We start from the raw sequence: 62,012 nt of genomic DNA, 5'->3' as shown, positions 1-62,012 counted from the left end.
CAGCAAACTGAGGCTGTTAAACAGAAGTCAACTAAGTTTAAATCACAACAAACTTGGAAACCAAAATCAAAGACACCCAGAGTTGAGTCTAAACAGATTTTGAAACAAAAGGTGGATTTTCAAAGGCAAAAACAAACTTGTGAACCAAAAACATCCAAGTTTGAACCAAAACAAATCTGGAAACCAAAAATTGATCCAAGATTTTATCAAACAAAAGGATCAAAAGGTCAAATCTGGGTGGTCAAACAACAAAAGACTTCTGTGAATGATAAAACAGAAAATGTTAAAAGTGAGAGTTTTGATGAAAAAGTTGAGATAAAAACAACAAGTGATTTGGAAATAAATGATAAAAAATTTTCGAAATTATCCAACGACAGTGTTAAACGAACCATGACCTTGAAAGAGTTGAACAAGGCATGGGATGCTTTGTTCAAGTGATTAAGTTGAGTAAATGTGCAGGTGCTCCAGATAGAAGTTGATTGTCAGAATGAATAAAGGAGCAACCTGGCACTGGAGCAGGCTGGTGGACCCTGCGTCTGAAAACAGGGAGTTTGTTCATTTTCTGTATATAAATAAACCATATTAAAAACTCTAAAAATAGAAAAGCTTAAAAACCAAAATATGTTGTTATTTTGTCAAAATTTTTAATGTTTGAAAAAATATGACTCATTTTTTAAAATTTCTAAAAATTCAAAAAGTTTACTAAAAGAAGTTTTTTAAGTGAATATGCTGAAACCCTCACAGCTGAACAAACATGATTATTTCACAATTGAAAATGGTTTTAACATTGTTAAAAATCAGTGTGTTGTAGATCATGGGGGTATAATTTCTGCTTTACATGTTATATTTTCTGCAAAACAGAACATGAGATGCAGAAAATGGATGGCGAGATAAAGCTATCTGCATTAGGTTGTCAAATTTTCTTTAAATGTTTTGAGTTTTAGGGGGAGTAAAAATTTCAGAAAATACAAAAACATTTGAAAAAAACCAAAAACAATAGAAAATCAAAAAGAGTTTTTGTGTAAAAAGAGGAAATAATAGTACATCACTAGACAATCACAGTACGCTAAAGATATAGTAAGTTAAAATGTGATAAACGGTCTCACTGATGATATGCCAGTAGGTTTTTACACATTTATTAGATTGTTTTCGAGATATAAACCTATATATCAATAACTTACTTATCTCGTGGGGAACATCTCTCGGATATATGGGTAACCCACGAAATCTTGTTTGAGAGATTGCCTGATTCTGAGATACTAGGTCTTTATACTGTTTGATATCTGAGGTATTATACCTGGTCTTCTGATTTTGCGTTAGCAATGGCCCAAACCTCGTATAATACTTTGCACACTTAATATTTACCCTCTGCAGAAAAATTGAAAAATATCGAAAGATATAAATCAATTGCAGTTGTAAAGAAGATCCCCAAAGGGGACACACCTTAAAGTCGAGCCTCCATCTCTTTGACTGAACGATAGTTCATACCTGAGCTCTCAAGGCCTCGCACTAACCCAAAGTACATATATCAATATAGTATATTCACCTGTAAGACTGAATCTAGGGAATCTTGATACAACAGTATATTCTGAGATGGAACACGCGAATAAGTTAAGTACCTAAAACACTAATCTCGTATTTCGAGTCAGTTGAACTTTGTGTGAAAATTTAAGTGGACCAGTATACTGACAATCTAAGTGAATCGTTTAGAACTTAAAGTGTTTATAGCTCAACGGTGCTAGTGATTTGTCATATACTGATATGATCCTCTAAGACAAACTCAACCAAAAATATTGTCTGTCAATATTTCTTTATTGCTTTCCGCTTTATTTTTCAACAACCGATGTCTGAGAGTTGAGTTTCAAAATCTAAGTATGCTAAACATGTTTCTAAAAAAAACAAGTTCATTAATTTGAAACTTGAAGTTTTAAACGAAAAATTAAAATCAGTTTGTGAAAATCTCCAAGGTCATTAATTTGGACTTGGATGATAATCGTGAGGTTTCTAAAATTGTCAAATATGAAGCTATTTGATAGGGGGAGTGGAGTCGGGTAATCCTGGATATATCATTTTCATTGAGAGCCAGATTACTGATTCTGAATATGTGGGTTATAGAGCCAGGTTATCATTTATGTGAACAAACGATGTCCTGTGCTGTCACATATTTGAAATGCTCCAGCTTATTCATTGTTATATGTTTAGAACTAGGATGTTAATTCTTTAATTATTAAAATCTTATAAATATTTGAGAATTGCAGATGATAGAGCCAGACTACGATCCCGAGAGCAGAACTTAAGGGGGAGTCTGAAGACGAGCTTACAAACAAAGAACCAGGTGATTATCCTGGAGGAGCTTGTAGAGTCAGGTGTCGATCCTTAGCAACTGAAAGCATGGAAGCATAAAGCAAGGGGGGCCTGTAGATAGAACTGAACGAAAGGAGGAGGAGGAGGAGCTGATGCTGAAAACAGATCCACGGGGATTCTGTTAAATCAAGGGAGAGTCTATGGTGCTGATTTTGTTAACACTTTAAGAAGACTCAGAGAGAAACAACAAGCTACAAGATTGACCGCAACAATATCCAAGGGGGAGTATGTGAGTACATATGTTTATCGCTTGCGTCAATCACGAAACGTAGCGAAAACAAATGAGGCAAGACTGGTACTAAACTGAGAAAATCATTAAGACCATTGAAGGAAGAAGTCTTGGTTCGAAGCGGCGGTTCGAACGAAGCCAAGATTTTGTTCAAGTGTGCCTTCGTACGAAGGCTGATGGCTTCGTACAAAGCCATGCCCATGCTGGTTCGAACCTGGAAGTTTATAAATAAGAGTCTTGTCTTTGTCATTTGTAAATCTTGGGCATATTAGAGGCGTAACTCTGCCCGTTTGTTTTCAAGTTATTGTACTGTCATATTCAGCAATAGAAAACGTTGATAATTACTTTCTCATGTTCTCATCCACGTACGTGATTGGATTCCGCACATATCACGTGTCGGTACACATTCATCGGTTAGAGATTCGGTCCAGGGAATGAATTCGTGTATAAATTTCTAACGTTCAAATTCTATGTCTCTTTCTTGATATTTTTACACATTTGTATTCTACCTTTCTTTCTAGTTATTCATTTATACCTTCCTTTTTATGGGATATTTTAGATTACCCGAGTATCTTACATCCTCTTTTCTTTCTTACACGCGCTCACTAGGCACATTTGTGATGATTTTCTGCTCGTGAGCATCCTTTCGCTAAGTTTATTAGTTTTCTTCACGTCGAGGTCTTTACCTTCTCACCTTGTTTCAATTCAGACACACTTACTATTGTTTTACTATTTCTTTCAAACATTTCTACCCTTGTTGGTACTTAAATCATCCATAAAATCTTAGCCCATTATCCATTCTGATACTCACGAGTCGATCACTACACGTCTAATTCGTAACATATCCAGCGCATCATTCTTTCATTAGAATCTTTTATTACCACAACATCTTTCTATAGATATACTTACTTACACCATCACATGCTACCACCTTTGTCATATGTTTTACACTTACTCATATATCCCGTTTTGGGTCTACCACGGTTAACTATCAACATTTCCTTACTATATTCAACTTCCAAGTGTTGTATTCCAAAACTGCATTCTACATACTATTTCGTGTGTTGCGTCCCCATATGAATATCTTCCTTTAAAATTTTCGTTCTACTAACATCTACTTTTTATTTGACCAGTTTTTCATCCTTAAATTCCATACTACACTGCCAATTCTATCATACTTTCATGTTCAATACTTTCTAGGTTTGATCATTCTTATCATTTCTTCTTGTCGAGTTAGATCATCATTGTTAGCATGCCTATCATCCGCCATCTACATAAACATATTCAATTTAAATGTTTTTCATTCTCTATTCATCAAAGTCATTTCATTCTATCATTATCAAGTCCTTACGACTTTCATTCTTTTTCATTCTCATCATCATTAAGCCCCGAGGAACCATGGCATACATTCTTTCTATTATAGGGATTAAGAATCCCTAATCTTTCTTGATCTATACTAATTCTTATTCATCCCTTTTTAAGGTTTCATTCTTTTATCATGCTTAACTCATTTCGACATTTCGTACTTTCATACTTTTCTTCCGCTCATTCTAGGTGTTAATGGTCTTTGACGACCACACATTACTTGCTTTCCATCATAAGATTAAACAAATCCTATAGAGATTTCATTAGCAATTCATATTCTTCTATATATAACATTTATCTTAACATTCTTGCCATATTCCACCATTATTCATTTCTTATTAATGTAAGACTTAATTGGGTCATGAAGCACATAAATGCCATAATGAGGTCGCATAATGCATATTATCCTCTACATTCTCAATTTTTACTTAAAGTAGTTCACTTTCATAACACTTTAACATAATACAATTTGGTTCACATAGTTTCTTACTAGTTTTGCCACCCTACGGAAGCCCATTGGGGTCACGGAACAGGTCCTAGAAGGTACGGGGCTGGCGGCATGATAAATGATCAAAATCAGCGTTCAGAGGTTGCAGGTGGCGTCGGCGATGCACCCCACAAATCTGTGTCGTCAACATTTGGCATAGACAGATTTTTAAGGCGTCATAATAGCAGGCCGCGTCGACGACGTCTTTTCTGGTCTGCAGACGGAGATGCTGCACTTTCTTGTTTCAGCTCATTTAACCCATTCCAGAGCCCCGTTTCGACTAAACGTTCCCCAAAACTCTCCGTATAATCCCCATTTTTACCTTTCCGGCTTCCAAACTTAAAATTTATATTGGAAACACATTCTTTCTCATTTATATTTACCGAAAACTTAAATGCTACCTCATTTGCGGTCTTGGAGAGAACCCACCCATTGAGCGAGCCGTCGGTTTGAGTCCAAGCACTCTAACTTGTGCTTGAATTCCTCAAACCTTGGCTCTGATACCAACTTGAAATGCCCAAAATTTCTCATTGGTCAAACATCATGTAAAAACGCTAAAATTTTGAACTTTCGTAAGTTAATATATATTTTAACCAAAATGCCCTTGTATATATACCAACCAACACAATTATCAAACTTTAAAACCAAAGTTGACCAATTCTAACATATTTAAAGTATAAACTTTAAACTTACTTACAAAAGACATAAACATTTAAAACGACATTTACAATCCAAAAGTAGTTTGACCCATTGACACTAAACATAAACCGGAAGCGCGTAAAGGGCATCATGGAGTTCGTTCCGAGCGTAGCGCGCCGTTTAGAGTACGGCTTTACCTACATCACAACAACAAAAATCAATATTAATTCTATATGTATGCATCACATATTAACTTCCAACTATTAAATTGGCATTCGTTATTTTACTTCCATAATCCAACCCATTCTCATTAATTTACATATATAAACATTCTTTAATATCTTATTCTAGTTGTTTGGCGTATTCCCTACGTTCCGATTAGATAACATTCCAACATATATTCCATTCGTACGACCCGTTTATACGATTCAACTACATAGCATTCCAACATACATTCTATTAGTACAACCCGTTCATACGGTTCGACTATATAACATTCCAACATATATTCTATTAGTGCGACTTGTTCATACGGTTCGACTACATAGCATTCCAACATACATTTTATTAGTACAGCTTGTTCATACGGTTCGACTACATAACATTCCAACATACATTCTATTCATGCGACCTGTTCATGTAGTTCAACTACATAGCATTCCAACATACATTCTATTAGTACGACCCATTCATACGGTTCGACTACATAGCATTCCAACATACATTCTATTAGTACGACCCGTTCATACGGTTCGACTACATAGCATTCCAACATGCATTCTATTCGTGCGACCCGTTCATACGGTTCGACTACATAGCATTCCAACATAAAGTCTATGAGTACGACCTCTTCATACGGTTCGACTACATAACATTCCAACATACATTCTATTCGTGCGACCCGTTCATACGGTTCGACTACATAACATTCCTTTACTTTCTCATTTTTTTCTAACCATTCCTTAAATCTTCAACACATCGAATTACCATGTTTTACCCTACCACTTTCGAACTAGAATATATATAATGAGACTAACATTCATAATCTACATTAAGGATAGACAAAGTTAATAAGAACTTACCGTGATCTCATGTTCCTAGCGCCTTGGATTGACTTGTACCTTCTTCTTTCTTCGCCCATAGGGTGCAACATTTCACGTTTAGCTTTCACAATATCCATTGCATACGCACACTTCAATTATCTATTTTGGCGTTAATTAACCGTATACAATTCCATTCTCATGCTAATTCATCAATTCAATATGTTTCTCAAGTTAAAACATAACTTAATCAGCCTAGGCATTTCATCGAACACATTGTGTGCGTACTATCTACAAGGCATAGTGTATAAGTATATTATGCACAATCTTACTAGTTCATATCAAGATCATGAAATTCAACTAGTTTTCACATAAGTTTTATTCTAAATTAGATTCATATAATAATAATCTACAACATCCAACTTCATATATCATAACTATACTCAATTTAACACATTCAGCATCATCATCTTCATAACATTACTATTACAAGTGGGTTTTCATCAAACCATCAAAATAATCAGAATTTCAAGCATGATTCATATTTCATGAGATGATTCTAACTCACTATCATTCTAATTTCATACAATTTCATGGATTGGTTCAAAACCCAATTCATCAAGATCAGCAAAACATATAATTTAACTTACCTAGGGTTTTTGGATACTTAGATGATTGAGAAATTAAAGACATGCATTCGAATTTGTCCTTAAATCATCTTCAATTTGCTGAATTTGTTAAGCTTGAGGGTTTTCCCCTCTCTGTTCTTGCTACGGTCGACACCCACACACACCAGTGTGTTTGTTTGGGTTTTAATATTGTTATAAGTAAAATCTTTCAAATTGTACAACTTTGGCCCTTCTACTATGGGAAGTTGTGTTTTATTTGCAAAAATCCATTCTTACTAAATTATAACTAACTTTTATATATAATATATGAAATTTGGGGTGTTACAGGTGTTTTATGACGTAGTCAATATGTAGCTGCAGGGTTGAAACCAATTTTATCAGTATGTAGTAGTAGTGCTTAAATGGGCATCATAATTCCATGGTGTTATATATCATGGTTGAGAGTGTTACATAATTGTGTTTTAACATAATTTTATGGTGTTATATATCATTACTCGATGTTGTTTTAATGAAGTTTTTTTTTTGTAGATATGCCTACTTACCAGCCGGTGGGTCATCAACAAGTGTCTCTAATCTCTGGAATGTTGACCTTTTTAACTCAATTAGCAAATAGTGGGAGGGAAACTAAGAGGATCTTCTTACAAAGTATCTAACCCTAGAAATCTAACACTAAAGACAAACCAACAACATCTCACCTTACGGCTATTGAAGATTAGTAGAACACTTAAATCCTAATTAAACCCAAATCACAATTTCTACGGGAAATTGTATACTATTAACAAAAAACTAGTCGCTAACACACAGTCCACGACCTAACTAGCATTCATACATGAAAGACATCCACAAGAACGCAAGTGAAACATTAGAAAAAGATTCAAACAAGATTAATCATGCACATACACTAGAACATTGAAACCAAAGTTTAACACTTTATTATTTAAATCCACATAATAAATCCAAAACTGAAAATAAACAAATCAAACAAATGTATTCATCATTCGACCTAGATAGAGATAATAAAACTAGCCAAACATTGTCATGAAAGCAAGAGAAATCATCTTCAAGAGTTTAGAAAACATGGTAAAAAGAATATAGACGAAAGAACCGAGTAATAAGATGACTAACACCTGTAAGATTCAATCCCACGCTTCAATTCTTCACTCCCAAGCTCTCTTGATCTTCAAAATCTCCTTTTTAGCTTCTTAATTCGTATTTTGGGGTTCCGAATTTGTCTGGGAGCATGCCGCGTCGTGCGGCCTACTGGGTGAGAGCTTCGCGTGACGTGTGCTACTTGCGAATTGAGAAAGCCGTTTCGGCCATAACTTCTCCGTTTCAACTCCGTTTTTTTTCACCGTTTTCGCCTACGAATTCGTAAATCAATTCTCTATCTTCTCATATCTTTAAATATCCATTTCCATTCCATGAGAATACTTCACTAAGCCCAAGCATTATCCCGTGTGCTCATTTCTTTAACGTTTCAGCTGGAATGAGCTCAATCGGAGTTTGTTTGACCTGGTTTCCTACATTTTCTCGGTTAAGGACAATTTGTACCAGATTCTTACCCTATACACATATACATAGTAGGTTATAAACTCGGGTTTGAAGTGTATAATGTCTAAAAAATTACATACATTAACATAGGCAATGTTTTAAAAACCGATTTTTAAATTAAACCGGATTAGGCTAAAAAATGGTTCAACCGGTTGAACTAGGTTGTACCGAGCGGTTCAACCGGGTCGACTACCTAATTCTATAATTTCATAAATTATAACATCAACTCAAAAGTTAATCCAAAAATGCATGATTACATATTAAAAGATGATCCAAAAGTAAATCCATAACAAAAAATTATCCAAAAGATAGTCGAAAATCATTCAACTTTCCAACAAGCTCTTTTAAATGAAAGTGTACGGTATGTTTAAGCCATTTGAGTGTTGAATACATCAAGTTCACGATCGCATAAAAGATAAAATTCACTGTTATCGCAATCCTCATCAACTAGAGGATAACTATTTCCGTTTCATACAATATTAAATAAGAACTTTTAGTTACGAATAATCATAATATATAAAAATTACGTAAGATAAGTAACATATATAATAAAAATAAGTAACAACCCAAATTAAAATAACCATGGGCCGGTACCAGTATTATGTTTCAAACTGGTATACCGGATTTTACCGCCGGTACAAACCTTATGCCGTTTCACTTATTTACCGGAGTGTTTCGTACCAGATTTACATTTAGAAATGGTAATACCGGTATAACCGGCCGGTATTTACCGGTTTTTAAAATATTGAACATAGGTACACCGCTTGTTTAATGTTTGATTTGGTAACGAAGTGTGAGAGATGGAATACGATAAACGAAATAACATCGCCATCAAGACCACTCCAAACCGAAAACGTATAAATGAGCTAATCCCCTCAGCTTACCCGCTTCTCACAAAATCTAAATATTAATAAAAGACTCCAATTAATGCCACATGGCAACATCTCCTTCTCCCTAAAACTTCTCATCTAATATTTATCATGTTTAATAATCTTTTTCCTTATTTTAATAAAATCTCATAATAACGTTCTCCAGATTTATATTATCATACTTGAGATTATCTAATTAACCATAATACTGTTTACTTCAATATGTGAATTTATCTATGTTTGGATTAATTCAATATCTGCCTTTATATGTGGTATATGTATATTCAACTAGTTTTTGCCCCGCCCGCGTTGCGGGGCAATAAGCCGAATATTTCTCTCTCATAACATGTATGTCTGTACAAAGGGCAAAAACGTAAATTATATTTTGAACTAGAGGCGAAATCATAATTTTAAACTGAGAGCAAAATCGTAAATTTGAGCTAGGGGGAAAAACATAATTTAATTTTGAACTGTGGGCAGAAAGGTAATTTTGAGCTAAGGGCAGAAGCGTAATTTTGAGGTAGAGGAAAAAACAACATTTTATTTTTAACTGGGTGCAAAAACGTAATTTTAAACGGATGGTGAAACCGTAATTTTAAACTGAGAACAAAATTAAAAGTGAGTTTTTGAACCGAGGGCAAAAACGTAATTTTGAGCTAGGGCAAAATTATAATTTTATTTTGAGCTGAGGGTAAAAACGTAATTTTAAACAAAGGACGAAAGCATAATTTTAAACTGGGCGAAACCGGAATTTTGAACAAAATTAAAAGTGAGTTTTTGAACCGAGGGCAAAAGCGTAATTTTGAGCTAGGTGCAAGATTATAATTGTATTTTGAGCTGGGGACAAAACGTAATTTTAAACAAAGGACGAAAGCGTAATTTTAAACTGAGAATAAAATTAAATTAAAAATAAGTTGGTCCAATAGGGAAGTGTCAGGCAGTCGTATTTTTAAACTGGGAACAAAATTAAAAGTGAGTTTTTGAACTAAGGGCAAAAGCGTAATTTTGAGCTAGGTGCAAGATTATAATTTTATTTTGAGCTGGGGGCAAAAACATAATTTTCAACAAAGGACGAAAGTGTAATTTTAAACTGAGAATAAAACTAAATTAAAAATAAGTTGGTCCAATGGGGGAGTGCCAGCCAGCTGCCTGACACTATTCCCCCAACTTACAAATGTATGTATAGGAAATATGTGTCTTTATATGTGTTTGTATTTTAGTTACTTTTAGGAAACGAAATTACAAAAAGGTTATTGATTTAATAAATATTAATAATAAACTTATATCCTGTAATATATTAATTTAAAATTCTATTTTTAATAAACGATTCTAAAACATTTCACGTATCAACACCATACATCTCTAAAAAAAACTTTTAATAAAAGTTAATTTTCGTTACTTTTTAAATCGGGTCGATGTCTTGTAACAATAGCATTTCTTATTTTATAATCATTACATTAATATTCACTCTTATTTCAAATATATCTGTAAGTTGACCGTATCTTTTATTAGATTAAATAGAAATATTAAACTTTTCCACGAAATCCGCTCATATTTCAAATATTTTTATAGCTTATAACTTATAATTTATTGTTTATAACGATAATGACAATTATTCTTATATTTGATATTTTTTATTTGAACCTTATCAAAACATTTTTTTTGTGAAGTTTTTTTATATTAAATTTATAATGATATTTTTTAATTAAAATATAAAAGTTGTGTTCATATTTACTATGTTGTTTAACATTTACCATTTTTTTAATGTTGTAAAGACTGACAATAAATATGTGTATCAATATTTGATATTAAAGAAGACTACCATAACCAATGGTGTGGTGGTTCATTTGAAAAGGCAAAGCATTTAAAGACCTGTATTTGAGAGGGAGAAGTTTTAGTTCAAGTTCCACAGACGACAGTGACTAAAAGAAATATGTTTTTGAAAAATAAATTACCATAGGCTTCAACATACATAAGCAGTCTTCACTACCTTATTCGATTTGCAAAAAAGAAATGGTTCATACAATCGTGAATCGTTTTTATATTATTTGCAAAACAAATGATTTTTAATAGTATATCTATGCACAGGTAGAGGATCCTGTAAAAAGTGAGACTTTTGTGAGAAGTGTGAGAAATAATTTGGGAATGACAAGTGTCCTTTATCCTAATTAATTCAAAAGGGCATATTAGTAATTTGACATTTTTATCATTTAATTGATTTCCAAGAATAACTGCGAAAAAAAAAAAAAAAAAAAACTGCCGATGAGTTTTTTAAGGTTTGAATCGAATTTTGAATTAGGAGAAATTTTAGGAAACATTATACATCTGATTGTTTTATATTCTTCATTATCTTTTAATCGCAACATCTTTTAATCATACATTGTTCATGGCGTAGTGTTTTAAAAAACTGGAGACATTGACTATGATTCAAGTCATGGTGTTTTATCTTGAGACATTATTCATGGCGTGGTGTTTTATCTATGACTTGAATCATACATTGTTCATGGCATGGTGTTTTAAAAAACTGGAGATATTGACTATAATTCAAGTCATGGTGTTTTATCTGGAGACATTGTTCATGGCGTGGTGTTTTATCTATGACTTGAATCATAGATGTTTAAAACACCACGCCATGAACAATGTCTCCAGATAAAACACCATGACTTGAATCATAGTCATGGTGTTTTAAAATCTGGGAATGTTTTGTTTTGATAAAACACCACGCCATGAACAATGTCTCCACATAAAACACCATGACTTGAATCATAGATGTTTAAAACACCACGCCATAAACAACGTCTCCAGATAAAACACCATGACTTGAATCATAGATGTTTAAAACACCACGCCATGAACAACGTCTCCAGATAAAACACCATGACTTGAATCATAGTCAATTTTATCCAGTTGTTTTAAAACACCACGCCATGAATCTGATTACAGTTCTCTTTATGATAATGTATGAAGAATATGTAACCAAAGACCTTCTACAATTAAGGTGAATCATTAATTCCTATATTTAAGGAAAAAGGAGTGAATGTAGGAGGTTTTGGTCGTGTATGATATGGTTACCATATTTCAAACATTGAAAAAGACACTATTGCCCTTCAATTTTACATAAGGTCCCTCTAATTAAAACACAATTTACATTTTTATACCCTATTGATCTCAACCATTAGATCAAATATCCAATGGTTTAAAACACTTCTTACCCTTCTTACATTTTAGACACTTTTTACCATATCCCTACCCTCTATGCACATATGATTTTTGTTTAGTTATTTCGTTATGCAAATATGCAACAAATTCTCTGATGTATTTAATGAAAATTATTCCATTATTTCATTGGCTAACAATGTAAAATTTATTAAGAAACTTCCTAGAGAATTGATGATTACGATGAGAATTGTTAAGCACTTTAGAACCAAGTTGGGTATCAATTACTATGAGTAAGAGATTGCAAACTTGTGGAATGATTATTATGTATGCTTATTTTTGGGTAAATTACTTTTTGAGTACCGGTGTTTTAAGGATTTTAACCACTTGAATCCAAAATCAAAATGTTTAACGCCCTGAGTCCCTATAGCCACTTTTCTTAACCATCTGAGTCCAATTTTCTAACTCAGTTAGAATTCTGTTGTTAAATTTTATTAAATGACTAAATTATCACTATAATTAAAAAATAAAAACTAATCTATTTAGATTCCTCTCTATCCTTATCTCTATCTCTCTCAAATGACATCATCTCCCAATGACAGCAACTTGACGACCACTCTGATCCCTTTCTTCATCGTCTTCTCAACCCTCCAGCTTCAACTCCATGTGATCTTCACAACACAATTCTTCTACCCCCAACATGTCTGTAGTTTGCGGAGCCGAGTGCTTCCTCGCCGTCGGATCTGTGATGATGCGGTGGTGGTGGGGATGATGCGGTGGCGGACAGTGGCGGAACTAGAACATTAACTCAGGGGTATCCTAAAAAAAAATTTCACCATGGAATTGTACAATATTAAAAAAACGACAATAAACAAATAAATAAATAAAGTAAAACAAATACCTAATAGATTTGTCTTTTTCTTTTTTTCATAGCTTGAAATCGTTTCATCACATCATCGTCTTTTACTTCACGTAAAAAATCCTTTTCACCGCACAAACCATAGCATTGTTCAAAAATTCTGGGCGCATTCATCCGTCTTGACAAGCTTCAATTTCGAAAGACATCTTTCAACGATTGCGGTTGCAACCGGTAAAAGCAAAGCTAGCTTCACTACCCGATAAACTGAATGAAAAGAACTATGTGTTCCCGTTTCAACCATAACACGGGCAAGATCACTTATTCCATTCAAGTTTGCAAATTTATCACCATCGCTTATAGTGTGACGAAATGGGCAATTGGGATTTGGGCTTATTATTTTCAATTGATTGGTATCCTCGTAGTTGTGTCATGTCGTGCATTAAAACTTCAAGGCAATTGGGCAATTACTTACAATCTTTTATTATTTTGGGCTAACATATTGGGCAATTGGGCTTATTATTTACATTCTTCAAATGATTTGGGCTAACATATTCGGCAATTGAGATCTGGGCTTATTATTTTCAATTGATTTGGGCTTACAGACTCTTTTTAGTAGTGTCCTCATAGTTGTTCAGGGGCATCCTTGGTATAAAAACCGAAAAAAAATTGAAATTTTACAATACCGATAAAAAGTTGAGCCGTAGCCCGTGCTACGACTCGTACAACATAGGGTCCGCCCCTGGTGGCGGAGGTGGTGGTGTGGTGGTTGAGGGGATGATGCGGTGGTGTTGGCGGCAGTTTTATCCACCACAATACGTTTTGACGCACCACCACTGCATCAGACAAGTGTCTCATCTTGTTTCCGAAAAACCCAAAAATGAAAGATCAGTTTTCACTGGTCAAATACTCCATTGTTTCAAGATCTTTCAAATCGTGATATTCTGTTCAACTTCTTCTTACATAAAGATTAAATCTTTTTCTTATAAAGTTTGAATCTTGATTGTTGTTATTCATGGCTGGCAGTAATGAAATCAACGTGAATGAAGCTAAGGTAATGTTACTTTCTTTTTCATCTGTTTACTCTGTTTTTCTTTTGTTTTTTTGTCATTTTTTTTTCTTGAATTAGTTAATATTTTTTTGTTTTTAATTTTTCACTGGATTTACTTGATTTTGTTATGGGGGTTTCTTTTGTTTGATCTGGGGGTTAAATTTTAACCATCTAATTTCAGGTTTGTACATCTTTGTTAGGTAGTAAATATAAGATAGTACACATGTGTTCCTGTTTTGACCGTATCTTATTGAAAAAAGACCTGCAATGAAAGTGACCACACATTAAGGATCCAACAAGACTGTATCTTCTTGAAAAGAGACCTGCAATGAAAGTGACCACACATGGATCCAACAACTTATGATCTATCTTCCTCCTCTTTAAGAACAAGTAGATTCAACAACTTTTTCATTCAACCTCAGATCTCTAGTTATAAGCTGTTTATACAAATTCTGCAACCAGGATAGGATGAGGTTTATTAGGATAAGTAGAGCAAACCTTCAGTGGCGTCTTGTTGAACGGCACGCATTCAAATCAGCTATCAACATGACATGTTTTTGAGCTTTAGAAAGGTGAGTATTATGTTAAGTTTAGTAATTTGTTTTCTAATATTAAGATTTTACTTATATAAAAGTATAAATAAATCAATAATTAAAACTTCATAAACTACTCTCTCATCCATTCACTATGAAAATATTTTTTCTAACATTTTTTCATAGATTAAACTCAGAGAATAAAACCTCCATTTAACCCTTGACACCTTCATCGATCACCTGATGCTTCTCGACACCACATCAAACCTCACATGGTTACGGGGAGGGTATACCAATTGGCCTAAGATTATTAGTAATTAGTATTAATAATAGTAATATAATAATTGCGAAAGTTTGTTAACAGTAGTTTTAGGTGGTCCCGTTCACTTTACTTTCTTTCCTTCCTTTTGTTTTCTAAATATTTTTTTACGAAGAATTCATCTATAATTTAAATATGAATGATAAGAAAATTGTACGATTCTCAAATGATAGTCTAATGAATATCTTTTTTGTTCTCATCAACGAAGAATTTCTTTTCACAAGTTCATCTTCACGGTGTTTTTAAACTATTTTTTAGTAAATATTGTATTTTAAGAAATGTGTATGTATGTATAGTGTTGTGGATATGTTTTGTATTACTATATTTTTACTTTAGTAAAAACATAGATAAAGTTTTTTTTTTCATAAAACTTAAATTTAACTAAATATTTTTATAATATAATAATATCTGAACATGTTTTAATGATTTAGATATCCAAATTTGCTGTTAAAAAGATTCTTTTTGATAGCGAGAGTATCAAAACTGATCTCCGCGTAACTCGCGGGATTCAAACTAGTGTCTAATACACAATAGAGGTTGTGATCTTTACACACAAAATATTTATTCTCTTGTAGGTTATTTTTGGACGAAATAATCTTAATCAGTTTTTTTTATAGTAAGTTTATTATAAACTAATCATGACATCATATTGATGAATATGAAAATGAAGATAAACTTCAACAAATTTTATATAAAGATGGGGAATAGTGCCAGGCAGCTGCCTGACACTTCTTCATTGGTCCAGGTATATTACGATTTTACCCTAAGTTTAAATCATGAATGTGCCCTCTGTTCAAAGTTACGGTTTTGCCCCTGATTAAAAATTATAGTATTTCCATCGCTTTAACTTTTGGCAAATTATGATTTTTCCATAGCCAAAAATTACACTTTTGTCCCTAGTTAAAAATTACAGTATTGTCATCTTTTAGTTTTTTTTAAATCCCCCGTTGGCTCGTGTATGATACGATTTTACCCTAGTTAAAAATTACGAATTTGCTCCTGTTCAAAGTTACGATTTTGCCCCTAGTTAAAAATTACAGTATTGCCATCGTTTTACCTTTTGACAAATTACGATTTTACCTCCAGCCAAAAATTACAATTTTGCCCCAGCTCAAAATTACAGTTTTGCCATCGTTTTAGTTTTTTAGCAAAACTATAGAAGTGTTCCGTTTTAATTGTTTGACTCGATTTAATTTTTTTTCGTGTTAAGTAGTTGCCTAACATTCGCTCATTAGTCCTGACATATTACAGTTTTGCCTCGAGCTCAAAATTACGGTCTTGCCATTGTTTTAGTTTTTTTCTAGCAAAACTATTGTAGTGTGTTTTTAGTTGTTTGAGAATTACTCGGCCTACCGCCCCGCAACGTGGGCGGGGCATCAACTGGTTATATACAAAACCAATCGAGGGGAATAGTGCCAGGCAGCTGCCTGGCACTCCCCATTGGTCCGGGTATATTACGATTTTCCCCTAATTAAAACTTACAAATTTGCCCCCTGTTCAGAGTTATGAGTTTGTCCCTAGTTAAAAATTATTGTATTGTCATCGCTTTAGTTTTTTTGCAAATTACAATTTTACCCTAACCCAAAATTACAATTTTGCCCCAATTAAAAATTTACAGAAAATTACAGTATTGCAATCGTTTTATTTTTTTTTAAAGGTGTGTGGGGAATAGTGCCAAGTTGCTGCATGGCACGCCCCCACTGGCTCGGTTATGTTACGATTTTATTCCCAGTTTAAAATTACGAATTTGATCCTATTCAAAATTACGATTTTGCCCATGGTTTAAAATTATAGTATTGATATCGCTTTAGCTTTTGGCAAATTACGATTTTACCCCAAGTCAAAATATACAATTTTGCCCTCTGTTCAAAATTACAGTATTGCCATCGTTTTAGTTTTTTTTTACCAAAACCATAGAAGTGTTTTGTTTTAATTGGTTGAGTCGATTAAATTTTTTTTTTCGTGTCAAGGAGTTGCCTAACACTCGCTCATTAGTCCTGACAAATTACAGTTTTGTCATGAGCTCAAAATTCTAGTCTTGCCATCATTTTAGTTTTTTTTTAACAAAACTATTGTAGTGTTTTTTTAATTGTTTGAGAAATATTCGACCTATCGCCCCGCAACGCGGGCTAGGCATCCACTAGTTGTAAAACATCTTTGATTCTGTCCATGTTGGTTAAAATCTCTAAGCCCACTAAATTAGTTTCAGGCCCATATATGAGAATGTAAATTGTAAATAGTCAAAAGACAAATCCCTTTTACCCTAAATCCTCAACATCGACGTCAATCGTCATCATCATCATCGTCATCCTCCATCAACCTTCATCGTCCACCGTCGTTCACTATTAGGCATTTTCCGTCTTCCATACTACATCGCCGCTCATCAGGTAATTTGTCACGTAATCGTGGGTTTATCGTTTTCTTGGGCCTACGAACGAAACGGCGAGCTGAGCTCGAGTCGAGCTTTGGCTCGTTTATTGTCTATTAATAGTGTGCATTAATATGATCATGTGAAATGTATGTATTATTTGACACAAACTGTTCATGCCAGGTTATTGGTTTATTCATAAAATGGATCCGCGCATTGAAACGCAGTCAACAGTGTAAGTTATTCTTCGTTTACGGCTTCCTGATTTTTGTAACATTATAAATTTTTATCTAGCTTATATCTATTTCCACCTTAACAGACTAGGTCCTAACCAAAAAGGTTTCCATTACTCGATGAGAGAGTCCTACGAGGAGGTATGGGAACAAAAATTTGAGTCATGTTTTTCCAACAGTTTGACTCACATGCTCACTATTCTCCACCGTAAGACACCCGGAAACGAACACCTACGCTTGTCGCCAAATACTATTTTAAGCTTGATGCAGCCAAATGGCATCATTCTTCCTAAAGAAGCGCTGCGTCAAGTTATAAATGAAGGGCTTGAAGAACTAGAGATCAAGCAAGCCATATACGAGAAGGTCGAGAATTTTCAATACAAAGTGGGGAGTAAAAGATATAAACTGAAGAGTTTTGAGACTATTACCAGACATTTCAATATTTGCTAAAAAGTTGGCAGAAAACTTTAATCTATGAGGGTCTCGTTACCCGTTGTTAGGATATTGCTATCCAATAGATATCGTTGTCGAAAACCAAATAGGTTGCCACGTTAGCAAGCATGACCCATATCGCTGGGGTGCATTTAATAGCTTAGATGACTGTCTTCTTTACGATGCACATCACTTTCCCCACCCTAAAGCTTACCCGCATTCGTTCTTGATCACTGGATTGTATGTAAGGGTTGACAATCATAAGCTGATGGATCTTAGCGTTGAGGTAAAAAACTCGTGAGGAACAAAATGGGGTGACGGAGCATATGCATGGGTGACGCTGGATATTTTCCATCACGTTGGTGTACCGAGTATTTAGAGATGAAGATGGAGTGATGAAGATCTGATCAATGTTTAAACTGTTGTTTAACTAACTTAACTAATGAGTTATCATTGTTACTATTTTTTTTTTTTTGCAATTTGCTGATGAAATTAGTGCTTGACTATGGTTAGATTTGCTGATGAAATTAGTATTTGATTGCTGTTCCAAATACAGTTTCATTTATGGATTGTGTATTCTATTTAAGGTTTTGTATGACGACGATGGATTGTTTCGGGTTTTGCGTTTCAGCAACCTACATTTCATCATCTATAGCCATCAAAAATGTTCCTTTAGAGGTTTTTCATCCGTCATGCTAAGATAACTCGTACGAACGGTTGTTTGTTATGCGTTTTGATTTGTTAAAGCTGATGCGGCTTCTTTATGTTCGGTTTCTTTATGTTCGGTTTCCAGCTGTCGTTCCTTCCTCGTCTGCAGGCGTACCAAAACTATTTTTCGGTTTGATCATTGGTCAAGTCCTTTTTCGCTGCGTGGCTTGACTCTCTGCGTTTAGACAACATGTTTAGTATGGTGTAATATTTAGTACCTACAATTAACGCGATGTATGTATTACCAAACTGAATATTTGATATACGTAAAAACTGTTGGATGCATATAAAACAATCTAAGGTACCTTGACAATTCCCCATGTTCAACATCTCAGCGCCTAACAGCTCCATCCTTGCCCTGGCTGCGATTATAGGAATTAACCATCCATGTATTTATGGTTTTTCAAAGCATTATAATAATACTTTGTTGTGACATGATCATGTACTCCCATACGACCTACAATTAAGTTTCTACCCACATTTATACTTACACGTGTTGTGCTGTAACAATATGAATATATAGAAACGAAAAGAGGCATGGCTTAACAGTTCACATGACAACTTTAGTCCATGTCTCTAAAAAAAGAGGCCAAATTAAGTAACTTTAAAAATAGTTTCTGACCAAAGGGCCTGAGGGCCTAACCCGTTTAAACCCAGCCCGAAAGGTGCACGTCTAGACCCATTAACACCATATAATATGGATACCCAATTCAAAATTCAAAGCACTATAATAATAATATAATAATACCATTATGTGACATGATTGTAAACTCACATATGACCTATAATTAACTTTGTAGACACATTTATACTCAGGAACTTGGCTATTATGTCACATGTGTTTGTGTTGTAATATATACACGGGTTGAACAATGCAAATTACATAAACCATAAGTCTATGAATAAACAAAATATAAATCTAACTACATATTACATTAGGAACTTGGCTAATCAAATGTATAGGATTAACTCTAAAAAGTTTATGATCTTTAGATTTGATCGGCAACCAAGATTTAATCATCAGATTTTGCCAACCTTCTAGCGACTCAAAAAAAACCAAGGAGAACCAACCTTCTTTTTCTTTTCTGGTCTATGATTAGTACGAACTGGCGTCGAAAAGCTCCCCAGTATAGCTTTAACTCTTCCATGCTTGTTAGTCACTACTCCTGTAAAAATGCTACCAAAGTCTGCATCGCATACAACAAGCAAGATTAATAAGTAATTAAATCAATATTAATATGTTTAAGATTTATTTTAAAGGTGGATATGATAATATAGTATGAACCAATATAAAGCTCTATAGCTTCCATATTGGTTGCTCTATAACGCGGTGAACTTCTGCAACCTCGGTAACGGGGAGAGTTAAATGTTATATATCTTTAATTTAAACAATAATAAAGAAACTTGCCTGGTAAAACATTTAGGTGACGTAATTAGATACAGCTACTTGTTTCCTTGGTGAAATTTGATGCCCTTTCGAATTTCGTTGCTACAATTTTGCTGCTAAATCTTCTCTTTCACCTTTTCAAATGACCATTGTCGAGAATCATAATCTGAATTTTCATTTGATATATGTTAACCATAAAAGCTAAATGACAAATATATGTAACCACCATCAAATATATGCTGACTATTCTTCAAAAAAACCCCAACTGTCAAGTTATAGTATGTAACCATCATCATCATATGCTCACTTCCAGATGAATGGGAGTCTGAACAATTCAAGAAGCTGGATTAGCTTTTCATTGCTCTTTGTATGTGTGATTTGTGAATGTTTGACGGTGCAAACTAAGAAACTCTCTTTCCGGCTTGGAATAAAACAACACCGTCCAAAATAACCAATAAGAGTACAAAAACCGCCAAAACACCTGTACAACTCGCCTATGCATATTGTACAACCAGAAATGCAACACTACTATGTTGCTGCTAATTCATATTCATAATATATTTAAATTTAAATTAAATCAAATTAATTTAAAAAAAAATGCAATTATGTCACTATATTCAGGTTTGGCCTAAGAACGAGAGGTAAGGCGTGAATTTTGCCTCTAAATGTTTAAGCATTATATACTAAGGAGTTGTTTGTTTACCTCTTAATGAGGCTCTTAATGGTTCAGACCTCAGCATTTAATGGTTCAGACTGTTTGTTTCGCGAGCAGATGTCTGAATGGTTCTGACATTTGCCTCTGAATTGTTAAGTATTTTACATAATCTGAATGGTTTAGACCTCTAATTTGAATTGGTCAGACTTTTGCCTCTAAACGGTTAAACATTATACTAACTCTTAATGGTTCAGACCTCTTACTGATTCAACACTTAATGGTTCAGATCTATTATTGGTTCAGCACTTAATCATTCAGAAGTTGCCAAACAGCCCCTAAGTCTGAATGGTTAAAACCTTTAATCTGAATTGGTCAGACATTTGCCTCTAAACGGCTAACCATTATACTGGCTCTTAATAGTTCAAACCTCTTACTGATTCAACACTTAATAGTTGAGAACTCTTATTTATAATCAGAAACTACCCGTTAAAGAGGCAAACCCAAAAGCCAAGGCTGAATAAACTACCCGTTTAAGCACGAAATATGTATAGCTTTTCTTTAGAAGTCGATGAAATTTGTTTTTTCTAAACTGTATGATGTTTGTAGGGGAAGGTTTTGGATTGATCAACGATTTTCAAATTTTGCAAAGCAGGTGGCCTATAAATGAGGTCCAGATGTGTTGGTAAATCGAAGTTTTAGTTAGTTAAAATGCTAGATAGAAATAGACATACATTATCAGCTTAAGCACATGAATATATTACACACACTTGATGATGCAGGTGCTAGGAAATGACACTAAGGATAAAACAATAAATTGTATGCTTTAGCAAATATGAGAGCAGACAATAAATGCAGCCGACCTTTTGATGAGGCAAACTCTGCATCACAAGATCTTTTAAAGATCTTTATACTTTCTATTATAGAGAAACATTTTATGTAAGGCGCTGCTGCGTACATAAAAAATATACACGCAGATACATGGGCACATGTACACCCAACATTTTGCAATAGATAAGCACCAGTGCAACACCAAAGAGAAGGATATCATCTACCTTGAGAGGGTCAAGCAAAATACACAACCATCTCCAAGCACACATATATAAGTATCATTTCAATGTAGGAATGGGTCAGGGGTTGTTTTGTATGTTTGGTTTATGGCCGGTTTTAGGCAGAAAATATGAGTCTGGTTGTTTGCTCCTATGGCCTAACCGGTCGTTTGGCTTGGAAGATTCTTTTTTATTTCGGGACTTCTGTTTGATTTTATTTGGATCAAGGGACGTCGTTCTTGTTAGCATGATGCAGGCCCAGCTTCGGGTGTTAAAAGAGTTTTTTTGTGGCCTATTTGTTCCCGTTTAACCCATAGTCTTTTATCAGTTTATAGCTTCTCAAAGTAGATTTTGACTAGCGTTTAACCTGTGTGACCCATTCCCTTTATAGGTAGAAGAGCTTTTTTAGCAGTTTGGACTTTTGATGCTCTAAAAATAGACATTATGCGATTTCAACCTGTTCGACCTGTTTTCTTTTAAATAGATCTTTTAGCAGTTTGTATGCTTTAAGAATAGACATTATGCGATTTTCAACCCGTTTTCTTTCAAATAGATCTTTTAGCAGTTTGCATGCTTTAATAATAGACATTATGCGATTTTCAACCCATTCGACCCATTTTCTTTTAAATAGATCTTTTAGCAGTTTGTATGCTTTAAGAATGAACTTTGAACCCGTTTGATCCATACCCTTTTAGCAGTTTGCATGCTTTAAAAATGAACATTGGACGACTTTCAACCTGTTTGACTCTAGATCTCTTTTAGCAGTTTGTATGCTCTAAAAAATGACTTTAGGTGATTTTTAACCTCTTTTAGCTAAAAATATTTCTATTTGAAAACTTTACGTGTTTTGCAGATTGTAAGTAATGGTGTCTACAAGAGCATTGAGAATCTCGCGATAGCGAACTCAAACAATGAGAGGTTGTCGGTAGCAACATTCTATAGCTCAAGTATGTATGGGTACGGAATTAGGCCCTGCACGAAGCCTTGTTGCACAACATATTGTAGCAAACTTCCGGCGAGTTCCCCTCCCTAAAGACGTACTTTAAAAAACTTTTTGCTTGAAAGCTTGTATATTATTAGAGAAAAATGCCCGGATAGTCCCTGTGGTTTGCTTCATTTTCATCTATAGTCCCTACACTTCTAAAGTTACAGCTATAGTCCCCAACTTTTGCACATTCGTTCTCGGATAGTCCCTGACGCGGATGTGGGTTAGTTTTCTCTGTTAAGTGAGTGTGAAATGATTATAATACCTATTTAATTTTAAAATCCATTTGATTTGGTTCCACAGGCGATTTTGGCTACCAGGAGTTTGATTCAGCTGGATAAGAGGTCTCGGGAAGCGGCTGCGATGGTTGCAGCGTCGGCTCCTAATACTGCGGGTCCGAATGCTAATACGCCCAGTAAAGCGAAGAAGCTGGAGATCCTTTTGGTGTCGAAGTGAAACCAGAGTATGTATTTTGTTTTAATTTTGAAATTTTTTTTGTTGATTATATAGTGTTTGAGCTTGTTGTAGTGGTAGAGGTATAATCTGTGTTATTTATAACTAGAGTTAATTTCCCGGATGGTCCTTGTGGTTTCATGTTTTTTCACGTTTAGTCCCCACCTTTTGGAAATAGCAGGTATGCTCCCTATGGTTTGTCATTTTGTTACTCGGATAGTCCCCTGACATTTACTCCGGGGACTATCCGAGTAACAAAATGACAAACCACAGGGAGCATACCTGCTATTTCCAAACTAACTGAAATCTACTTCGGGGACTATCCGAGTAACAAAATAGCATACCATAGGGAGTATACCTGCTATTTTCAAAAGGTGGGGACGAAACGTGAAAAAACGTTAAACCACAGGGACCATCCGGGCAATTAACTCTTTATAACTATATATATATATATATTTGATTTGTCAACTTAAAAGAAATTGGTGTTTGTTATCTCGGATCTTTGAGGTAAAATTTGAGATGCACGGTGTTATGAAAGAAATTGGTGCTTGTGTAGGTCTAAGTCCATAAATATTTATGCTGCATTTTAGTTTTCAGCTATGGGTTCTAAGTGAAAATGCATCACTATGTTAAGAGACACAACTAGATGCAACCTTAATACGTACAGTTTACCTACCTTTTAGACTTGGTTTAACAAGGCATTAGTGCTATGGCAGTGGTGAATGTCAGGTGGTGTACTTATGGCAGTGGTGAAGAGTGGGTGGTATGGTATGGTATGGTTGTGGAGGTGTTATGGTGGTGAAAGCTGGAGACGGTGGCGGTGAAGACGAAGTGGGTGGGTGGTGGGTCCTTTATAAATTTTTAAATATTAATTATATTTATTTTAACTTTTTAGTTATTAAATTAACATTAAGGGTATTTAGGCCATTTCACACTCACTTAACTGAGAAAACTAATTTACATCCACGTTAAGGACTATCAGAGAACGAATGTGCAAAAGTTGGGGACTATAGCTGTAATTTTAGAAGTGTAAAGACTATATGTACAAATGAAGCAAACCATTGAGGGAGGAAATTGGGACAACTACCAAACTTTTAAGACACCTGGGCAATATAGGGATTCTATCCAAACCCCTGCTCCTCTCTTCATTGGTGGCGATGAGTTGTAACCCTCCATTGAAACCACGACCTTTGAATGGCTCCGGTCATTTGAATCGCCGCACAATATTGAATGGGATCAATTGAATGGGAGGTTTCCAAGATAAAAATGTTGGTGTGGTTGTTGTATGTCCCAGAGGAATGGGCCCATTGGTTAGAAGATTATACGTTTAAAGGAAAATAGACAAATGGAGCTGGGATTAATGCAAGTTTTGCTGTATATTAGGTTGGTCAACACTCAAAAGATCTGTTTGTTTATTCCTTGTCATATTCATATTGAAATATTGATGATTGTTAAACAACGGCGGATCTAGAAAATCCGCCAAGCCGTAACGTTTTATAAATAAGCCGTAACGAAATCGAAAAAACCTCAAATTTTTCCAAAATTTACACTAATTTTTCCAAATTTTTCCGCGCCAAGCCGTAGCGGGCGTTGCCCCCCGGCATAAGATACCTCCGCCACTGTTGTTAAATCATTCGTTGCAGGATGTTGACTGTAAAGCCACCGATGTTGCACTTGGATGGTCAGTTGCTCTTGGCTCACCTTTTACAGTAGCAACTACACTAGAACACGAGTATAAAGTTATATATTTGGAGAAAGAGGTCCCTCTCATAATTCGTAGCAAAACAAGTTCTTGTACAAGACTAATTTTTATTTCCAAACATAAATACCCGCAACAACGGGCGGGCATTCCCACTTGTTATTATTTAAATATAAAAAGAATATATATGATTTTTTCAAGATACAAGTTTTTATCAAATATTAGATTACTAATAGAATTGGTATTCTAAAATTTAAATGTCAAAAGTTGTTAAACTGTCTAAAAATTTATGCTTTGTGTGGGATTCATCATGATAACTCAAATCTGACAATGCAAACGATAGAAAGCACACTCCGGGATACCTTTAGAGTGTGTGAGGTCCTTTGTTTCAAGCCTGGTAAATTTCGACATACCTAAGGACAAACCCATCATGGACCATTCTCCCGTCCTTCCAGGTCGGTTCCTACATCCTCTACCATGAATAATTAGTGCCTTTACATCTTTCCTCTACCTCGACAATACGTCAACACCTAATTGCCTCATGGATATCTTTGTAGGATTCTTCCAAATTCAATTTATTTATTGTGTTTTGTTATCTATACTAGTGTTTGGTAACCATCTAAAAGAATTGTCGTCTGCAATTCCATGCGACATCCGTCCTTTGAAAGATGAACCTAATATGATAATTGTAACACCCCGTTCCGGAACGGGCCGGCGTGTCACAATAACGGTAGGCAGATCAAAAACATAATTCCATTTATACTTAAATGTATTACAAGGCTTTACAGCTTAATGAAGGATATCTAATCCATTATAATTATTTCTACCGTCTTTTCTAAACACTCGAGCACTCTTCCATTTTCTGTCCCAGCTTGTCTTGATAACCTGACGTAAAGAAGAAAACAACAACAACAAAAAAAACGTACGTCTGAGCAAAATTTCGAAAGTTTTGCCCAGTGTGCGGATAGAGGAAAACAAAAGCTTATTTTATTTTGTTAACCGGATGGAACTTGACGATGCAAATAACTTAATTTCATAATCATATCTTACGGATGTACCCATGAGCAAACTTAAAACGTGACAATACACAGGTAGCTACTCCTGCATAATTATCATATGAGATGGCGAATTGGCATACCCGTTATCCACCTCCTTATACTTATACTTAAATCCTAGGATCGATCCATACGCCTCCTAATAGCCTTATGTACCACACTTGTACTTAAGAGACGCCGTGAACTGATCTCTCCGTCACGGATGGAGCACATGATGTTGATGCCACAACAACATGCTCGTGGGACACTCCACGAGAAGCGATACTCAGGGTATCAGAGTACAAATGGTCTTATTCACATAACTTATAAAACTTATTTTCAGAACAGAACGGAACATATATTGGAACATGCGATAATGAGTACAACTTAACAGAAAAACTATCGCATGACATGAAACTAAATGATTAGAACAGGAATCGAACGGACTGTCAAATGAATCGATAATCAAAGACGTGAGGAGTTTTAAAAACAAGACATAGTAATTTAAAACAATTTGACTTGAGTAACATAATACTTATATATCATATTAAACTTGTAACTTATTTACTTATAACTTATAAGTCTTAAGATATTTAACTTGTAACTTGTAAAATACGGATCTTTGGCGAGATTGAAAATATAAGAGTGGAACCAGTCATCAAGGTATGGTTATCAATCCTATCTTGACAATTTCGTCCCCAAAATGTGGTTTATTAAACGAAACAAGATAAAACCTTGACTCGTTAATAAGGAACCACTAGAGTAGGAAATGAAACTTGTATAAAATAAACCATTTTCTAAATAACTGATGTAAAACAAAACCTTTTCAAAACGTTTGTAACTTTCAACACATGTTTCATAACTAAATCTTAATACGGAGTCTATAACTTATTTCATAACTTAATCTTAATACGGAATCTATAACTTATTTCATAACTTAATCTTAATACGGAATCTATAACTTATTTCATAACTTAATCTTAATACGGAATCTATAACTTATTTCATAACTTAATCTTAATATGGAAATTTAAATTCAAGAATGACATACTTGTATCAAAACGACATAAATTGAAAGAAAAGGATTCTACCCGTACCCAACGGACATAAATCGATAGAAAGGAATTCTATCCATCCAGAACTTATAACTTATAACTTAATCTTAATACGGAATTCTTATATTCAAACGACATAAATCGAAAGAAGGGATCTTTTATAAAAACAACATAGATCGAAAGGAAGGAACCTATCCGTACCTTAAAATTTCCAAGTGATGCTACCTTGTTTCCAATTGTAGATTCATACGGACAGAGTTTAGCTTACTGATTATTCTCTTAACCTAATTTGCACACAACTAGGAAATTAACTAATACAACTTTTATGATAACTCACGAGATCAAATTCTCACAATGAATGACCAAGTGCAATACTTCAACTCATTTACCGTATTAACGACAAACGACAAAGTATAATACTTCAACTCATTTATCGAATTATCGACAAACGACAAAGTATAATGCTTCAACTCATTTATCGAATTATCGACAAACGACAAAGCATAACCCAATGTGGGCGGCACTTAGACATTCTTTGGACATATTAATCCCGGAAATGAATCGTAATAGCGATCGAGTAATTACCCTGATTGCGGCAGCACTTCGTGATTCGTGTGTGTTAATTGTGGTAAACAGAGCATAACTTAGTGTAATTTTTGACTTTTAACGTCGTTCAAGTGCAGAATTTCAAGTCCCAGACTCCTCTATTTATACCCGAAATTTGACCCTGTCGCGTAGCGCGAGGGGTACCCCCCTAGGCGTCGCGCTACGCGAGGGGTCACCTATTTTCTATAGGTAGCCACGTCCCTAACTAGGCTTGCTGAGTCGACGATTCGGCCAATAGCATTTAGACAACGTTTTTATGAAGATAATCGTCAACTAGGTTTTACCCCCCCTGAGTTTTAGGGGCCCTGATCCTGATTCTGATGATTCTGAAAATTTTAGGGTTGGTGCAGAATTACTTGGGTGTTTTAATTAGGGTTTTCTAGTGGTTAATGATTTTAAATTTAGGGGCATTACAATAATACCTTAAAACACACTTTATTGTTTTGAGAAAATTGCTTGAAGTTATTTAGGTGACAGGTCTGATTAATGTCTGGTTATAGACTCTTGTGATAGAATATTTCGAGACTAAACAAACATGACTTTCAAATGCTAGGGCAGCTTGAAGATTTGCAATCTTCTTCTCATGATCCTTGATGGGCTTGTCGACTTCATGGTTGCATGTATTCGTCATGGTGATAGATGAATTCCGATGGAAGATCGGAACGGCTCTGATACCTTTGATAGGGTTATAATCGAGAAAGAAGCTAGAAGATGAGAAGTAATTGACTAAAATTCTGGATACCCTCCAGATTGTTTGTTGCTTAGGCCGTGGGGTATGGTGGGGCGGGGGTTGGGACTTGGGTTGGGCATTTGGTGACACGTGTCCGCGGAGCCAGCCCACTGCCGGGTTACGTGTCCGCGGGGTATGGCGGGGCGTGGGTTGGGCTTGGGTTGGGTGAACCGCGTGGCATAAATGGTTTTTTTTTTAAATACAAAAAATTTCTAAAAAATTTAAAACACCCGCCTGACGTGGCGGGGTGAGCAAATGAGAGTCCGCCAGCTCGCTTGGCCAAACCGCCCCACGCCCGGCTTGAAAGCCAAGCCCCAAGGGGCCACGCCACAACCCAAGCCCACCCGGGGTGGTGACTTGGGCGTTTTACTTCAACCCACGCCAAAACTCCCGCCCCATACCCCACGGCCTTAGCATTCAATTTATAAAAGATAGACTTACACATAAGACCTTCAAACAAATAGAAAATAACCCATATTACCCCATACATAATGCATTGAAATAAAAAACACAAATGAACTAAAAAAAGACACGTAACGCCCCTCAGCTTACCCACTTCTCACAAAATTTCTAATACACAATAGAGGTTGCGATGGTTACACAGGAAATATTTAGAGGCTAGTTTTGGACGAAACAATTGTAATATGTTTTTTTTATATATAGAGTAAGTTTCATAACATCATATTATTTTCATTTTCAATACATACAATCAGAAGTTTGATGATGTCATTTTCAATAGTAAAATCAAATGGTTGGCAAAAGTGGCGACAGCTTTATGTTTTTTTTTCTCTTTTGCATAAAATATTTATTTATAGGTCCAGTCAAATTACGATTTTATCCCCTGTTTAAATTTACGATTTTGTTCCCAGTTAGAAATTAAATTTATGCTTTGCCCCAAGCTTAAATTTACGATTTTGACAGCTAAAAATTACGATTTTGCCTTCAGTAAAAATATTACGACTTTGCCCCCGATTCAAACTAAAAAAATGGTTTTACACTCAATTCAAAATATTATTTTACCTCCATTTTAAAGTTACGATTTTACCCAGGCTAAAAATTGCAATGTTGCCATAGTTTTTTGAGAAAAACTATGGTAGTGTTTTATTTTAGTTGGTTTACTCAATTTAGTTTTTATTCGTACCAAACAGCTGCTTATTACTCGCTAACTGGTCCTGACAAATTATTGTTTTGCCCCCAACTCTAAATTACACGCTTGCCATCGTTTTAGTTATTTTTTATCATAACCATGATAGTGTTTTTCTTTATTTGGTTAACTCGATGCATCTTTTTTTGTATCGTGTTATAAGTAGCATGTATAACTAACCGAAATAAATGCGTACATGTCATTAAACTAATAAATTTTTTGTTTAGCGCCACGCAACGCGGGCAGTGCATAACTCTAGACGGCAATAGTTCTGCCACCCAATTGGTGGAAAATGGGTGGCTGCCCTATTATTTTTTTAATGTTAGTATAATATAATATAATTATAATTGCCCCCTTTTAAAAATTACGATTTCGCCTACAGTTTAAAATTATGTTTTTGCCCTCAGGTTAAAATAAATTGATGTTTTTGTCCCTAGCTAAAAAATACGATTTTGCCCTTAGTTCAAAACAACGATTTTGCTCCATTCCAGCTAAAAGTTACGAATTTGCCCTTAGTTTAAAATTATGAGTTTGCCCCCTTTTAAAAACTTATGATTTTTGCCCCCAGTTAAAATTTGGATTCTTGCCATCGTTTTAGTTTTTTCTTTTCAAAACTATAGGTTTTTTTTTTTTATTTTACTTGGTTGACTTAATTTAACTTTTTTGTCAAATAGGTATCTGACACTCGCTCATTGTTTATGACAGTTTACTATTTTGCCCCCAACTCAGGCTTGCCATCTTTTTTTTTTTTGCAAAACTATGGCAGTCTTTTGGTTTAATTGGTTGAGTCGATGTAATTTTTTTGAGATCGTCTTATGAGTTGTATGCACAGGTAACTAAAATACATACGTACATGTTATTAAACTAAGAAATATTCGGCTTAGCGCCCCACAACGTGGGCGGGGCATCCAACTAGTTAATAATAATAATAGATAGGAAAAAGAAGATAAGTTAAAAAAAATGTAAAACATCTCGTGTGGGTTAAGCCCACTAAATCAGTTTCATTTCAGGCCGGCCCAAATATGAGGAGAGACTGTGAATGTAAAATGTAAATTGTAAACGGTCTTTTTAGCTAAAAGTTACATTTTACATTCACAGTCTCTCCTCATATTTTGCTCCATTCCACTAAAACTTTTACCCTAAATCCATCCTCCACAACGGCGTTCATCATCGTCATCCTCCATCCATCAACCTTCATCGTCAATCGCCGTTCACCAGGCCATCTTCCGTCGTTGTCCATACTACATCGCCGTTATTCAGGTACATTGTCACGGTTTATCGTTTTCTTGGGCCTGAGCTGAGCTCGAGTCGAGCTTTGTCTCCTTTATTGTTGTGCTTCAATATGGTCGATCATGTGTAATGTATTATTTGTCGTATAAATTACATGTATGTATATATATTATGTGTTCCAAACCCAAAATTTATGGGCTTAATCAGCCCTAGTTAGTAATGACACAAACTTGCAGCCCACATACCTAATTTTTTATACTTTCTGTCTTGTTGACACAAACTGTTATGCCAGGTTGTTGGTTTATTCGGACCTGCAGTCGAGAAAATGGATCCACCTCCAAGCACCGAAATGAAGTCGACAGTGTAGTTTATCCCTCGTTTGTTTACGGGTTCTTGATTTTTGTAACATGTTTAATTTTCTATCTAGCTTATATTTATTTTTCACCTTGGCAGACTATATCCAAACCAAAAAGGTTTCCATTACTCGTTGAGGGAGTCCTATGAGGATGTATGGCTACAAAAGTTAGAGTCATGTGTCGCCAACTCGATGACGCACATGCTAACCATCCTCCACCGTAAGGCATCAGGCAACAATAACCTACGGTTGTCGCCAAATGCTATTTTAAGCATAATGACTCCGAATGGCATTGATGTTGTAGATGCAGCGAATATAGCTAAAAGTGGAGGGCTTGAAGAACACGAGGAAGGCCAACCCATATATGAGAAGGTCGAGAATTTTCAATACAAAGACAGTACAAGATATAAACTCAAGGATTTCAAGTTTGTTTCTGGACATTACAACGTTGTTTGCAAGTTAGCAGAAAACTTTGGTCCAGGTGGTCGTCGTTACCCATTGATAGGATATTGTCATCCAATGGGTTCGTTTGCACAGACTGCAGTAGCTTCCGAAACGAGTATGCAAAACCCTTATCATTGGGGTGCATTCAATAGCCCTGATGACGCCCGTCTACGAAAGCTACAAAATGAAAGCGACATAGTCAGCACTAAAGTTCTCGATCATGCGATGTTAATTACTGGATTATATACTATGGCTGACAATCCTAAAGTAAAGGACTTTAGCGTCGAGGTAAAGAACTACTCATTGGGACCAAAATGGGCCACTAATGCATACGCTTGGGTAACACCAGATGTATTCAACTTCATTGGTGTACCGGAGATGGAGGACGATAATATGATCTTTGATTAAACAGTTGTTTAACCTAACATCACTTGCAAGTTCTTCATCGTTGTAATTTTTTTTTTTTTTGTTGTTTGCGGAAACTAGTACTTGATTAATTTGTGGTGTTTAATGCTTTTCATTTACATTGCTAGAGTTTTGCCACATATAACCCTGCCCATCTTTTTTTCATATAGAGAACATTCGGTCTGTAATGCAAAATGACTGAAGAATAATGAGGTCCATTGTTAAGTTTTGACCAGTTTTTAAGGTAGGTATTCTTTGCATTAGTGTAAAAAACCATGTACAAGAAGAAAGCCAACAACCGGAAAGGATTCCTTGTGCCTTTGTAATAAACTACCTCGATGGTTCCAAATATTTTAAATTTTCCCCAAATTAATAAATTAGAATTGATAACATGATCATTATATCTTTCTCTTTATTCTTATCCTATAAACTTTCATATCTTAATTTTAATGCAAGTTTTAAGGGACAGCTAGAAGGATATATATCTCATAAATTAATAAAAAAAATTGTTTTTGTTTTTTTTTTGAACGGCCAACGAATCCTCCAAATGGGTTACTGGCGAAATTCACCACATCGGGATACACTCGCTTTCCGAACCGGGGAAAACCCTCACCTAGGGCCGAAGCCGGTGAACACTCGCCCGAAGGCACGACAGTGCGGTGAGGTAAAACCCGCTCAGTTCAAGGATCGAACTAGTGATCGCCGCCTACTCGCCTAGTCTCCCATCATCACCAGGTGCCGCAGAAACTAAATGCTAGGGGCAGGAATTGAACTTGGGTCACTTGGAACACAAGGTCTCTCCCTTACCACTCCACCACTAGCTCGTTTTCAAACCTTCATTGGTCACTTGCTAGGCAAATGTCCCTATATTTTTAATGCATACAACATCATACCTCATTAAAAACTTAATATATAACTTTCATCCAATAAAAATTAATTTTTAGACCCTTTTCTGCAGACAAAAAGGATGATACCCTTTACTCCCACTAAAAACTTGATAATAAGAACGCATTCATGTTTAGCAAAGTTGATAAATCAGATTAAAGTCATTAAACTTTTTTTTCTTCTCGCCTTGTTCTTATGCACAACACAACACAAAACAACCAAGCATCAGGTTGTAAGCCCTCGTGTAAATCCTCCCAAAACTTGTTGTTGGGCTTTTATTGGGAACGCGAGAGTTGGCCACATCAGCTAGGGGGTTGCGAAAGGGGCTTTGCCCCTATTGGCTTGGGGCAAACCGTGGGCGTAGGGTGCATTTTGATGTTTTTTTTATTATTTTTTAGTATTACATAAGACCATGTGTAGTGGTAACTTGTTATAATGCCCCCACCTATTATCTGACACGTGGCAACCCAGTCAGCATGGGACGTTATAGCATAAAGTGGTGTAGTGGGGATAATGCCCAAATAATGCCCCTTCCAATTATTAAAAAAAAAAAAAAAAAAAAGCAACATTAATCCTATTGGCTAGTCAAACTTGTTCCCTGCCACCATTGGAAGTATCCGGCGTTTTCATTATAACGCCAAGGGTCCATTTTTGAATTTTTTTTTATTATAACGCCCCATGTAATGGAGGGGTGGGCGTTTTCGGGCGTTATTTTTGAAATTTTTTTAAAAAAAACGCCCCACTACACATGGTCTAATATACCAATTAATCATATTTAGCCATCTCAACTCAATACCTTAATAATGTGAAGGGTGAAAAAAAGTGTCTGATGTTACGTGATAACATTGTATTTCAAACAAAGCCCTTTTAAAGTCGATCGTAACATATTCTAATTCCTCTCATTTTTCATGTTGCAAGTTGCAACCAAAACTCCACTGTAACTAATTCTATAAGCCTAATCACAAAGAGTTAATTAAGCCCACATTCATACTTTTTGGATGTACTGAGGCCCTGCCTGCGCGATGCGACGAGTAACACAACACTTAGGGTTGTGCACGGAGCGGTTGGTTTCGGTTTAGATCCATAACCACTTAACACTAAGAAAATTCCCGGTAAAGTTATTTCAAAACCGCTTAGTTTCGACTATTTCGGTTTTGGTTAATCGGTTTGTAAAGGATCCGAGCCAAAGCCAAGGTCGGCTCGGCTCATGGCTTAGTCGTTTGGCTAAACTAACATCACACTTTTAGATTAACATTATATACTTAGACAATATACAAGTTGATTAATAGATAGTAATTGTCTAATAACATACATATGGTTGGAAACTTTAGTGGATGAACTCCTTGAAATCATAGTATGAACTAGTATTGTATTTGATGGACTCTAAAAAACAAATGTAGTAAAAAAGAATACGGGTACATGCTTATTGCATTTGATGTTTAGAAATAATAATAATATAAAAATTCAGAGAAAAACGTAAAAAGTAAAAGGAAATCCGTCTATATAAGGAGAAGAAGCCATGTTTAGAAATCTAAACCTTTAAATTACTGCCCCTCGCAAACATCACTAAGCTCTTCTAGGATTGTGTAATGACCAAGCCTGCAGGATGGGAAGTAAAATCAATAAACATGCATTAATATTAATGCCTCCTTTAACTTAAATTCGAAAACAAGAGTTACACTTATATGTCCGAAATGTTAGGTTCTGAAATCCAAAAGAATACATGGTTTGTGCAGATTAGTAATTGTAATTCCCGTGCTTTGCGCATGTTGAAAACATATATAAAAATAAGGAAGGCACAAATATTGGTAAAAAAGAATAAAATATAAAGTATTGTTGTTAATTTTAAAAAGTGAAAAACTTAGGATTGGTTAAAAAAGAAAAATATAACTTTATTGAGAGGATGTTAAATATACTAATAAATCTGTAAACATTGTTGAGTTTGAATGGTTAATATGTAATAATATATTAAAATGAAGATAAATTGGTGGCTGGACTACAAGGAGGAAACTTTTAAGTATTATTTCATCCAAGTTTGGGAGTTGGAGGGTTATGGATGTTCAAGAAAGGTGAAGGACCAAAAGTGTTGAGTCTGTAAAGTATTTTGACTTATATAAACAAGGTGGAGGTACGTATAAGGTAACTATGGATACGCAATATATAATACCTTTCGGATAGTTGCACAAGTCGGAACAACGCTTATCCGGGACCAGGATAACATCTACCCATGGCGGAGGTGATATAACCTTACACATAAGTAAGTGGTCAGGAAAATTAAACCTTACTATCCCAAAAATTGACGCCAAATAAAAAGGAATTATCAACTAAATACTAAATACTTTGAAGAAGTATAACCCCAATTCACCCTTTTATCCACATATACTAACGCCGACCTAACGAATTCAGGTTTAGTGGAGCTTAATTTTGTTAAACGCCTACATGACAAAAAGATACAACATGACAAAATGAATGATCATATCTCCAACAATAGTAATGAAAATGTCACCATCACGACAATCATGTCTCTTTCTGGGACCATAACCACATGATACTGACATCAAACTCAAATCACTTTGAGGTAATACATTCTTTCATTCACAATTACTCTCAATTGCACTTTACTTACGACAACTTTATATTTCAAAGAGCAAATACTTATTGTCCCGCGTGGTCACAAGGAGTGTCATCTTCCTTTGTGAGGCTAACGTGTCTTGTATCTTGAAGAGCTTTTCAAGTGACATTTGGAAATTCAGGTCAAGAAGTTGATCAACCGATAGTTCACATCTGTATTTGAAAATGAATTATCGGCCAAGTACTTGAATACATCATGGATTATGGGCTTAATACGGGTCATACATCTTCACTCTACAATTTAATACATGGTATCAATTTTAACATTAGTAATAAACATACTCGTGCACGACTTTTTCTTCCTATTTAACCAACTTATTTGTACTTCACCTTTTATTTAAAACAAAGATGCACGTAAGATATATCCAAAACTATCCTTTAAAAAGTAAATCCTTACACGTATCATATAACATAACATTTATCATCCCGTGGTGATAAACGATACGACCCGTGTCTAAATAAGTAGATCAAGCTGTTAGTTATCTTAAAGTAAATATTTGATGTTAAAAAATATGGAACTTTTGCTTAGTAAGATACTCTGCATGGTTAACAATGGTGTAATCCAAATACAATAAAGTTGATTCATGTAATAAAGATTCTTTTTTGTTTCCATGAAAGCTACAAACTTGACCACACAAATTTAGATCTGGCCATCTGGGTTCCCAAATTCCCAAAAGGGTATGCGATTTTAGGTCATAATTTTCAATCTTGATACAATCGGACAAATTAAAAAGTCCCAAATTTCCGATTTCACATCCAGCGAAAGTGAAAGCATAAACGCTACGCATCGAATTGCGACAGAGTCCTTATTCTTCTTGTTCTTTTTCAACCAAAAGTGTCAAATACGTTTCATTGGTCCGCTATTTTACTCTCGTCTACAGGAATTTACGCTTATAAATAGCGGCTTGTTTGAGATTTGGCTTCAATTTCATTCTTCTGTTCGTAAATTTGAAAACCCCAATTCCATTTTTGAAGAATCTTCTGTTCTGATTATTATTCTTATCATTGTTGTTGGAGTATGACGGTTGGGGAGCCACGGAATGGTAAGGATATTATATACGACGCCGTTTCCGGTGCCTCTGCAGGTATAATTTCTTTTCATTTCATTTCATTTGGGATTGATTGTGAACATGAATTTTGATTTATTATCCCAATTCCCAAATTCTAGGGTTTCGTAATTACTTGGTTTCATAAGCTTAGAAACAGATTATAACTTGTATTTGTGTAAATTTGGTATGAAATCTAAGAGGGTTTTGAATTTTATGAAGAATTGTTGAAGATCATGTGAAGAATAATCATAATTCATAGAATAATTTATAAGCAATTGTATATATTTTTTTGTAAGTTTATTAGGACATATCGGTAGTGGAAGTTAGTGAGTGACTGTTTCTTGAAGTGGGATTATCAAATGGGACTTTAGGGTAGAAAAAGTTTGTTTATTTTTATTTTTTTTTGGGAATGTTGGTTGGTATAGGGGCTATTGCTGCGACGATAATGAGCCCGTTGGACGTGATCAAAACAAGATTGCAAGTTTATGGCCTGCCTGATGTTTCCAGGAATAAAGGTGAGTTCAATTCTTTCTTGCTTATCTTAACATCTTATTTGTGTTTGTGTTGATTGTTTAACTCATTTATATCAAGTTTTATTACTTTAGTTTATGTATATGTATATGATATTGCTCTTGTTATGCCAATTGTGTATTTTACAAAATTCGATGAATATGAGTGTAGTAAAGTAGATACGAAGCACCGAAAATGGGTGGGTCTAAGGACATATTGCAAGCATTTTAGTTGTCATTATGTTTTTCTTTGTCATTTCTTCTTTGCTTTTTCTACTGCAAGTTGAGATGCTTCGTTAGCTTGCTGAGACTCTGCTTGACTTCTAAATTTACTCCTACAGCAAGTTAAAGCATAGTTGTCAATAGCGGTCGCTATAACGAATAGCGTAGCGTATAGGTCGAAGGTCGCTACAGGGTATGTAGCCGTAAATAGCATGATTTCGGTTTTTTTTTTAAATATAAATAGCGATTAAATATAGCTATAAAATAGCTGGATTTTAGGTTTTTGTTAAATATACATGTAAAATAGCGTGTATAACAGGGTATTTTGATATAATATACATGTAAATATTAATTTTTTTTCTAGTGTATCGCTATTTATAAAATAGCTAGATTTATCACTATTCGCTATGTAGCATATAGGTACCTTATCGCTATTTATTGCTATTCGCCATTAACAACTATGAGTTAAAGTTATTGTTTTCAACCTTAAAAGTTTTCCATTTTGTTTTTGGTCAATTTTAAATTTTAAATATTTGTATAAATGAGCATACTTTTTCTTCGTAAATTCACTTGTACTATTTCACACACTTTATGTCTGGTTCCTGTCATAATCATCACAAGGTATTCAAAGCTACAGCATACAATTACATTTTTTTGTCTTTATTGATGGCGGTTTGATATATAATGAATGTTCAAACACTTCATGTGCACAAAGACAGTATAAATGTCGAACAATTCACCTTGTCGGCCTCATTTAAGTTACAAATATATGATCGTGGACCCAAACATAAATTAGATGCACCATATGAAGAATGGAAGAAAATCTTATTACTGAACATCTTGTCGGAAAACGATTTAGTTTATTTTATTTTCAGACTCAGATGACGAGGTTCTTCTCTTTATATTATTTAACGCGTGTTGACATGGATCAGGTGGTGTAATCGTCAGTAGCCTACAAACGATTATAAGAAACGAGGGATTGAGGGGATTATATCGGGGCCTTTCACCAACATTAGCTGCACTACTTCCAAACTGGGCTGTAAGTATTTACTCGTATAAATTCTATATTCCTCTAGTTATATTCTCCATTATATTTTGATACAAATATTTTGCATATATAGGTCTATTTTGCCGTTTATGGGCAACTTAAAGAGCTTCTTGATTCACATGGTTGGTTACTAGTTACTACTCGTACATTTGTTTACGTGTTGATAAACACAACGTTTTAAACAAAAACAAGAAACTCAGTATAGAGGACCGTAATTTAGTTTTTTCATTACGACATACCTTTTTAAAATTTGCAGGTGATGGTCATGGGCATCTTACGTTCGGGGCGAACATGGTAGCCGCTTCTGGTGCCGGAGCCGCCACCGCGATCACCACAAATCCATTGTGGGTCGTAAAGACAAGACTTCAAGTAGGTTTTTTGATAAACATTATAGTGTGGGAATATATTTGCAAAAAAGAAAGAGTAAAGTACATGGATAGTTCCTGTGGTTAACCAAAATTTTGGATTCAGTCCTCATCTTTTTATTAAAGTACATGGATGGTCCTTGTGGCTTGCACTTTGTAACGTATTTAGTCTCCAATTTTTGCCAAAAGTACATGGATGGTCCTTGTGGTTTGCACTTTGTAACGCATTTAGTCCCCAACGTTTAGTGACTAAATGTGTTACAAAATGCAAATGCATACCACAGGGTCCATTTGTGTACTTTTGGCAAAAGTTGGAGACTAAATGCGTTACAAAGTGTAAACCATAGGGACCATCCGTGTATTTTAAAAAAGACGAGGACTAAATCCAAAATTTTGGTTAACTACAGGGATCATCTGTGTACCTTACTTAAAAAAAAAAAAAACAAAATTAGGGTGTGGGATTATTAATAGTTACAATTTATAATCTTTTTTTGTTGTAGACGCAAGGGATGAGAGTCGGTGTAGTTCCATATACAAGCATATCTTCAGCCTTGAGGCGTATTGTTCATGAGGAAGGCTTTAAAGGGTTGTACAGGTATGCTTCATGAGTTGTACTCTCTCAAGATACCTTCTAATTCGATTCTATTGACCGGTTTTCGTTCGCGTTACTACAGTGGACTCCTGCCTTCCCTTGCGGGTATTAGTCATGTTGCTATCCAGTTTCCAGCGTACGAGAAGATCAAACTCTACTTGGCGGAAAGGGGTAATACTTCTATCTCATTGAAAGTTGTACGTCAAGCATTGAAAGCTGTACAACATTTTTTTTTTTTTTTTTTTTTTTGAGTTCTTTAAGTAATGCTGATCATGTCTATTTCAAGTTATCAGATCATACAACTACTAGCGGTCTAAGCCCAGGGAAGCTTGCAATTGCTTCTTCAATGTCCAAAATTCTTGCTTCCTTACTAACTTACCCACACGAGGTGAGTTCGCTAATCGTGATTTATTTGCAATTTTCACTAGGACTGTAAACGAGCCGAGCCCAACCCGGGCTTGCCTAGGCTTGCGCTCGGCTTGTTTAACTTTCGAGAGCTCGCTCGAGCTCAGCTTTTTCAAGCTTTATGTCTAAAGCTCACGAGCCTAGCTCGTGAGTAGTTTTTCAAGTTCAGCTCGGGTCGTTTATCATTAATTAATTTTATAATTATTTTTTTATATATATCTATTATTGTAATTATAATTTTTAGAGTAAATTGCCATTTTAGTCCCTATGGTTTGGGCCATTTTGCCAGTTTAGTCCAAAGGTTTCATTTTTAACATCTGGATCCAAAAAGGTTTCATCGTTACCATTTTGGTCCAACTGACTTAACTCCATCCATATCTGTTAAAGCTGCCAAGGGCATTTTTGTCATTTCATTTGGTCCAACTGACTTAACTCCATCCATATCTGACAAAAATGCCCTTGGCAGCTTTAACAGATATGGATGGAGTTAAGTCAGTTGGACCAAAATGGCAACGATGAAACCTTTTTGGATCCAGATGTTAAAAATGAAACCTTTGGACTAAACTGGCAAAATGGCCCAAACCACAGGGACTAAAATGGCAATTAACTCTAATTTTTATATGTAACATTATACACACACACACACACACTAACACACACATATATATGTATATATTATTAAGTTATTTTCTAATATAGTTTTATATATAATTATTATCATGTAAATTTATATATAATATATTAAATAAAAATTTTTAATAGGCTTGCGAGCCGGCTCAAGCTCGATAAGTGAAGCTCGGGCTCGTTGATCCTAAAACTTTTTTTCAGGCTTGAGTTTGTTTAAGTCGGCTTGAATCGAGCTTTTAGCAAGCTAATCTCGAGTAGCTCACTAGCGACTTGTCTTGTTAACACCGTAATTCTTAACATTTCAATTGAAATTAAACTTCTAAATGCTGGTGTGACAGGTGATTCGTTCAAGGCTTCAAGAACAAGGGCACATGAGGAACCCGGAAACACATTACGCAGGCGTTGTTGATTGCGTAAAGAAAGTTTTTCAAAAAGAAGGCGTGACGGGTTTCTACAGAGGGTGTGGAACTAATCTTTTAAGAACCACACCATCGGCCGTGATAACTTTCACGAGTTATGAGATGATTAACAGATTTTTGCAGCATGTTCTTCCTCCTCACGGTAATACGCCTTCTAAACCTGATGATGGCCAGACGAAACCGAATCGAGAAGTGAAATCGAATGATGTCAATGATTTAAGGACGTCTAAAATGATCTAATCATACTGCTACAACAAGTTTTCAGTGATTGGAATGATGTTCTTGAATTTTCAATGAAAACAATTTGATGATGATGATGAAGAAGAAGAAGACTATGAATAATTGTAGGTGACACCATTTTGGTTTTTTATAATTTTGTTACTTTTTTTAAATAAAAGGAATTAGTTTACATTTGTGTTTTTTTATATTGTTTGAATATTTGAGTCAAGTTAAGTGTAGCCTTATTTTTAAATTTTGGGAGAAGGATTGACTGATTTAAGACTAGGGTACAGACGTTAAAGCATGGTGTACAAGCTAATTCGGCTTGATTTTCTAAATCGGTAAAACGTTTATGCTTTGCATTTTTTTTCCATTTATTTATGGGGCTCATGCTTGTGTAGCATCATCACGAGATCTAAATGACCAGCGAGATCGCCACATAATTGTGGGACAAGGGGGTGCCGAGGCATTCGCTGCTATCCCGCGGTGCCACTTAAGCACCTTCATCCCGTGGATATAATGTATGACCTTACGATAGCTGATCAACCCTAAAAGTTAGACGCATTGTAGTAATAAGTCGAAACACCCTATTATTGTTGAGTTAAATATATGGATTTTTGTAACATTTAAATAAATAGTGTCTAAATTGTCTTCTTTCTTGTATATTTTCTTTTGTTTTTTTCTTTCATAAGCATACTAAATTTTGGGGTTTTTGAATTTTGTAACAAACTTTTTTTTTTTAAATAATTTCAGCCATAAGTGTTAAATAAGTTTTTATTTATTTTTATTTTTTATTACAGTTTAAGGTTTAAATATTGATATTATTGAAAACAGTATCGTTATTTGCTTTCCTGGTTTTCAATTAGCCACACCGATAAACCCCGAGAGAACGGTTACGGTTTTACGCTCTGCTCTATGGCGCGAAGACTTAACGCTAGTTAGACCGGGTGTAGTGGTAGAGAAAAATAATGCCCCCACCATGGGGCATTATTCGACATGTGTCATCCCAGTCAGCATGGGGCGTTATTGCAAAAGTGGCATAGTGAGAATAATGCCCAAATAATGCCCCTTCCAATCATTAAACAAAAAAAAAAAAAACACCAATCTATTCTCTCATTGGCCAGTCAAACCAAAGTCAAGCCATCACAATCCCATTTTGGCGTTTTAATAAACACGCCGGTTACATTTTTTTTTCAAAAATAACGCCGGATAACGCCTAGCGTAACGGGGTGGGGGCGTTTTAGGGCGTTTTTTTTTCAATTTTTTTTAGAGTAAATTACAAGTTTTGTCCTTTATGTTTACATCAAATTGCAGGCGGTGTCCTTTAGCACAAAAGTTTGCAAGTTTTGTGCTTTATGTTTCAAAATCTTGCACGTTTTAACCTTTAGGCCAAACCCAGTTAGATTTTTTAGTTAATTATGGTCATGTGCCATGCACATGTGGGTATTCTTGTCATTTTATCTTCATAGAGACTATTAAGTAAATAACTTAATATTGAAGGGATTAGTTAGGTAAGAAATAAAAAATAAAATATAAATATAAAAAATCAGAACTCTGACTCTCTCTCCCTCTTTCTTCTCTCTCTCATTATCCTCTCCACCCCCTCTCTCTCCCTCTGTTCACCCATTACCACCACTTTCCACCACCACCTCCACCTCCACCTCCACCTCACACCACCCACCACCGCAACCTCCTACCACTACCCTTCAAAATAGTTGATCACATACTTGTAACCAACCACCATATTCAACCATTACAGTTTCAGATCGTGAACACACTTTCCTACCCTACCATTCCGTGGCACCACCATTCAAACGACGACGTGGTGGTACCAGCGTTACACCGTCACATTTTCTCAATCAGAGATTCGGTGTATTCTTATCCAGAAAGTACATCTTCCGATACCTCCTTTCAATCCTCGCACTCATCGCTATCCTTCCTCCGGTTTACTTCCGATACCATAACCATCGGCGATCTACACGAGCTCCGGCCACCCACCCCACTACCAGCTACCAGCATCACTACCAACTTTGACTCACACCCTCATGCTACAACAGTTGCCACCACATCTGTCAATCATCTCAAAGGCCTAAATCGGATTGGCACATAAATGTTGCACAAATTAAGACCTAGAGCATCAGATTTGGAACCGTAACCGTTTTTAGACCCTCTGTAGAACGATGAACTATTGATTCCGTCGACCGATTCAACACTCATCACCGCAATACAAATTAATCTGGGCGGAATCGCATCTGAATGACGACGGCTTGTCTGTGCAAGTAGTGCGGTGGGGCGGTGGGCGACGGATTTTCTAGGCGGAATCAGATCTGAATGGGGATGGGATCATCGCTATATCTTCTCAATTTGTCGGTATATCTCCAAACGGAATACACACCGCTCGTATTATTTTGCTGTGTTTGTGGCCTCTTACAATTTTGGGTGTTTGATGAGATTTGTAATACGGATACGTCTCTGCTAGGTGTACAGTTTCAATTATTTTACAATGTTGGGTGCTTGAATTTGATTTTAAATAAGGGCACATAAGTTATATAAATTTATTAGGCGGAAGTTTGTGGAAGGGGAAGTTTGTGGAAGGGGAATATATGAGGTGGGTGCAGTGCTCACAAAGGTTTTTAGTGAGAAACGACAACCAATTAGAGAGAAAATCCGATGCAGTTCAGAGATCGCTAGGGTTATAGCCTTGTAAAAAGGGGTCAATTTCGTCCTCCGGCGGTTGATTTTTGGTAGCGCTGCCGTTGATGATGGTGGTGGAAGTAGTTACAGTGGTGGGTTTGTGGTGTATTGAAGCGGATGATAAAGAGAGAAGAGAGAGGGAGAAAATGGCCCCCTAATAAAAGTTCTTTACAAAATAACCCCTAGGAAGGTAAAATGACAACAATGCCCTCATGTGCAAGACACATGACCAGATTTAACCAAAAATTCTAACTGGGTTTGGCATAAAGGACAAAACGTGCAAGATTTTGAAATGTAAAGGACACCGCCTGTCAACTTTTGGAAAAAAGGACAACGCCTGCAATTTGATGTAAACATAAAGGACAAAACTTGTACTTTACTCTTTTTTTTGAAAATACCGCCCCACTACGGGTGGTCTTAAAATAAATGAAACCAAACCCAGTTGGAGCTTTTAATATGGGTATACTTCATTTTCTTTTATTTGAATTTTCCATTGTTGGCTTCAATAAGTGCACCAAAATTATAAATGAAAAGTAAGGGTGGTGGCTGATGAGTGATTTCAATAGAGAAAGATAAATGAAGACGCCTTTTTTTTTTTATTAAAGTCAATTGTCATAAATCGATTTAAAATATTGTGTAAGATAAATATATAAATATGTTTATATATGGTCATGATTTCTAAGTTCTTAACGTAACCATTAAAAAGTTTAAGCACTTGGCCCAAGGCATTCTTGTATATTCAAACACGAGATTAACCTTAGGTGGCTAGAAAAGATAAGGTTATATTTATTAATTAAAGATACCTTTGTTACGTTCATACTACAGCCACCATCTAAAAGATAAAATTATATTTAGTTATGATTAAAAAAGCTCGCTACACAATCTTTAAAATTACAACTACGTTTTTAAGAAAAAACGGTTTTAAATCCCGTCAAAAAAAAATATATTTTAAAAACTTTGAACGAATCAATTAAAAGAAAAAAACTTATTAATAAGCTATGAATAAATTTTAAAAAAAAAATTAATAAGCTATATTAGGCCATAGGGTATACTCTAACATTTAGAGTGTTAACAATGACATGACATATTAACTAACAATGCAAACCACTTACTCGTGTAAAAAGACATTAAATGGGCTATGTGTTAATATGTTAACCAAATGTTAAGAGGTTGAAATTAATTATTTTTTTTCTTTAGACCAAAAACCACTAAAAGATAGAGTTAGATAAAGTTAATGGGATTAAACCATTTCCTTAGAGTGAGTCAAAGTAAAATGGAGAAAAAAGGTTGATGTGGCACTTAAGTGAAATATTAAAATATACCCAAATGCCTTAATAGGAATTAAAGTTTTGTCACTTGAGAGGGACATCATTTTGGCACATTGATAACCGGAGAGAGACTACTTGCCTTTGGTATCATGTTGTAATTACCCTGTATATATCGGTTTTAGACAAACATCATTTTTATGGACTTGATTTTATGTCTATTACTAATTACTATTAGACCATGTGTAGTGGTTTAGTGAATAATGCCCCCACCCTTAGGTGTTTTCCGCCATGTGACAGTACAGTCAGCAAGGTGCATTATTTGGCGTTTTTCTAAAATGAATGTAGTGGTGATGTGAGCATTATGTTAAAATGGTGTAAAAAATTAAATAAAAATAAAAAACCAACAAAAAAAACTATTGGACTAAAAAAGGAAGATTAAATGTGATTGGCCAATTGAAAATGTTGCAAGCATTGTTTGAAAAACGCCAAAACTGGCCAAACATGCCCAGGAGGTGGTTTCCCAGCGTGTTTGGGCGGGATTGGGCAAAAAAACGCCCCCTCAAAAGCCACTACGGGTGGTCTTACAATTTTTTTCATTGTGAAAATGGTACTTTTAAGACTATACTTATGATTTATTTATTTTCATCTACGACCAGCTTCTTTAAAAACTATTATATTTAATTTTGTCATACTAAAATAACCTATTTAATAAACTTCCACACTATGTTTTTTGTTATTTTGCTATATGATCAACACCCATCTTCCTTATTTGGTTGGGTTGCAAAGCACAAAACTAGCTTGTTCCGTTTGTGATCTCATATATAACTTGAATGTTGCTAAAAAAAACACGGTTTAATGTCGGGATTTGAGGAGCAATGTAGAGTGATCAGGAGTGGATCCAGGGGTGTTTTGGGGGTTCCGGGGAACCCATTTGGTTTGGAAAAATGGGAAAAAAAATAGTGGAAACCTTATATGAGCTGGAAAAAATTTGTGAGAATTAGTGAGAATCTACCAAAAGAAAGCCGATGAAAAACATTCATTGATCCGCCACTAATCATCTCAGTGGTGATGCGACATCGTTCTTCATCTTCCAAAGTCAAGATTGAGGTTGCAAGCACAAGAAACCCATTAGAAGGTTTATGAAGTCAAAATCCTCTCCATATATTTATGCTCAAGTTAGTTTTTTTTAACGGAAAATTTGGATCACTGACGGATTACCGGAGTATCATCGTGTCACCAGCGGAACCACCCGATCATATCCATCTTCACTAGGCAATAATGTCTATTCACTAATTCAGGAGGAAACCCAATAAATCTGAGAAAAACCCCCTTATGGGAATTGAACTCATGACTTAATGGGCATAAACCTTATCCCACCCTCTAAGATGCCACTAGGCTATAATATCATGCACTTATGCTCAAGTTAGTTGACATATACAACAAGTATAATATGTATGTAACTTTGAAGTAAATTATAGAGAGTACGTTTCATAAGAGGAGCTGATGTGACATCCTAGTTAAATCTCATATCGTTATGATATTCACACATGATATATAATGGATTATAAGAAATGACCCCATCAATATCACAAAGTGTTATGGACGCATTTGTGATGGATAAGAAGATAAATTTACAGTTAAATGTAGAATATACTTGAGTGAGAATTATCCATGATGGATGAGCACCCGAGAAGTTTCCACACAAGCAAACCAAAATACAAATCCTTAAACTTCTCATTGACAAACCAAACATTTGTTGGTACGAAAAGTCAAATGTTACAACCAAGGCTATGATACAAGAAGTCAAATGTTACAACCAAGGCTATAAAAAGATGAGAAAAGTATGGAGAAGGAAAGCCCGCAAGATAATAAGGCTAGCTCCCTGTTTACAAGGAGGCCGGGTTGAGTCAAACCCTATGGTTATGTAACCAATCCTCTAGATTTCATCCCTCATTACTCATTATGGTACACCCTTAGAGCGGGCTAAACTCCAGAGAATTTTAGGAAAGGGAAAGAGATAACTCTTGGGGCAATTTTCTGATATTCATTAATCGAAAACAAAAACTATTTAAATGCAACCTATCTCTACATGCACTTTATTCAGTTACAAGAAATAAGGAAACGTGCTTCTACCACTATCCTACCATGACGCATGCATGCAAATAAAAAGAAAAGCCACAACTAACTCCACTAAGCACATTGCTGGAAACTTGGTCTTCACTCCAGATACTTGGCCGGCATTTTAATATCCCTCTTGGGCCTATTTGTGATTGGGCCGGTATCATCAGATGGGCCTGTCATGTGGGTCGTATCAACACCCCCTCCCTGAAAATTAACATTGTCCCCAATGTTGGAAAAGTAGTAGCAAAATCTAATTCATCTTCCCATGTTGCCTCTTCTATTGGTTTGCCTTGCCACTTGATCAGTATCTGTTTTCCCAGAGGTGAGTTTCTACTATTAAGGATGGATTCTGGAATATAAGACAATTCAACATCTTGCTGCAAATCTTTAATATCATCGGTAAGCTGCTGGGTATTACCGTAACACGGTTTCAACAAGGAAACGTGGAAAACCGGGTGGACCTTTGAGTGATCTGGAAGTTCCAATTTGTAAGCGACCTTGCCTATACGCGATAGTATCTTGAACGGACCATAGTACTTCTTGGAAAGCTTCCTGTTGGTTCTTTGATCAACCGAATGCTGCCTGTAATTCTGCAAGCGAAGATAAACTAAGTCGTTTACCTCAAATTGTTTTTCCTGACGATGTTTGTTGGCTTGTTTCGTCATCCGATCCTTTGCCTTATCGATTGAAGCCTTCATTGTGGTAATGATCTTTTGATGCTCAATAAGGGAATCGTCAATTGAACCGATCTTTGAATCACCTGGCTTGTAGTCGTGGATAGTGGTAACATCGTGACCGTAAACTGCCTTGAACGGGGTCATATTAATGGACGAATGGAACGAAGTGTTGTAAGAAAATTCCGCTAAATGTAGATAGTGATTCCATTTAGATGGTTCCTGGAAAACGAAGGCACGAAGGTAGGATTCCAAACACCGGTTGAGCACCTCCGTTTGGCCGTCCGTTTGCGGGTGGTATGCACTTGAATGTAGCAGTTTGGTGCCCATTTGTTTGAATAACTCTGACCAAAAGCGACTAACGAATAGAGGGTCTCGATCAGATACAATGGTTTTCGGAAGGCCATGCAACCGATAGATTTCCCGCATGAACAAGGAGGCCAGAAAAACAGCATTGTAATTGGTCGGTAAGGCCAGAAAATGCGCAAACTTTGACAACCTGTCGACAATAACCCAGATAACCGTTTTACCTTTCGACGGTGGCAGATGTGTGATGAAGTCCATAGATACGTCGTGCCATGGCAACGAAGGTGTCGGTAATGGTTGAAGAAGACCATAGGGTTTGTGGTTTTGAGATTTTGTAAGTTGGCAAACTTGGCATGTTTTTATGAAGCGAGCAACATCTTTTTTTAGACCCACCCAAGAAAACGTCGCTGCGATTCTTTTCGTTGTAGCCGTGACATCGGAATGGCCTCCTATAACCGAGGAGTGGTATTCTTCCAATAGTTTATTCTTTAAAGATTGCAAGGGTGGTACCATGATCTTGCCGTTTCGATAAAGTATACCGTCTCTGAACGAGTGGTTTGGAAAAGTGACAGAATCTTGTAAAATCTGGTCGACCAGTTGCTTCCCATTAACGTCATGCTTGAAATAGTGTCTCAGTTCATTCAACCAGAGGGCAGCAGGGTGTGAGATTGCAAAGCAAGTAGAAAGTTCAACTCTACTTAAAGCATCCGCCACGGTGTTCTCCTTTCCCGGCTTGAAGGGTACTTCGTAATCAAAGCCCAACAGTTTTGTCGCCCATTTTTGTTGTTCCGGTGTCTGTATGGTTTGGGTTAAGAGGTGCTTCAAGCTGTGATGGTCGGTATGGATGTGGAACTTGCTACCGAGAAGATATTGACGCCATTTTTTAACTGCTTCCGTAATGGCGTATAACTCTTTTGTGTAGGTGGATTGAGACTGCATGGTAGGACATAATTTCTTACTGAAAAAGGCAATAGGTCTATTTTTTTGTGACAGTACAGCTCCAATAGCGACACCTGAAGCATCAGTTGTGACATCAAAGGGTTGGTTAAAATCGGGTAACGCCAAGGTAAGAAGGTTTTCCATATGGGCTTTCAGTTGGTGAAATGAAACCTCTGCTTGATCATTCCAATGAAAGTCTTTGGATTTGAGGAGGTTTGTAAGTGGTGTAGCTATGGTGGCATAATTTGCTACGAATCGGCGGTAGTAGCCGGTAATTCCAAGGAAGGCTCGAAGGGTTGTAAGAGATGTGGGTTTTGGCCATTGTTGGATTGAGAGAATCTTTTCTGGTTCGGGTTTAACACCGTCTTTGGAGATACGGTGGCCTAAAAACGAGATCTCATCAACTGCGAATACACACTTGGATGGTTTGGCAAAGTACTTGTTGGATGACAAGGTGGTGAAAACGAACCTCAAATGATCATAGTGTTGTTGAATGTCACTGCTGTAAATGAGGATGTCATCGAAAAAGATCAAGACGAACTTGCATAGGACTGGCCTAAACAAGTCGTTCATTGCAGCTTGAAACGTTGATGGAGCATTTGACAACCCGAAGGGCATTACAACAAACTCGTAGTGACCATCAGTTGTTCGAAAGGCTGTTTTGGGTATGTCTTGTTCGGCTACTCTGATTTGGTAATACCCCGAGCGTAAATCGATTTTTGAGAAGACAGTAGCACCGTGTAATTCGTCAAGGAGTTCATCGATTGTAGGTATGGGAAACCTATCGCGAACAGTGACAGCATTTAAGGCGCGATAGTCGACACAAAAACGCCACGAGCCGTCTTTTTTTTTTACTAGCAACACTGGTGAAGAAAAAGGGCTTTGGCTTGGGCGGATGACGCCCGATTGTAGCATTTCGGATATGAGGTTGGTCATGATTCGTTTTTGGAAATGTGGGTATCGGTAGGGACGGACAGTAATGGGTTTTGTTTCATCAGTTAAGGTAATATGGTGATCTTGTGAGCGGTTTGGTGGAAGGGAATTGGGTTCATCAAAGATGGTATGGAATTCGGTGAGTAAGGTGGTAATCTGTGGGTCAACATGGGTAATGGTGGCCGGTGGATAGAGCTGTGGTGATTGATGGTTAATGGTATGAAGGGAGGCCACTGACCCATTTTTTATAAGTGATTGCAATGAGCTAGAAGATACTTGGTGAGCCAATGGTTCTCCTTTAAGGGTATAGGTGTTACCGTCTTTGACAAACGAGATTTCGGGTATAGAAAAGTCAGCCGATAATCGACCGAGCATGCCTAGCCAACCGATACCCAAAATGACATCGGCTCCCTCCACTGGTAGTATGAAAAAAGGGACGTGAAACGGTGCTTTTTGGACCTGAATGGGAACCTCCGGACAATACCCCTTGCAGGTGATATGCTCACCATTGCCGACCATAACATCGAAGGGTTGGATGGGTAAGGTTTCTAAGCGAAGCATAAGGGCGATACGTGGCTGGATTATATTGTGGGTGCTGCCACAATCAATCAAAATTGTGACTCGTTTACCCATTATATAGCCGGTAACACGTAAGGTTTGGGGAGAGGCTATACCGAAGTAAGCTGCATCGGACAAACAAAGGAGGGAGGGTTTGGGGGAATTGGGTGGTGTGGTTTCGGGTGGTGGCTCGGTGAACTCCGCTTGATCCTCATTATCGACAATCAGAAAGAATTGTGGTGGCGAGCATTTATGACCCGGAAAGTATTTTTCCGGACACTTGAAACACAAGCCGTCTTTACGACGTTGCATGAGGGCCTCCCGGGACAGTTTTGTGAATGGAAGTGCTGGTGGTTTGGAAGGTGTTGGTAGCAGCGGAGGAAGGGGGTTACTGGAAGATGATGCCATCGATGAAGGGTTGGACGAAGATGAAGCAATATTAGTGGCTGGTTTGTTGAAAAAAGTGGATCGGGTTTTGTATGCATGGGCCAGTTTATCTTCAATTAATCGGGCTAGGCCATAAGCATGGTGTAGTGTAGCGGGCTTATAAATGGCTAATTCATGCTGAATATCTAAACGAAGACCGGAAATAAAACAATTTTTAAGGGCCTGTCGGGGAATACCTACCACACGGTTGCTTATTTTCTCAAACTCTGTTTGATACGCCGCCACTGTAGAGGATTGCTTGAGTTTAAAGAGCGTAGCTTCATGATTCTCGTACGATGACGGGCCAAATCGGATTTCCATCTCCCTCTTGAATTCGTTCCAGGTACCCAAAAGTTCATTGTCAGCTTGGTGTTTGTACCATGAGAGAGCGTCTCCCACGAAATGAAAGACGGCGAGTTCGACTCGTTCGTCTTCTGGTGTTTGATAGTAGGAGAAGAAATTCTCCGCTTGAAATATCCATTCGAGAGAATTTGATCCATCGAATAGGGGCAAGGTGATTTTAGGTTGGCGGGGTTGGCGACGATTCTGGTTTTGTGGGCAACGGAGAGGGGAGCGGTGCCGGGGTGGGGAATCATCACCCGCAGTTACGTGGTCCGTGAGTTGATCGATTTTGGTTGTGAGAGTTTGGGTGGCGCGGATGAGATCGGCTAAATTATTAGCCGTTTCAGTGGAATTGGCTGAGGCAGCGGTGGTGGCCTCAATCAAAAGGGATAATTGTTCGGCGATTGGGGGTGAAGTCTCATCGGAAGAAGAGACATCTTTTCGTGGAGGCATGGTGAAGGTTTGAGACGAGAATGAAAACACCAAATTGGTACACCCTTAGAGCGGGCTAAACTCCAGAGAATTTTAGGGAAGGGAAAGAGATAACTCTTGGGGCAATTTTCTGATATTCATTAATCGAAAACAAAAACTATTTAAATGCAACCTATCTCTACATGCACTTTATTCAGTTACAAGAAATAAGGAAACGTGCTTCTACCACTATCCTACCATGACGCATGCATGCAAATAAAAAGAAAAGCCACAACTAACTCCACTAAGCACATTGCTGGAAACTTGGTCTTCACTCCAGATACTTGGCCGGCATTTTAATATCCCTCTTGGGCCTATTTGTGATTGGGCCGGTATCATCAGATGGGCCTGTCATGTGGGTCGTATCACATTAGCATCTCAATGCTACATCACCATCTCTTTATACACATCCCTGCCCATTCTTCCCCTTTTATATATTTTTTCAGTAAAATACTTAGAGAGAGAGAAAGAAGGTGCATGATGAGCGATTGAGCGGGATGGGCTTTCCTAAAATTTTGCAGGATGAGCCACCGTACCGAGAAATTATCTGTTGGGGATGCGAATGAGTTATTCAAGCATATTTTCAAAGGTGCGGTCGAGTTTTTTGCCTAAAGAATACACTAATTTTTTTCAAGGGGCGTGCCCGGCCGCCCACCCACGCAGACAGTTAGTCCGCCCCTGGGATGAGGGCAGGATGTGGTGTTCCCCCTCCGTCTCCTAATGCCACGTTACCATCACATGTTTTATCTTTTTACTCTTCAAATATCTTCTTTTCGTACTTTGTACTACAAAAACATTTTAGCATCGACAAATACTAGTTTTATATAATTTTTATTATTATAAAATAAGCGTCCTAATAATCACATCTGGTAAAATCTCATTCTTACATGGTGTATACGGGCCGTATAACCTTATACGACCGTATAGAATAAAATGAACTGAGAAAGACTGTATATAATGTATACGATACCTTTATACGGGTCGTATAAGGTTATATGGCCCGTATACTTCGGATTTCTATTTTTTAGAACTATTTGACTCGATATATTATTCCTCGATACGAGTGCAACTAGACGTAAGATTCCTCGATTCGATGTTATATTCCTCGATTCTTCGCGCGAGTTATGTGATTAGACGTTAGATTCCTCGATATTCGTGCGAGTTATTTAATTCGATGTTAAATTTCGATTCGCGTGTTAATCATTTGAAACGTGTAATATTCCGTAAAAACTTCTATATAAATGAGACGAATCTTATTCATTTTCATTCAACTTCTATTCTTTTCTTCTATATTTCTCAGTATTCAAATTATATTACGCTACCAGTGTCGTTTTGGGGTGATGGTAACTTTCTCGGTGGTCACTTGGCTAGTGAGTCGAATCAGAGGAGTTATGATATCAATCAAAATAACAATCCGAGTTTGTTTCATCTAAATGTTCCGTTCGATCTCAATCTTGCTTCTAATGCAAGTCAGGATCCTTGGAGTTTGGATGCCTATCAGGGTAATTATGCCGGTTATTATCCACCGCCGCCCGGTAGTTTTCAATCCCCTCCCGTTAGTGGTGGACCGTCTGAGGGTCCAAAAGGTGACCAGGAACCTAGTGAGTTTGAAACCGATCAGGTATAACATTTATTTATACGTTTATTTTCCATATGTTTAATATTACTGTTTATACGTTTGATGTTGTTTACATTATCATCTTAGTTCGTCCAAAAACTATGCATAACATCTTATTTAGTAGAGTTAATTATTAATTCACACATATAAGTGTTTCTTTAGCAATTTGATAGCATGGATGAATTGGTGGAGTGGTGTAGAGAAATCGCATGCCAAAATGGGTACGTGTAACAGTTCTCATTAAAATCCATAAATTAGGATGATAATTAGTCAATAAGGAAAACCTAATTGAGACACCCAAGTAATTCTGCACTAACCCTAAAATTTTCAGAACAATAGGAATCAGGATCTGGGCCCCTAAAACTCAAGGGGAGTAAACCATAGTGATAATTATCCTTATGTCTCGTTGTACAGATTGAATTTCGAATTTAGAGTGAGTCATACAAGCTAGTCCCGAACCCAGCTAGTCTATGTAATTAGACTGCACCCTTTACGGACCGTAAAGGGAAAAGCCATACGGTCCGTAAGCCAGTCTCAAAAATCACTATAAATAGCAGACATTGGCACTAGCTTACAGAAGTTGAAACGACGCAAAAATACTCTCTGTACGTCTAAATAGAGCTATAATATTACAATTAAACACACACTGATCACGAAGTGCTGCCGCAAAACAGGGTAATCACTCGATCGCTATTACGATTCATTTTCCGACTGATCAATATATCCAATGGATGTTTAAGTGCCGCCCACATCAGGGTGATACTTTGTCGTTCGTCATTAAATCGATGGATGTTTAAGTATCGCACTTTGTCGTTCGTTGTGAGAATTTGATCTCGTGAGTTATCGTAACTGCTGAATTGATCACTAACCCGGTTTTGTGTGCATTATTATTAAATTAGGTTAACAAGGCTAATCCATATTCTGTCCGTACTAAATCTGCAATGTGAGTCATTCTCTTTTTATCAAATGTTTTACAATACTCCAAATTATTTTCAGAATTATAATTACAGTGATTAAGTTTATGTAATCACCAAATTACAGCCAGTATGTGGGGTATTGTGCACATTACTACTGTTTTAATCACATTAGGTGGGCGAACCTAAAAATAAGTGATATACGTCATTCATTGGGGCAGCCAATGGTGATATGACCACAGTCACAGATCCGGTCGAGTGACAAATACTGTGGGTAGTTGGTAGATATCAGAAACATATGTAAAAACTCTTAATACTGTAAATTATAATAAACGAGTCATTTTTAGTAAACTGAATGATTCACTCAGTATTTCCCCGCTGACAAAACCTTTTTCAAACATGTTTCAGGTGATCTATTGTAATTCAGGAAAAGTGCTCGGAAGCAGTGCAGGCTTAAAGTAGTGGCTCATTATAAAATAAAGAAATATGTTTTGTAAAAATAAAGATTTCTCAGTAAAACCTTATTATTGTAAATTATCGGGGTTTTATCCCGAATTGTGAAATAAAATAATCGGGAAAAGTTTTTAGCTTTAAAACAATCCTGATGATAAAAAATTCCGCTGCTAAAATCACATAAATAAATATCACGGGATTTCTGTCCCGCGGCTCCTGAAATGGGTCAAACCGGGTCGGGGGCCGTGACAGAAATGAGGTGGTATCAGAGCCACTGAGTTAAGCTAATTAAGTATTTAGAGATACTTAATTTTTCCTGATTACTATTATGTGATTATATGTTTTATTAAACTGATTATTTGTTAGTTACAGTATGGGTAAGCAAAAGCTGCAAGATATCTATCTTAAATTAGATAGGTCAGTCTATGAAGAGGGAAGTTCATCTTCAAAACTCCCTACAATTCTTGAAGAAGGAATATTTGTGCGAAAAGCACAATATGAGAAACCGCTTTCTCCTAGAAAAAGGAGTATGATTATTAAGAAAAGTAAAGAGCAAATCCGAGAAAAGAGGATTAAAAAGGAAACCCAGGAATTAATCAATAAATCACCTTGGGAAGACAAGCTAGATGAGAAATGGGCAAATTTATATATGCTAGCTACAGTAGCAAAACATGCAAATCTTTAAAAACCCTAAGTCTAGTAATAGCACTTCCCAGTAAATAAATAAATAAATAAATCCAAGTGTGTTCTTTCCTGTTATTTTGTACAAATAGTGTGCAATAAAACTTTGATGTTTATTTGTTAAACTTTGTTCCAAAGTTTTAACTTAGTATTTTTGTGCATTTTGCATATATGCTACACAGCATGAATGAGATATCTGAAGCCTTTTAGAACCTCGATCTTTACCCGGTGAATGTAGAAGTTTCCCAAGATTTCACTGGATACTTTGCTGATGTGGAACAACCTGTAGAATTCAATGCTCCACCTTTGACAAAGCCAAAACGAAAGAAAAGAAAGAATTATTTATGGGGTAGTCGTATCCGTAGGAAAAAGCCAGCTCCGAAACTTCCTAAAATAAACAACCCTTTAGGAAAAGGAAAAGAAATTGTAATCAAAGAAAGTACTAAACAGCAAGAGATGGAAACCGAAGTCAAGAAAGACTCTAGGCAAATGGAAAAACAGTTTGAGGAATATTCTAAAGATATAGAAATGGAAGTAGGACAAGGTTCTAGACCAACTCAGATAGAAATTGGAGAGAGCTCAAACCAAAACCAGGGAATAACTTTTCAGGATGAAATAGATTTTCTATTGGCAAGTTGTGAAACTATGCAGCCTGTCAATACGAATATTTTTACCTATCCTAGTGAAAATCCACTCCCTATGAATTTTGAACCAGCAATCCCAGAACCAATAGTCCACTCTCAACCTGTAGAAATGGACGAATGGTGGACGAATGATTGACAATTTCAAAATATTGTCAACGACCCTTATTCCTTTTTTTCCACAATTCGATCTAGAACCCCTACCTAATCCACCAATGAGTAACGAAAATATGGCGGAACTTCGTCATTATGGTGAAGAATTGATGGATGCAGGAAATAGAATCAGGGAGATAGGGGGACAAATTGCCTGGAAATATGATGAAAGGGAAATGCGTTTTTAGAACGACAAGTGGCGAGAGATAGGAAGGTGGTAAAACTATAGTTGTGTAATAGTACAAGTAAATAGTAAAATCAGTTTGTAACATAACTACGAATAAAACCCTGTAAAATATTTGTGTGTAGTGATGCATACTATAACCGATATAAAATGAAATCGAGAAATCGATAGGTTTGACTATACGTGTATTGTAAATTGTCTGATTATTTGTGTATAATTGCTATTTATCAAATACTAATAAAAATTATATATATATTATCAGATGGCAATATTGGTAATGAACCGGTAAATGAGGTTAATCAGTCGGAGCAACATCCAGGAGATCAATATATGACTAGACAAGATATTGAAAATATTGTTGCTCAAGGGATAGCCAATGCTATTCCAGCATTCGTTGCTGTTGTAAAAAGTCCAATCGAACCACAACATATCGTTCCTAGTAAACGTACTTCTGAAGATAACTTCAGTAATAGTATAAATGGGGGCAATAATCATGATAATGAATCCCAGCACACGCCGCTCCCTAAGAAACTGAAAGCTGCAACACCTGGTTGCACTTTCAAAGAATTCCTTGCTTGTAAACCCACTGAATTTGCAGGCAATGAAGGGGCAACTGCATCACTGCGTTGGTTAGAGAAAACCGAAGCAGTAATTGCAATCAGTAAGTGTGCCAAAGATGATCAGGTCATGTACGCATCAAATCTGTTTAAAGAAGGAGCACTCGAATGGTGGAACACTGTGTTACAAGCTAAAGGAAGAAATAGGACTTATGCTATGACTTGGGAGGAATTTAAGAATCTTGTAGAAAGAAAATTCTATCCTGAGTATGAAAAGGAACAAATGGCAAATAAGTTCCTAACTCATCGGATGATAGGTGTGGATTGTCGTAGTTATACTTCGACATTCTTCGAATATGCGAGAGTGGTACCTAACCTGGCTTCGCCAGAACCGGTACTCATTTCTCGTTATATTTGGGGATTAATTAGCGAAATTCGCAATAGCGTTAAGGCTGCGAGACCTCGCACTATTGACGATGCAGTAGAATTAGCTAACACTCTGACTGATGAATTGATACGCACAAGAGATGAAGACAGGAAGAAGGAACTAGCTCAGAAAATTACCCAAGGATATAGAGTGGGTAATAGTAGTTTCAAGAAAAGAGGTGCAGGGCAATCTTCGACTTTGCCATTCTGCAAAATTTGCAAAAAGAAACATTTTGGAAAATGTAATAAACTTTGCAATTTTTGCAAAACGATAGGACATCGTGAAGAAAACTGCAGAAAGAAATCCATAATTTGTTACAATTGTGGAGAAGTCGGACATTTCAAGACAGAATGTCCTAAGTTAGTTAAACCAGTAGACAACAAAACGAAGGCGACCGAAGGAGCTACTAAGAAGAATGCCAGAGCATTCCAGCTAACCACTCAAGAAGCAGAGCTCATCCCGGATGTGATAGCCGGTACGTTTTTAGTTCACGACATTTATGCAAAAGTATTGTTTGACTCTGGTGCAAACCAAAGTTTTATAAATACTTCATTCTGCCAAGCTCTTAAGTTACCCTTAACTACCATTAGGCAGATTTTTACAGTCGAAACCGCAGATGGGAATTCAGTAAAAATCAATCAGGTTTTGCAAAAAGTAGGAATAGAACTTGCAGGTCATAAAGTTGTTGCAAACCTATGAAATTAGCTGAATTTGATGTTGTGTTAGGAATGGATTGGTTAATAGCCAACCATGCTCAAATCATTTGTGATAAAAACTCTATAGAAATTCAATCACCTACTGGAGAAGTACTCATGATTACAGGAGATAAACCTCGAAAGCCACTGAAGTTCATATCAGTAATGAAAGTTGCTAATTATGAACAAAAACAAGGAATAGTATATATGATTTCAGTAATCATTAGTACTAAAGGGAAGGAACTTAAGGAAATTTGATGTGTGTAAAATGCAACATATAAAACACATCAATTAAGGCATAAAACTAACCCTTTTTAAGTACTAATGTTGGAAAAAGAGTGTTTTTGTCTTCCTTTTGTATTTTCAGGATGAAATGAGCTCAAAATCACAAAAGAAGCAAAAAGACCACTAATTCTACCATAAATACAAGAAAAGGAACAAAAGTGGACTGCCCGGACCCTCAACGGCACCTCCCAAGACAAAGAGAAGAAAACAGAGTCTGAACACGCCCCGTGTCCAGCGAACACGGGGGCGTGCCCAGGAAGCAGCAGAAAAGACAAACCAGTAGAAGCTTCCATTGCTGGGCACGGGGCCGTGTCCAGCGAGCACGGGGGCGTGTTGAAAGTACAGCAGGCGCATTAATTGTAATTCGCAATTACAATTAATGAAGAGAGAGAGTGTCAGACGGGCACGGGGCCGTGTCCAGCGGACACGGGGCCGTGTCCAGCGTTCTGTCCAGCCTATAAATAGAGGAGCTTGGTTTCATTCTCTCTCATCCCTTGGCACACCACCTCTCTCACACTTCATCCACCACCCACCACCACCATAACACCATCATCCACCACCATCATCCATTGTCCATCGTAGAGTGTGTGAGTCGTCTCGGGATCCAAGATTGATCGTAAGAGTTCTTGACAATCAAGGCCATGTTTGCCTAAGTCTCTTACATCACTTGGTGAAGACAAGTGTTTAGTATAATACTTTTTATTTTTAATCTTTTGCACTTTTTATTTGGTTTTGTATTAATGACTTTAATAACTAGTTACTTATGTTGAAGGTGATCTTTCCTTATCGTTTGTCCGTGGTGTCTTGGCATTATTTTACTGTCTATATAAAATAAAAGATTTTCACCATTCATATCTCCACGGTCTATATGGAGGTATGTTGGCTACCTGGTCGGGGGTTAAGGGAACGGTTTGGTAAGGGTCTTGCCCTTGTTCAGCGTTTAGAGGTCCTGCTTGGGACCTGGGTCAAATTTAGTAGGATCTCCTTCAATGCCCATAGGTATTGGATGGCGGGGATCCAAACTCTTTGACCCCCTCATAAGCTAACTACTATTAATACTATAACCCGGCTATTTAGGATTGTATCCCTGCTGACTCAGACTACTTAGCCGAGGGTAACGTCACCGCCAAAAGCGGGGCCTACCATAATTTGCATTAATAACTTAATTCATTATCTTTCAATAATCCGACCCTTTAGGATTGTATCCTTGCTGACTCAAACTACTGGGTTGAGGGTAACGTCGCCTTCAAAAGAGGGGCCTACTACAATAACTAAGATAATCTCTTAAACAAGTGCAAAAGTGCGAAAATAATCAAAGGTTATACTAATACACGTGTCGGATCCAAGTGATTCATCTTGTCTATCTGTTTTTATTTTTATTTTATTTTTCAGCATTTAGTTAGTTTTTATTTTTCTTAGTTTAAAACATTTTTCTAACTTTTTGATTTGGTTAGACGTTGAGGATAAACCGGTATTAAAAGCTCTTGTGTCCTTGGACGACCTCGGTATCTTACCAACACTATACTACGTCCACGATGGGTGCACTTGCCCATATGTGTGTTTAGTGTTAGTGAATATCGTGTTTTATAAATTTAAAACTTGGTTAAAAGTGTAAAAAGGGCTTAATTATTTATTAAAAACATATACACACTGACACGCATCAAGTTTTTGGCGCCGTTGCCGGGGACACAAGGATTTTAAGAAAGTTAGGAATCAACGGCCTAATCATCTTTTTATTTTTCTTTAATTTTTAGGATTTTTTTTAGATTTTTTTAGCTTCTGCAGAGCTCAGCACGGGGCCGTGCCCGCTGAACACGCCCCGTGCCCAATCATTGGAACTGGCAATCCTGTTTTATATCAGACAGTAGGCTGAACACGGGGCCGTGTCCACTCAACACGCCCCCGTGCCCAAGATTCAGTTGCTGAAAACAGAACCGTTTGATCCCGGCGGTTGGTAATTTCTGATACAAACATGAGTGATAATGATTCTTTTTACTTTCGGCACTCTTATGGTTTGTGGTGTCGAATATGTGGAGGCGAACATGAGGAATTAAAATGCTTCTTCCTCACTTATAGGCCACACTATATAGACCCACCAATTCCTTGTAACCTTAAGAGGGGCGAAAGTAAAAATAAACATTATTTCTCCCTCGAATGCGCCCAGCCAGATATTCTAGGAGAAATGCTCCTTGACGAGCTATTTCAACTAGAAGAACTACTTCTAAATTGGTCAAAAGAACTTAGGAAGGATTTCTTAGATCCATCCCAAGATGATGACCATGAGGAAATGTTGGAACCGCATTCCGACGACCCCGTTACTCCCGAAAATACCTTTCTTCCTAAACAAGACACGGACGATAGTCGTCCCTGTGCCGATTGTGCCGTGAAGGACTCCCCATCGACCTCGTTCGGTGCATACATAGACCTGAGCGATTCGGCATACACCTTCTTTAACGAGAGCCCGGGAAAGGGTTGGACTTGTCCACCTAGAATAAAAATAGGAATTACCCTCACCGACAACCTCTTGCGTTCTCGCCTTAGTATAGGACAATTAAAGTATCTTAGGCACTTTGGGGTTGTTCCAACAAGTCAGGAGCCACCCGATACAAATTAGCTCCTTAAAGACAAAACTTCATAAGTCAGCTTTCCGACACGGGGCCGTGCTCGGCCAACACGCCCCCGTGTCCATCAAAAGATTCCCCTCTGATCATGACGTCAGAATACGGACAAACTGTGTCAGAATTTTCTCTGCACACGGGGCCGTGTCCGCTGGACACGGGGCCGTGTTCAGCAGGCTGTCATTTTCTATAAATGCAGCCAAAAATCCTGCACATTTGGACCAACTTGGGGACAGAGATTTGAAGGAATCTTCTCTCAAACAATCCTAGGTAAGTCTAAAAGAAGTTTCCAACAACTCATCTTGTCCTTTCCTCTTCTAGACATTTCCTTCTTCTTCATCTTTCTTCAAAAGCCACCATGAAAAGTTTGAATTTTCAATCTTTATGGTAGGAAACAAGGAGTTTTGGTCATGGAATCTTGGTAAAAACATGTTATGTAACATTGTTTAGAGTTATTTACTGTCAAAAAGCTTGCATAAACTCAGAAAATAACTTAAAAAACCAAAATTCCTTGCTCCAAAATTCTGCAGAAAGATGAACACGGGGCCGTGCTCAGTGAGCACGGGGCCGTGTCTAGAAGCTGTTTCGTCTTATAAACTATTTTTGGTTTATTTTTCGTAGAATGGCGAGTGAAAACAGCGAAACATCATCCGTTCATTCCTCAAACAGCCGAAGGGGAAGGAGGCCCTCCGTTGAAGCTACACTTGTGCACTACGTGATAGCGCTAAGGGAAGCTCTCGACGAAATGACATCTGTGGAGGAGGTCCTCATTGACCGTATTAACGATCTTACAATGGGATTGGAAAGCAGCTTCCAAGAGATTAACCTTTTGCACCAAAGGTTAAACATTTTGGTGGCACCTCCTATGGAACCAGTTCTTCCACAGCAAGACTGGAACTTAGCACTCGGTATTAACAACCCTACCGGGTGGGGAGACCTCCCCGCGGAACCTCCTATGGAAATCCCACAAGAAGTTCCGGCGGAAGTTGAAACTCCTCAAACAAATGCAAACGAGCCCTCCTTCCT

At 36.6% G+C, this 62,012-nt stretch overlaps 2 protein-coding genes and 1 long non-coding RNA gene across 4 annotated transcripts; all 3 read left to right on the top strand.

Annotated features, from left to right (window-relative positions):
- The first annotated feature begins 14,347 nt into the window (after window positions 1-14,347).
- Window positions 14,348-18,807, top strand: LOC110890579. 2 transcript variants are annotated; one of them, XR_004874632.1, is made up of 4 exons: window positions 14,348-14,808; window positions 15,759-17,475; window positions 17,640-17,691; window positions 17,776-18,807. It is a non-coding gene; the product is annotated as an uncharacterized LOC110890579 (long non-coding RNA). The 2 variants fall into 2 exon arrangements; XR_002564612.2 differs by lacking the exon at window positions 14,348-14,808 and having other exon boundaries at window positions 15,482-17,475.
- An 11,911-nt stretch (window positions 18,808-30,718) lies between these two features.
- On the top strand, window positions 30,719-32,199 carry LOC110890578. Its single transcript, XM_022138191.2, has 3 exons — window positions 30,719-30,883; window positions 31,146-31,216; window positions 31,307-32,199. The coding sequence occupies exons 2-3, from the start codon at window positions 31,179-31,181 to the stop codon at window positions 32,058-32,060; spliced, it is 792 nt and encodes a 263-aa protein (XP_021993883.1). The 5' UTR covers window positions 30,719-30,883; window positions 31,146-31,178; the 3' UTR covers window positions 32,061-32,199.
- A 3,957-nt stretch (window positions 32,200-36,156) lies between these two features.
- LOC110890577 (nicotinamide adenine dinucleotide transporter 2, mitochondrial) lies at window positions 36,157-41,390 on the top strand. The gene is made up of 10 exons (XM_035980863.1): window positions 36,157-36,513; window positions 36,564-36,658; window positions 37,048-37,137; window positions 38,286-38,392; window positions 38,475-38,523; window positions 38,658-38,770; window positions 39,267-39,361; window positions 39,441-39,529; window positions 39,652-39,746; window positions 40,729-41,390. The coding sequence occupies exons 2-10, from the start codon at window positions 36,592-36,594 to the stop codon at window positions 41,047-41,049; spliced, it is 1,026 nt and encodes a 341-aa protein (XP_035836756.1). The 5' UTR covers window positions 36,157-36,513; window positions 36,564-36,591; the 3' UTR covers window positions 41,050-41,390.
- Window positions 41,391-62,012: the final 20,622 nt, after the last annotated feature.

The sequence above is a fragment of the Helianthus annuus genome, chromosome 12 (assembly GCF_002127325.2).
Source record: "Helianthus annuus cultivar XRQ/B chromosome 12, HanXRQr2.0-SUNRISE, whole genome shotgun sequence".
Lineage (NCBI taxonomy): Eukaryota > Viridiplantae > Streptophyta > Magnoliopsida > Asterales > Asteraceae > Helianthus > Helianthus annuus.
Note: the sequence above shows the minus strand (reverse complement) of the source record. Positions and strands in the feature narration are given on the sequence as shown.

Coding starts and splice junctions, on each gene's coding strand:
- LOC110890578 (XM_022138191.2), top strand. CDS start 31,179: ATGGATCCACCTCCAAGCACCGAAATGAAGTCGACAGT. Junction 31,217..31,306: donor ACCGAAATGAAGTCGACAGT/GTAGTTTATCCC, acceptor TCACCTTGGCAG/ACTATATCCAAACCAAAAAG.
- LOC110890577 (XM_035980863.1), top strand. CDS start 36,592: ATGACGGTTGGGGAGCCACGGAATGGTAAGGATATTATATACGACGCC. Junction 39,362..39,440: donor GGCTTTAAAGGGTTGTACAG/GTATGCTTCATG, acceptor GCGTTACTACAG/TGGACTCCTGCCTTCCCTTG. Junction 39,747..40,728: donor TACTAACTTACCCACACGAG/GTGAGTTCGCTA, acceptor CTGGTGTGACAG/GTGATTCGTTCAAGGCTTCA.